The 69,563-nt window shown below is 31.9% G+C and overlaps 1 protein-coding gene across 1 annotated transcript; it reads right to left on the bottom strand.

Moving 5' to 3' along the window:
• Positions 1-11,774: 11,774 nt before the first annotated feature.
• On the bottom strand, positions 11,775-46,343 carry LOC111706989 (calcium-activated chloride channel regulator 1). The gene is made up of 15 exons (XM_023479954.1): positions 46,168-46,343; positions 34,896-35,027; positions 34,565-34,653; positions 31,751-31,900; positions 29,001-29,133; positions 26,580-27,154; positions 25,990-26,289; positions 24,138-24,416; positions 22,839-23,012; positions 19,966-20,113; positions 15,920-15,999; positions 14,563-15,426; positions 13,374-13,576; positions 12,174-12,424; positions 11,775-11,944 (listed from the first exon to the last, which is right to left on the bottom strand). The coding sequence occupies exons 2-15, from the start codon at positions 34,957-34,959 to the stop codon at positions 11,856-11,858; spliced, it is 3,399 nt and encodes a 1,132-aa protein (XP_023335722.1). The 5' UTR covers positions 34,960-35,027; positions 46,168-46,343; the 3' UTR covers positions 11,775-11,855.
• Positions 46,344-69,563: the final 23,220 nt, after the last annotated feature.

Here is a 69,563-nt window from a genome sequence, read left to right as displayed (position 1 = left end):
TGACCCCTCTCTTTTTATCATGTTGTCGGAATTGCCATTACTTCTTTTTTTCTTGTTGTGCATTTTTCTCTCATTTCTTTTTTTCTTTTGCTTGTCACAAAATGCCAGTCCTTCAGAATCAATCTTAATTACAGAAAACGCACAGTATTTCTGTCTTCTCTATCTAGGGTTCAAGCCAGGTCTATATGTAATAAATTCCGGGGATTACTTTTAGCTTACTATCTTTATTATCTATGTTTTGCTTTATCTATTACCTATGTTTCGATTTGACCATGACCGACCATTCCGGTCGATCCATATTTACCTGTATCAACGAATTAGTATAGTACGAATCGTTGTTTTAGACAGACGTATAGAGCCCGGGTGGGCTAGAGATAAAGTCGGGAAGACTTGTTATTACAGTTAGAGTTAAGTATTGAGAGATTGATCGGGACCTAGATCGTTATATATATAACGCTAGGTTTTATTTTATACTTAATATTTATTGAATTATAAGGTTACATGTCAAAAAGTGTGACCGGCGTAGCGGGCACCCAACTAGTAATATATTTACAAGGTTTATGAACGATAATGTTAATCGGTTATGAAATATACATAAAATGATATAATCACACTCTTCTGGTACAGACACACACACATGACGTTTCCGCCCCCTGGTTGTGACACTTCAAAGGGTATAGGTTTAATTATTCTTTTAGTTTAATTGATGGCTGATAAAAGAAGACATGAGTTAAATTACAACATTACTAGGGTGTTTGAATCAATATTTATAATTTGCATTTATATGATTCATCTATGTTGTATATAGTGTGAGAAAGAAGCCATATATAAATATAATATTTATATTAGAAATAAATGTTTGCATAAAACAATATTTTAAGCTAAGGGTAGTTATTTTAAGAATATGTTCATACGAAACAAACTTTTTTTGTAAAAACATTAAAGAAAACATCTAAAAATGTATACCTTGGAGGTAATTTGATATTCATTTCGAATTGAAAAGCGCATTATAGAAACCATTATAGAGAATAATTAAAAATGATGCACAAATAAAGTATCTAAATGTTTTAGAAAAGTTTAATTATAAATTGTCCTATTTGTTATAAATAATATGAATTACTAGATATATTCTACTAGTAATAGTGTTTTAAAATATTGATAATTTCTTATTCTTCAGACTTCATAGATCCACAACGGTGTTATGGAAACTCAAAGTACTTTAACTTTTACAAGATTTGATTTTTTTGTCAAAGACCCCCTTCTAAACTTCTAAACTTCTAAACTTCTAAACTTCTAAACTTCTAAACTATTCTAAACTTCTAAACTTCTAAACTTCCATTTTCACCTGTAAATGAATCAATACTTTTTATAAAGTAACCATAATAAAACATGCAAAAGTTGTCAATGTTTTTATTAATTTTCAAATTTGATAAAAATGTTGACAACTTAAAAAATGGACTTTTTGTTTATGACATTGCACATTTATTAAACGTTGCAAAATTTGCAATTATTGGCTCTATCTATCCTACTTAGCGGCTCATTAAGGCCGCATACAAAGCATCATTAAGTTAAATGTCACACTAGGACAGATTGAGATTGAGTCCAAAAAATGAGTTATGTAGATGTGTCTTGATATGTCATTAACCTGTTAAGGGACTTGACCCAATATTCGAAAGACTTCTTTTCATTTTTTTTCAAAATGATTAAATTTAACGTTGATGTTTTAAATGTTTGTTTGGTAAAATGGACACCTATTTTTTTCCTGAACAATCCCTTTGATTTGCAAAATGTTGAATCTCCTGCCGTGAATAAATTAGGTAACAACATGGATAAATAAAGATTTAATTTAAAACCAGGTCGTGCAAACAGTTCATGTTCTCATACAGTGGTTACCAAGATAAAGTGCAAAAATTCTATATTTTATATCCCTGTTTTCATACAGTGGTTACCAAGATAAAGTGCAAAAATTCTATATTTTATATCCTTGTTTTCATACAGTGGTTACCAAGATAAAGTGCAAAAAATTTAAATTTCATATCCTTGTTTTCATACAGTGGTTACCAAGATAAAGTGCAAAAAATTTAAATTTCATATCCTTGTTTTCATACAGTGGTTACTAAGATTAAGTACAAACAGTTCTATCTTTATAATAAAACATGACATTCGTACATATGTTCCCTATACCCGGAAAAACGGCTGGACTGAATGGTCTGAAATTTGTTGAGAGAACCTATGGGTACCTTGGGGATAAATAGGCTAAAAAAATTCTAAAATCTGTATTTTTCAAAGATAGAAATTTTTTTCAATTCTTTTTTAATTTCACTTGTTACTCCGGGCTCTTCAGCTAGTGATTTACATTCTTGTTCTCTTACAGTGGTTACCAAGATAAAGTACAAACAGTTCTATAGTTCATATTCTTGTTCTCTTACAGTGGTTACCAAGATAATGTACAAACAGTTCTATAGTTCATATCCTTGTTCTCTTACAGTGGTTACCAAGATAATGCACAAACAGTTCTATAGTTCATATCCTTGTCCTCTTACAGCTTGGTTACCAAGATAAAGTACAAACAGTTCTATAGTTCATATCCTTGTTCTCTTACAGTGGTTACCAAGATAAAGTACAAACAGTTCTATAGTTCAATCATATCCTTGTTCTCATACAGTGGTTACCAAGATAATGTACAAACAGTTCTATAGTTCATATCCTTGTTCTCTTATTACAGTGGTTACCAAGATAAAGTACAAACAGTTCTATAGTTCATATCCTTGTTCTTTTACAGTGGTTAACAAGATAAAGTACAAACAGTTCTATAGTTCAATCATATCCTTGTTCTCTTACAGTGGTTACCAAGATAACGTACAAACAGTTCTATAGTTCAATCATATCCTTGTTCTCTTACAGTGGTTACCAAGATAAAGTACAAACAGTTCTATAGTTCAATCATATCCTTGTTCTCTTACAGTGGTTACCAAGATAAAATGCACTTCTACCCTGAATCAGTATTGCTTTATCTCGATATTCGCAGTGGTCACTATTGAATCTTACGGAATTTGAACTTTCTGTGTTTCTCATTGGTTCAATGCAAAATTTCTTAGCTTTTAATTTACTGTACTTTCCCCGCACTTTACGGGATCTCGGATGAATATTAAAATAATCTGTAGACCAATAAAATATTAACATCGAAACACTGATCTTGACATTCCACGATATAAGAGATCCCATCTCTGGTTCATATTGTGTACACCTGCTGTGGCCAGAAACCAGTGAATTGAGATATGAAATTATACATTGTTTTTTTTTAAAGAATGTTGGTTAGATTAGAATAAACGCCACAAGCTGGTAGAGGGGGTTGCATGTTCAATGTTGTGGGAAAATTATCCCCTGAAAACATAGCTAGGGATGCTGGAAACTATTATTATGTGAAATCTAGATGAAAACAAAAACATACAAACCGGGTAAATCAAAAATATGTAAAGTTTAGGTAAAGAACCCACCTGATATATATATATATATAAAAGAAAGGATAAGAATTCAGAGGACGACTGTACGGAATGTACACTGCCTGTTTCCTAATATCCGTAATTCCCTGCAACTTCAAACGTGTTTCTGTCTTTTCAAAATAATTTGACAAGCTATTAAATTAAAGGCAGAAAACTTAGAATCGTCATATTTTAAGAGTTTCAGGTCGTCTTTACAGTCTCAAACTTCTTATAGGTTACTTATTAACGGTTATTAACTCTTAAAGAGAGATGTAACCAAGCGGGAAAATGTTAGGATAGGTATCCATCAGATTTGGAGTTATTAAAAACATAATGCTGAAGGTCAACAACCGGAAAAAATAAAAGTTGTTGTGCACGGGCAGCTTCAAATATTTCTGCTTTTATTATATTGTAAAAATAAGACCAAATCTTTCTCAATTCTATAAAAAAAATAAATCATCTGTAAAAATATGTTTTGTTGTTCACACCCGAGTTAAAAGCCGGCAGGTTCCTTTCCTGACAAATTCTAGTGTGGCGGGAAGTGCGCGTGGCATGCGCGTAGGGTCAAGTTGGGGTTAATTTCTCAACTCTCCGCGCTTCACGCACAAAACACTAGTTTGGGATTTCACAAACTAAACAACAAAATTTAGTTTTTTAACATTTATTTGCTTAGGAATTAGTTATATCCTGTTTGGAATTAGTTATGTCCTGTTTAGGAATTAGTTATGTCCTGTTTAGGAATTATTTATGTCCTGTTTAGGAATTAGATATATCCTGTTTAGGAACTAGTTATATCCTGTTTAGGAATAAGTTATGTCCTGTTTAGGAATTAGTTATGTCCTGTTTAGGAATTAGTTATGTCCTGTTTAGGAATTAGTTATATCCTGTTTTGAGATGAAATGGAGAGTGCCCTTTTACTCTCAAAGAAACAGAGTTCTTGCCACAAACACAAATTGTCTAATCCTCATATTTTTGCAATCTGATGGTGTAGACCTTTTATATTTCAAACCTTTGAAATATATAAAGTCTACTTCATCGGGTTGCAAAGATATAGGGATTAAATAATTTGAGTTTGTGCCAAAAACTGAATTTCTTTTTTTGTCAGCGTTTAAGAAAAAAATTGTATTTGCAATTTCGCGAACACTCCCTTTAAGGAGTTTTATAAATATTTCTCTATTCTGAAAGGGACTGTACACTTAATTCCAAATTTTCCTATTCACATGTTTGATAGATATCGATCCATTGTCCGAATTTAATGAATTTAAGCCGCGTCTAAAATCCCCAAAAACCGGTTTCAATTAAGCGCCGGCTTAAATCTGGAAACATTGAATACAGTTTTAAGTGAAACCAACACTATTTGAGCCGCGGCTCAAATTCTTTAAATTCGGCCTCATGTTTCTTTTTTTAAAACTTATTTCCTTAATTTATTGTTTTACTGTAAAAGTAAAATGCACTGAAGTCTTTAGGAAATTTTATTTTATACTTGAAGGTATAAAAATAAGCAAAAATCTATTTATGGAGTGGATTGTTTGAAGAATTTGTAATCTTTGCATACTAAATATTTTACAGCTTTATCACCACGTTTGGTTGATATTTTTTAATAAAAACTATTTTAAATTGAAGTTAAAAATTTCGTTTATTGGACTGTATATGTTCTGTATATATGATTTGTGGGCTAATTAGGCAAATATTTCTACCACGAGTATTCATAAATACATAGTTTCAACTTTCAACAACAAAAAGAAAAGCGTAAAAAATATTATTAATTAAACTTGTATTTTAATATTCCATCTTATTATTTTTTGAAACAAAAAGATTTAAACGAATAGAAAAATTTCTTTAAAGTTTTTAAACCAGAAATATGAGATTAGCAATTTTGTATAGATATTGTTAATCTTAAACGTTTGATCTCGATACCTAATGTGAGAACTGTTAATTTGCTGATCAATGTTTGATCCCTCAATTATAGTTGTCCCTGCAGGGTATAACCATCATGGAATATTAAAGAATAATTAGTTTAATCCGGTCATAGATCTGGAGATTAGTTGATCCACAACACTCAAGTTCTGACTTCTGAAAGGTATTTCTTATAAATATAAAAATACTACAAGGATTTTTTTTTAAATCGAAATGTAACTGAAGAATAAAATGTTCAAAGCTCATTTTTAGAAAGAAAATAGATGTCAGTTAAAACTCATAGAGACATGTCATTATAGAGACTTGTCATCATAGAGACTTGTCCTTATAGAGACATGTCATTATAGAGACTTGTCATCATAGAGACTTGTCATTATAGAGACATGTCATTATAGAGACATGTCATTATAGAGACTTGTCATCATAGAGACTTGTCATTATAGAGACTTGTCATTATAGAGACATGTCATTATAGAGACTTGTCATCATAGAGACTTGTCATTATAGAGACATGTCATTATAGAGACATGTCATTATAGAGACTTGTCATTATAGAGACTTGTCATTTATAGAGACATGTCATTATAGAGACATGTCATCATAGAGACATGTCATAATAGAGACATACCATTGTAACCAAAAGAAAAAGCAAAAATTTGAACGTATTGGATAAAGGAAATTTTAAAGAAGGGGTAAGAGGTAGAGGCGAAATTGACTTGATGGGGGGATAGGGATAAAAACCCCTAACTTACCATGAAGAAATAAATATCTATAAAAAGCATAAAAAGCTTATGCGAATGCATCTTAAACAATAAACATGTCTGAATAGTGCAATTCAAAACAAGAAAACAAGAACAATTGTACATTCAATACTCAGGGTACTCAGGGTACTCAGGGTACTCAGGGTACTCAGGGTACTCAGGGCCCTTTTTTATCGATTTACAAGGAGTTTCTTTAAACATAAGAAAAAAAAATTTTCATTGAAACTTCTGTTTTTGTATTTTACAGACAATACACGGGCAGCCGTAGTACATTTGAATTTCCAAGCTGGGTCAACCTTTCTGGTCCCAGTTTGTACTGTTCCTATACTCTACGGACAAGACTAGCTGGTGCAACAAGCTTGACGCGGTCAGACTTTATGCTTCATAAAGGTTGAATTTACTTTTACTAAAGGGGCAGATTTTCGTAAATAGGTCAATTTATTGTTTATATAAAAATGTGTATTTATTATATTTTTTCTGTATGAAAGAAAAGAATAGAAAATTTTAAGAAATCAACCTTTTTACGAATTTCAATATTTGCTCCTAAAAATTAACTTTGCTGAAAGAACATTAAATAATGCCACCTCCCTTTTTATTATTTTTTTTTACTTTTAATATTTATTTATTAACTTTTCTTTCCAAAAATTATAAACTTTTAATTAATAAGGATCAAAGGAACTGAGTTTTTGCCACAAATTCTTATTTTCTAATCCCTATATCTTAGCAACCTGATCTTTGATATTTCAAACTATCGTCATTTACTCATCATTAATTCATAGTTTGAAATATCAAAGGTATCCGACATTGAATTGCAAAGATAAAAGGATTAGAAAATAAGGAGTAAGAAGAAAATAAGAAGATACCGACAACTATCAATACGTATTTAATACAAGAAGTTAATGTCATAAAACCTTCAATGTTTCAATCTGCTGAACAATCCTGTACTTTCTAGTAAAGGATGCATGTGGTTAACACCCAGAAGTAACCCTGCCCCTTTATACAATTTCCGAAGTGTGTCATCTATAATAAAAAAAAATAAAAGTTATATAGTCAATATATTTGACGTGAAACATTAAGTAACTTTTTATGTTTTCAATCCTAACTCTTCTTATTGAAGAGAAATTGTGAATAACAAAAATGTTTTAAATGCGTATTAACATAATCTAAGATTTAGTAAAACCAAGAGTTTAAGCATTAATTTTGATATCCACCATTCTAAAGTTTTCAGCTCTGATTTTCTAACCCCTCTATCCTTGAAACCAATGTCGCTGACATTAAATATTTCAAACTATGAATCCTGTTATAACAAACAGTTTAAGGTTAAAATATCCAAGGTTTACACTATCAGGAATTAGATATCAGGATATAGGAATAAGAAAATTTAAGTTTGTGACAAATACTCAATTCCTTTATATCATTTAAACTTGTCCGCTTAATTTATCTGATCTTCAACTCCTAAGATGTATATCGATGAATATTTTGTATATATATACATATATATATACATATATATATAAATATATATATATCTTTACATACAATAATATAATGCAGTAATAATTGTAAATTTTAGTCCTCTCAGTCTCTTGCTGGAATGATGGATAGATGGATAGATATGATTAGTTCTCAAATCATTACCAAATTCCTTTAATAATAATAATAATGATAATAATAATGAAGATTATGTTAAAAGTAAAAGAAATAATGCCCTAAATCATTCAAAGTTAATATTTAGAAACCTTAGAAATTCTTGCAAAGATTAATTATGATTGTAATAAACTAATACTATTTCTTACCAACCAAATAATAACGTATTAGAAACCTGACACCTGAAAACTCAAAGAAAAAGACGTTTTCCTGTAAATTATGCATTTATGATAATCATATATAAATATATAATATATAGATATATACGTTTATATTTATAAACATAAATATGGCTTCTTTCATCTAATTTATTGTTCACACATTTTCACATGAAAATGTCAAAATGTTTAATTTCAGTCATATCGTAATTTTTTCAAATTTTTTAAATAGGCAAGTCAAACATCTGACATAAAGGTTTTGACAAATTGTGACTTTTTTCTTTCAAGATTCGATAAATAAATGTTAAAAAAGTAACCTGGCATAATTTACTTATTTCTCTGAAAAAATCAAGCCTAATGTTGTAAAAAGAAATACAAAAATTGTAATCCAAATTTTGAGTCAGAGCATTAAGATAAATGCACACACAACAGATATTCTGTTCACGTTGAAAACTTTAATGGTTTAAAAACATCTTTGGTCATTGGCAAGCTTTTGATAGCAAATCATATGTGTTTAGAATCGTTTATTTTATAAAACAAGCTTTTTTACCCATTGATGTATAACATGAGGTTAAAGCTTGCCAAGTATTAAATCTGCATAAAATGCTTTACCAACATTTGTACTTTTACTGGTTGGGCTTTTCAACCTCGGACACTCATTTGGTTTTCGTTGTGATAAAAAAGCTAATTTTTTCTCATTGATATTGATATGGAAAAAGAAGTTTGTTTCAAAGATGCCAAATTTTTAAATAGCTTTTGGGTGGCATGTTTTAAAAATGACTCTGATCCAAGATAGATATTTCTGTAGAATTTGTATTTGGTATGCAAGTAATGCAAGTAATGTCATAGATATGAATATAGGTATGCAAGCAATGCTATTGAGAATTTTACACTGAAATCAAGCATAATGTTGCCGTTTACATCTTTTTTATTTTTAAAACCATTTTGCAAAATATTTAAAATTTGTTCATAATAAATATTTTATTTTGCTCGACTTTACCAAAGAAATTAAGCTTTTGTCAGAAGCTCAAATTTTCCAATTTATAAATCTTTGTAACTTGATGATGAGAACCTTTTTCACTGAACCCTGAACCAGGACCCTAGCTGTATACCAATTGTTTAAAAAAACGACTAAGGCGTTCCTCCCCTCTTTAAGTTATCTAGACCGTTTCGTTAAGCATTTTCTCGTTTGTTAATGTTCAAAGATTTGACCAATTTAAACCTAGATCGATCTTATGTCAGGATTAATAGTTGAGACAAATTCAAAAATGTCATTTAAGACGAACTGAGTTCGAATTTAATGATTTTGAGCCGCGTCTCAAATCCACCAAAACCGGTTTCAATTGAGCGCCAGCTTAAATTTTGAAACATTGAATACAATTTTAAGTGAAACCGACCATATTTGAGCTGGGTCTTAAATTCTTTGAAGGGAGTGTTCGCGAAAAAGGAAAGGGGGTATAGGCTTAATGCGATAAAAAAGCGCTTTTGATCGCTACTAATCTTACTTCTATCTGTTGCGTCTATAAGGAGAAAATTGATAAACCCGTCTCATACCGAAGAGCGTAGCGCCCATACAAATTGAGGACGTTGGAACATACGACTTAGACCGTAAAAAAATCAAATTAATATCAAACAAATCATTCAGATATTACAACCTTTAGTCATCGATTATCTTTCGCCGCATTTGTATATATCTAATATTTTATACTAGTTTTGATTTAGTTTTTTAAAATAATATTTAGCTTACAACTTGTTTTCAAACATTCCTGGAAAATATGAAAATGTCGTCTTCATTACCAAAAATCCTGGAAACAGGAATAAACGTTTTTATAAGTAACTCTCAGATCATAACAATTAAAACATATTATTTTTCATCAACTATATATAAACGTGGCGAAAGATAATCGATGACTATAGGTTGTAATATCTGAATGATTTGTTTGAAATTACATTGATTTTTTTACGGTCTAAGTCGTATGTTGCAATTTTCTCAATTTGTATGAACGTCATGTTATTCGGTATGAGACGTCTTTAACAATTTTCTCCTTATAGACGCAACAGATAGAAGTAAGATTAGAAGCGATCAAAAGCGCTTTTTTATCGCATTAAGCCTATACCCCCTTTCATTTTTCGCGAACACTCCCTTTAAATTTGTATTTAATTCTACGCAAGTTTTTGTTTACAGAGGCTGAATTTTTTGCCGATTTTTTCGTGAGTCCAAAATCTGGTTAACATTTTGATCAAAAAAAAATTCATCATAATTAGCACTTTTACAGTTGAGGAAAAGTAGTCACTCCCAGAAGCTAAAGTTTTTATTCGATTTTAAGATTTTAAAACTGCAGTTTTATCAGATTTTTGTATCTTTTACATTTTAACTATCTCCAATTATACATAATTTGTTTCGTGTTAATATCAAAGGATGTATGAATTAAGAAATGTAACAAAATTGATTTTTATTTCATTTAAATCTCCTATAGGTCTTATAAAATAAAAACTCAACAGAAACTTTTATTAATTTCTAAATTTATCATTTTAACATTTGAATTACTAACAAACTAATAATAACAATTATTTTAAAATTTTACTAAAAGATACAAAATTATTATTACTTATTTTATAGCGTATCACAGCATATACATAAAAGTAATAATGAGACATTAAATTCCTCTTTCATACATAAAAAAGGTTAAATACAAGGGTAACTAAAAACTTCATTTTTTTTTTAAATGATTAAAAATTATTTACGCTTTCATATTTATACAGATTAAAATAATTTGACTAGTTTTGAACTTATAAAAGATTAATTTCTTTTTAGTTCAGAAATCTTTGGTGTAAATTTTGATAGTTGAAAACTTTTAAATGGATTGAATAAGATAAACTCATTATCATGAGTAGATTAATTAATGTTTAACCCATTCAGCCTATTTAAAAGTTTGTGTCTCAGCAGTCAGGAAGTATAATATGTCGAATAAAAGTAAACAATAATCAAAAAAATAGATACAAAAAAATATGTTTGGCTGGCTTTGTTTAAATTTCCTCAACCTTCATATAATGTTTAAATAATAGGTATATACGAGATTATCATTTTTGACTTTCAAGATTATCTTGTAAATTTATGCAGAAGCTCGACTTAAAGACATTTAAAATGTACAACTAGTACTTTTTGTGACGATATTTCAAAATTGTCTATTTTTGGATTTTAAATGCTGAGTTGAGAATAGAAAATACATGGATTTAATATTCAAAATTTATTTCTGGAATTTGGAATCTGGAATCTAGAATCTGGAATCTGGAATCTGGAATCTAGAATCTGGAATCTGGAATCTAGAATCTGGAATCTGGAATCTGGAATCTAGAATCTGGAATCTAGAATCTGGAATATAGAATCTGGAATCTAGAATCTGGAATCTAGAATCTGGAATCTGGAATCTAGAATCTGGAATCTAGAATCTGGAATCTAGAATCTGGAATCTAGAATCTGGAGTCTAGAATCTGGAATCTAAAATCTGGAATCTAGAATCTGGAATTTAAAATCTAGAATCTGGAATCTAGAATCTGGAATCTAGAATCTGGAATCTAAAATCTGGAATCTAGAATCTGGAATCTAAAATCTGGAATCTAGAATCTGGAATCTATAATCTGGAATTTAGAATCTATAATCTAGAATCTGGAATCTGGAATCTAGAATCTAGAATCTAGAATCTGGAATCTAGAATCAAGAATCTAGAATCTAGAATCTTGAATCTTGAATCTAGAATCTAGAATCTAGAATCTAGAATCTAGAATCTAGAATCTAGAATCTAGAATCTAGAATCTAGAATCTAGAATCTAGAAAATGGAATCTGGAATCTGGAATCTGGAATCTGGAATCTAGAATCTGGATTCTATGATTACACTTGGGTGATATTTCTGTTCTTTGCTTGAAGTCTGGAAGAACTCAGAGAGAGCTGGGAGCCATGGAGACTTGGATTCGTAATACCTAGATAGATAGATAATTAGTTATATAGATAGATAGATATATAGATAGATAGATAGATAGATAGATAGACATGTAGACAGATAGACAGATAGACAGATAGACAGATAGACAGATAGACAGATAGACAGATAGACAGATAGACAGATAGACAGATAGACAGATAGATAAATTGATAGATAGACGTAGATATAGAGATAAATAGATAATAACTAAATATATAGATATTTACCAAGAGTGGAAGAAGACAGATCACTATTGACAAGCCTCTGATTGGATTTATTTAGACCTGGATCCACGATATAATCCCTTGTATCCTGGTGTCCGTATCCGTGATCCAGGTTCCCATAGCCTTGATCCAGGTTCCCATATCCCAGGTTCTCTTGATCCAGGTTCCAGTATCCCGTGGTTCCGTATTCTGGTCTGTAACCAACACCACCGTAAACCTGGTAGCCTTGATCCCTGCTAGCAGTAGAGTATCTCCTAAAATATTTGTATCAATTATTGATTAGGAAGTTTTTCAGATTCATTTAAAACTTCGTGAACAGTCGTTTAAACGCCTGCTATTACTTATGTTGGATAATTAAGAAGATAGGGATCTAAGTGTTAATACACACAGCTAGTGTGCGTGCGCCAGTAAACATCTCTAGAGCGCGTAACTTTGATTTATGTCAACTATTAACCATAAAAGTTATTATTAGTTTATCTCTTATATCCCCCATCAGTAATGTCTCTTGCTTATATAATACACAGAAATCCAAAGGTTGCATGCTCTTACGTAAAACTCTATCTAACTTAACTAAACACTTTTAAAATCACATTTTTATTTTGTTCGTAAAAAATTGTCTTTTAATCTTAGATGTCTTAAAAATCACTTCTTAACTTTACTCCTGTAATGATGTTTTAATCTTAAAAATCATTTCTTATCTTTACTTCTGTAATGATGTTTTAATCTTAAAAATCATTTCTTATCTTTACTTCTGTAATGATGTTTTAATCTTAAAAATCATTTCTTATCTTTACTTCTGTAATGATGTTTTAATCTTAAAAATCATTTCTTATCTTTACTTCTGTAATGATGTTTTAATCTTAAAAATCATTTCTTAACTTTACTCTTGAAAATATGTTTTTAATCTTTAAAATCATCTCTTAATTTTACTATTAAAAATCTTGTCTATAATCTTTAAAATTGCTTTTTAATTTTACTACTGTAAACATGTTTTTAATCTTTAAAATCATTTCTTAATTTTACTATTAAAAACTTGTCTTTGGTTTTTCAAAGCCCTATCTCATTTTTTTAATTTTTTAAATTACTGTTTAATCTAGCTTAAAAATTAGAATATGTCGCTTCAAATATTTGAACAATAATTTCCAAGAAAAATTTTTCATAAAAAATTTTTAAAAAAAATTGAATAAGAAAAAAAAATTTTACCTTGTATTATACTGATCATAGAACTGTTCCTGATAGTATCCCCCATAGTTGTTGGACGGGTTGTAGTTGATGACGTCAGGGTACCCCCTCTCCCCATCCACCTCCTCATCCTCATCGCGGCGTCGTGCATCATGCTCCGAGAGAAGCTGGGACGCGCTCCAATAGGTCGGGGTCAGATTGTTCGCGAAGCTTGTGCTGGAGATCTAGATAAAAAATTGCATTTTACTGATTTTTCGTGAATGTGAAATTTTATTTTTATAACTATTTTTTAGACAAAAACTCAAATTTTCTAATCCCTTTATCTTTGCAATCAAATTGTGTTAACCTTATTTATTTCAAACTTATTACTAAGATTAGCAAAATAGCATTTGTGAAAAAATTCAATTCCTTTAACAACAACCGGTCAAAATGGACCCCATGTATGCAAATATCCATCAGTAACCTAATAAATATTTTCTCTTTAAAGTAGTAGAAAATGACTGTCACTATGTCGTGAATAGTGAGTCCCCCCCCCCAATCCCCGCAGAAAATACTTTTCTACATCCTAAACCCCTTTCCACCCATTTGCATATAAATCTATCTTGGACTAAAACAAACTAGGACTTCTTGCTGGATTTGTTTATTTGAAAGATTGTAAACTATATAAACACCTGAAGCCTTTTCACTAAAAGCTCAATTTAATGGCAGGAATCCTTTTTATGATTTTCTTCAGTCTGGAGAAAAAAAACAATGAAAAAACTTTTCCCAAAATTGTCCACAACCCCTTTTTTACTAAAAGTCTAAATGTATCATCTTAAATTCGAATTTATCATTCAATTGTGGTTATATTGAGAAATCCCACATTTTCAATGTTTTCACCTTTTTTTGAATTTGAACAGGAATGAGTCGTTTTTACGAAATATTTTGGGGACAACTTTAAGTTGAACCACATGGCTAAAATCAGTATTAAGTGTCCAAGAATTAGCATATTACAACCTCAACCCTATTCATCCTGAACTCTTTTCATCTGTGCATATCAAACCAATTGCCACGCCCTTTACTCACACTTCTAAAGAGTATTGACAATATACAATTCTCCCCAGGATCGACCAATGGCCGATTGAATGAAGGTTAATAGATAGTTATAAAAGGTCCAATTAGATCAAGCTTGAATTAGGATTTTAAAACGTTGCCTTAAAGGCAATATTACCTTCGGATGTTGTATACCAGCAACTAGATGGTTACTGGTCGCTCCTTTCATATCCGACTCATAGCTGCTACTATCTGTGTTCTCAGACCCAGGAGGAGAAGGTATCTGAACCTTTACTCCGCTATTTTTTAGTCCACTGGCAAACATAGCCTTAGAAAACTTTGATCTTGTTCTACAGAAATGGAAGTAGAGTCCAAGAAGAAGAAGAAGAAGAAGGACAGCAACACCACCAATAATACCTCCAACCATTGCCCAGTCCGTAGTGTCTTCAAGAATGTTGGAACTTGGCAAAATTAGACCGGAGTCGTCGGTTGGTGCTGGGGGTGGCGGGACGTTCACTAGTACAATGTTTGACATGACAGCTTTGTTCCCAGCCTCATCAGAAGCGTATAATCCTACATAGTAATCCTGACCATAGTACTCAAAATTTATCACATGATTAACCCTCTCTCCACTTGTGTCATTACGCTTCAGACCGTCCAGAGCGGGAGCATTTGTCGAAGGTGTGATCAGTTCTTCGATCTTCTGGGAGAATACAAATCGATAGGTCATCACTTCTCCGTCATTGAAGTCGTCCCCGGGTGCTGTCCAACGAGCCATAAGTTGCTGATGCTCTATGACACGTATCTCAAGATCTCCAATTTTCCCTGGTCGAATATGATCTCCTGAAGGGGAGAGGTTTGAGATGGTGATTGAAGGTCCGTCAATGGTTCGACGGAAAAGCCCTATTTTTTCCTTTCGATCAGCAGGTATAGGTATTCGGGACCCACAACATGTATTGATGCCAACTTTGGGGGGTTTGTAAACTGTAGCAGGTCCAGGGGTAACAGTCATTGCCAGGTCGTTGTTATCATCTACCCGAACCTAGAAAATCGTAATTTTTAAGGGATTGTTCAGGGATTTATGTGAATGCAGGAGGTACCTTTCACATTACCCAAATAAAAGAACCATCCCTTAAACGTTTAATCTGAGGAATGTCATATCTTTATGGGATAACGCGTGGCCATCCAGCCATTAATCTTTGCGAGGCATACAGCTTAATTTGCAGAGTATTATCCAAACCCGACAATTTGGCAATCTCTGCAATCTTTTGCAAACTGTTTATCTTGCAAAAGATTTATGCATATTTGTTTTTAAGAAAATAATTAATGTAATAAAATTTTAATTATTTGCATTTTGGGCTTGACAAAAAGGTGTCTTATTTCAGGGGCTATTCATTGTTTATAGTTGTTAATTTATGTACACAGTCCTGTAATGTACTGTACTGTACTTTACTGCACTGTACTGTACTGTACTGTACTGTACTGTGCTGTACTGGACTGCACTGTACTGTACTGTACTGTAAATGTATACATACCTTATATTTGTATTTTCCTGTTGTAGGGTAATTTGTTATGTACCGACTGTACACTCCGTCTCCAGCTACAATATCAGGCTCTAAAACAGTACATATTGTAAACAAATAAACTAATAAACATACAAACGTTGGAAAACAGATCGACCACATTTTGGAAATTTCATGAATCATTTTAATGCGTACATTCCAAACAAAGTGATTTCAAAGTGGTAAGTGAAGGCATTCCTTTTTTCTTGGGACCCCCTGTGGTGTATACTGTATGGACTATATACAGTCTGCCAAAGGTTGTAAACAAATCAGAAAAACACACACCATACAAAATCCGCACATACACACACCAGCGCAAAATCTGCACACAATTATTTTTGCACGTTAAGATGATATCTACATTGCACGTGCCTAAGGTCGTGTGTACGTTGCCTATGATCGTGTGTACGCTAAAGAAATCTGTTGAACTGCTTTACATGCAAACACTAACCGGGCCACACACACAGCAATTAAAGTAACAGGGTTAGCGTAATTTTAAGTGACCCTCCATGCAAAGATGACAATTCCCAATTCACAACGGTACTCAAGGTTTGTCTGCTCTAGTATGAATTAGATATTACTGTTTGTAACTTTAAAATTATTTATGTTTACTTGTGTTTTCTCTACAATTGACTTGCGCATTTCTACAGCAGAAAAATCTGCAGGAATTTTCATAAAAAAAAAACTTGTATACATTTATCTTCCACATTATTGAGCATATAAAGGTTTCAAGGGTACCTTTGTTAATCTGACATTTACACCTTTATCTTTATCTTCGTTTATTATTTCAAACCAATTTCAGAATTTCCGTCGTTGTTTTCACGAGTCCCTTTCTACAGAAACCAGAATTAAAAATTTATTAAAATTAAAATTGAAAATTTAATGGATCGAGAATTGTGAAACGAGAATGTAACTCTTGAACTAGATCCCTTTAATACAAATTAAATGATCTCCTATTATTTGTCGACTGATTGCTTGCTGGGGAATAGTATAAAATGGACTTCACAAGTTAACATGCCATTAAAAGCTTTAATTGATGTAAGTATATACACTATTTTTAACAAAATAGACAATAATTTTAAGAAGAAGATTTCATATATCTTTGCAACATTATGTGGTAGACCGGCTTTGATATTTAAAACTATTTATTCTGTAAGATCACATAATTTCAGTTGGAAATATTAAAGGTTTACAAAATCAGTGTGCAAAGATATAGGTAGTATACAATTTGAATGTGTGGCAAAGACTCAAATAATTTATGTATTTAAATATTCAGTAATTAGTTCAAAATTAGCTATACGTCCCTTTAAAGGTGGAGCCCGGATAAAACAAGGCACGTAGCTTTGACTGCATGTATCCACGCCTCCGAGGCGCGCATTCATCTTGTAAATATTACGCGGCATTGTTGTACAAGTATTTGATCAATCTAGTGGACAGGTGGCAAAGGCAAGTTTTTGTTTGTTTATGATAAATTTTACTGATTTATTATAGCTGGATGTACACTGTACATGTAATTTTCGTTGTACTGTTTAAGGTATTACATGTACAATTTTATTTTTTGATTCAATTCTTTATGTACTTTTCTTATTCTTTGTCTTAATATAAAAACACGTTTTAGGGACATACATTTTTTTTTTTGAAAATGATAGCTTTTTCTTATAACTTTTCAACTTTAGGCATTTGATTTTTTAAATGTTTTTATAAAGTTTGACGCTACATTTCAATTCCTTGTGGTTATTTGCAATTAAAAAAAATTCTGAAAAATTGAACTCGTTATTTCATAATTTTTTTGTTTTTCCTTCTTAATCCCTGAGGTGTGCGGGCTGTCTGGTCTAAAAGCCTAATTCTTTGCCCCGGGATAATCCTTCACTTTTCAGAAGGATTAGATCAAAGTTCATTCCCTCCCTAGTTTGGATTTTTCATTTGTTTTTAATTCAAAGTTTTTTTACGTTTGCTAGCATTATGCAAACATTTTAAGACAAAGCAAAAAGAAGAAAAAGTTTTAAACAATTAATTAAAAATATTGAAAAATTTCACAAAAGCAAACTTAAAATTTAACATTTGATTAACATCGTATATTCTTGTGGATTAAAAGTTAAAATGTTTGAAAGTTTGAAACCAAACGATGCCCATCTGTAAATACATAGCCTCTCAATCAAAATACAATTTGACTTTAGACTGGCTGGGTGGGGGAGGGGGGGAGGATATTTTGTTAGCTTCATCAAGATACATCAAAACATTAAATGTTTTATTATTGTATTTACTTTCTTTCGTTGTCTGTATCCCCCCCCCTTGACACAATGTGACACAGCTTCTCATTAAAATACCCCTTAACAAGAATCCCCCCCTACCCCTGTTATTCCCCATCATCGTTCTTCTATTCGATGAAGCATATATGATGAATAGGTAAATGTATATAGGTGAATATTGTTATCTAGTTTCTACTTCCTAGAATGTGTATGTCATTGTTATCATTCAAACATTCAGCATATAGATTTGGAAGAAAAAAACAAAGTATAAAAAATGTTTTTATTTTTTTATTTTGGAATTAAACTGCTTGTGTGTATTGCTATTGATTCAAACGTAAATTTGACTCAAAAAGGGAGAAAAAGATTGGGTAAACTACATGGAAAATTGTATTGTCGTAACACTGTATATAAATATAACGTTAATATTATGTGTACTCAATACTTGAAACCTTACAAGATACATGTATTTAAGTGCATTTGGATTTATCTCAATCTATATAATAAAACAAGACATTCGTATATATATACGTTGTCTATAGCCGGCCAAACGGCTCGACCGATTGGGCGGAAATTTTTTGTGGACACTCATTGGTGGCCGGGGGGTGTTATAGGCTAAAAAAATTAAATATTTTGTTTTTTAAATTTTTTTTTCACGGGCAACGCTGGGCTCTTCAGCTAGAATTATGTATTTTATAGCACCGCCCCCTTCTCTTTTGGATCATCTGTGCAACCAAATGTTTAAAGACATCTTTTATTTGATGAAACTTGAATAGGGTCGGTCAGTACCCTGTAATCGTACTAAACATCTACTTATATATAAGAAGCGAGCATTGTTACCCAGTAAAAGGAATTGAAATCATATCATTCCTTTTAAGGGCAAGAAGAGCATTGAAATATTTTAAAGGGACTGCACACGTATTTCAAATGACCCTCATTAACTAACAATGTCTGATTCACAACTGTGCCCTGTAAACCTTAGATACAGTATGAGATATTTTTTAACCTGAAAATCTATTCTTATCAGTTGTGGTTTCTCTACAAAAGTGACAATTGCAGATTTATGCTGCATAGACAATGAAGATTTTTCATGATTTAATACTTTTAAAATAGAAAATAAAATGGTAACTTCGTTCCCAATTAAAGGTTTGAAGGTTAACGTGGCTATTCATCCCGTTAAATGGAGAATCATTTAAAATTTAGTTTACAGTCCCTTTCAGGTCTTCCACCCTTTCTCTTTCTACTCACGTTGAATAGGATTCCTATTGAAAATGTTAGGATGGATTTCAATGCAAATAAATAAAACGCTGTTGCAAAAGCCTGAACAATGCGAGCTTGCAGTTTTTAAATATGCGAATAATTTTTGTTTCAGACAAACCCTTCATACAATGTGCTTTATATCATCAAGTACGCTTTTGTATTGCTATAATGTCGTCTTCCTATTTCACAGTTTTCTGGTTATCACTGTAAAACCCCGCCTGTATGTATACAACTAGTGTCAATATGACACAAAAAGTGAAAAAGGGAACAGGCGATAAATTGTTGTCAAACCTTATCAATTTTATGTGAACTTGTCTAGATATTTAAACCCATATGTTTTATATTCAAGAAGATTTTAAACAATTCTTTTTTATTAAATAAAACTTAATGAATTTCATTTAGCATCGAATCACTCACATTTTCTAATCCTTATCTCTTTGCAACCTAATGTTGTTCTTTGATATTTAAATTAATTAATTGTACCAAATTCCATAGTTTAAAAATTCTACTTGCCTCCGAATCCATTATCAGTGAGTAGAAGGTCTTTGAATGCTGTCCTCTGCTCCTCCGATATATCCTGGAGGATGTCCTCCGAGTCTACCTCTATCTCAAGGTCAATAAGTACACGAGCATTCAGTACAGGGCTATCACCACGCCAAACCTAATCAGGGAAAATATGTCTCACGAAAATTTGAAATATTTGTTGCAAAAGAAAAGAAAAAATAAATGTAAAAGCTGAGTGTTCTTAGGGATTAAATAATAATAAATTAAGCGATTATGATTAGGACAACTAGATAATTAGACAACTAGATAATAAGACAAATTAGACAATTAGACAACTCTCCACCAATAAAATTCGACAAATTAACAGAACTAGACAATTCTTTTGGTTTCATATGGGATTTTTAACATCTTATATTTTGAATTAATTTTAAATTATTTTTAACATCAAAATTAGATTTCCAAATGGGGTCAGATTTTAAATCTTAAAAAATGCCGAGTGGATTAAAGACGACATCTTTTATATGAGATATTTAATTATATGAAATTAAAAAATGTTGCACTTGAATATATAACATAAAACACAATAAGAAACAAAGTTTCACAACAAAACATGAATTATATGAAAAGTTTTGATCAATAAAAATATATCTTAACACGACATGTTTGGTTTTTAGCAAAATCTTTTTTTTGACATATAACATCCAAGTCTTTGACTCAAACCTCCGGTTCAGTTAAAGTATCAAAACAATGAAGACGACCTCCTAATTCAATTTTGATTTCTACTTTCTAACATCTTGGATACACATAAAAATGGAATGAAAGAGCAGCTGTCGATTAACATAATTATTTAAATGTGTAATTAATTGTAAACCTGTAATTTGAAAAAACTTGAAGTGAAATGTCGTCTTCGGTGTATTGATATAAATGCCGACCCGTGTAGTTTAAAAAGTAAATGGAGAAAGATTGATTACCGAAGATGAACCTGAGATATGCTTTTAAGAAATTGAGCCTAGGTTAGATAAAGCAAACCCAATAAATAGAATCCTACAACTCCAAGATTAAATTTACAATTGAGACAAGACCGCGCCTTTTCCATTCGCCCCCGCAGCTTCTAAAACTTTTTAACAAATAATGTAAATAATATAGGACAAAATAGACAAATAAACAGATAGATAGATTAGCGGCTAACCATATATGTAGATCGACAGATAGATAAACACAACTAGACAGATAGACAGCTAGATAATAAGACAACTAGACAATAAGAAAACTAGACAATAAAACAACTAAACAATAAGACAACTAGACAATAAGACAACTAGACAATAAGACAACTAGACAATAAGACAACTAGACAATAAGACAACTAGACAATAAGACAACTAGACAATAAGACAATAAGACAACTAAACATTAAGACAACTAGACAATAAGACAACTAGACAACTAAACGATAAGACAACTAGACAATAAGACAACTAGGCAAAAAAACAACTTTAATAATTAAAAAACTAGACAATTGGAACACTAGACAGTAAGACAATTAGATAATTAAACAACAAAGACAAAAAGACAATTAGACAATTGGACATCTAACCAACAATAAAACTAGAAAAACAAACAGATCAGACAATTCTATGTTATATCTATGGAGTGAAATATTTAAAGTCTAAAATATAACCAGGGGCTATATACACTATAAACACTAGGTGTTATCTCTCAAATTACACAAATTTTATGCTTCAAGAATTGTCTAGAAAGCGTGCCCTTTTCAAACATAGATAGATAGATAGATAGATAGATAGATAGATAGATAGATAGATAGATAGATAGATAGATAGATAGATAGAAAGATATATAGATAGATAGATAGATATATAAATAGATAGACAGATAGAAAGATTGACAGGCAAACATGCAGTCTGGTTCACGGTAAATAGACAGGTTAGACAGATTGCTTTGAATATGAAATTTGTATACAAACTCGTCCTGTAGGGAAAGGAGGAGGGGAGGGGGGAGATTTTTACTTTTTACTGATTCATTGAATAAAACGTAAATTCTTAGTCACAAACTTAAATTGTATAAACACTATATCTCTGCAACCTTATGATTTAAACCTTAGATATTTTAAATAATTCATAGTTTGAATTGTCTAAGGTCTACGACATTGGATTGCAAAGATATAGGAATTAAAAAATCAGACTTTGTGGTAAAGACTCAATTTCTTTGGATTTAAAGCAAACATTAAGCGTTTTAAGGGTTTCATTTCGATAAACTGAAAAAAGTATTAAAAGTGTTTAATCTCTAAGTTTTAAGATTAATAAGAACGATAAATGATAGTTTTTTGTAGCCTTGGACATGAATAGTTTAAAGCTGAATATTTTTTTCTCAGTTTTTGATACAGTGAAAACCAGAAAACTCTGGAAATGGAAGACGACTTTTAGACTCAAGTTATGACTTTAAGTAATTTAATAAACATGATAATTGTGTGCATTGTAAACGGACCCATTTCCCTTAATACGTGATTTTAAAAGTTAATAGTAAAACCATTTGCTTTTTCACAACATCAAGTACGCTTTTGAATTGCTATAATGTCGTCTTCCTATTTCACAGTTTTCTGGTTATCACTGTAAAACCCCGCCTGTATGTATACAACTAGCAGGTTATCTGGCACCTATCCCACAATAGTTTCATAGTAAATATTTCCATTTACTAATAGCGCCCATAGAAGGATTCATAACACTAATTGGATAATGAGATAGATAGAAAGATAGATGTAACCGCTATGTATTTTTCTATTGGTTCAGAATATGCAACAAACACATGACTGAACCCTGACTGGATCAGGCGCTAATGGAGTCGGCATACAGGAGTGATCCTACCTTGACATAAACAGCTAGCAGGTTATCTGGCTCCTCAAGGTTGGTCCAGGTAGAAACATGAATGAGGCCGGTCTCGCTGGGCTGGCTGGGTCGAGACCTCACGGTCACTACGTTCTCGCGACGCTCGTTGATGTCATACCATTCAATTTTATACTCCCATCTAGTTCCACGCTTCTAAATAAATACATTTTTATAATATTATTGTTTTTAACAGGGTCAATAAAGTGGTTTCATATCTTAGATCACTTTTGTGTCCCGGCTGAATTTTTCCTAATTAAGCATTAATGGTCCTGCTTATGTATGATTAATCGTCATTAGGAATATAAATTTGTTTATTTTTGATATTTTAACCATTTCTGCCAATTGTAAACCCCTCATTTCTTAACAAGTCAGTTGAGCCGTGTTAGGAAAAGGGCAGGAATTACATTTTTTTAAATAGGCTATCCTACTTTTTATCATTTTTCATATCTGAATTGCATTTTTATTATACTCAAATACTTGCTAAAGTAAATAATAACCAGAATTATATCAATATCGTAAAAAAGCAGGGGACATTAGTTCCAAAACTAACACATGGCCCATTTCTAACACTGAATCACGCGCCTCTGCCCCTTAAGTAAAAGTAAACTCAATCTATATGAAGCATAAAGTCTGACCGCGTAAACCATGTTGCACCGGCTAGTCCTGTTGATTGTCTTCTTTGCTTATCCAATTTCCGTGCGGTACCGTACAAACTGGGACCGGAAAGGTTGACCCGGATCGGGAATTCAATTGTACAACGACTGCCCGTGAAGCGTTAGAAATGGGCCAAGTTTCGGAACTAATAGTTTATGCTTTTGCAATTATGGACTTTTTGCAATAAATGCCAAGTCAAATATAAGTGTCAAAATATATAATGTAAATATATCAGTGTAAACTTCACCAAGGATTTTGTAAAAAGATAGAAAGTTTTATGCTTTGTTCACATTTCTTAATTTATCCCTGTGCTCTTCAATGTGTCTATCTTAACAAAATATCCTTGACTAAATGTATACGGTAGTGTACAATGTTAGAACAAAACTACCAAATTTTACAATGTACATAAAAATACTACCAAATTGTTGAATTGAAATAAAAAACTACCAAATTGTTCAATTTAAATAAAAATACTACCAAATTGTTCACTGTACAAAAAACTAACAAATTGTTCAATTTACATAGAATACTACCAAATTGTTTAATGTACGTAACAAACTACCAAATTATACAATGTACATAAAAAACTACCAAATTGTTGAATGTACATAAACAAAAACTTACCGCATCAAAGGGTGGTTCCTCTCCCACATTAAAGTTGATAGTTTTGAAGTTTACAACATCGAAAGAAGACGACATTTTGCTGAACGGTCCGTACACATTCCCGTCGACATCACTGAACTCGACCGATTTTATCTGATGATCCTCGTCGTCTTCGACATAAATCCCGAATTCAGTTTGTCGCCCGAGAGTTGCATCGATGTCAAAAGCGCCGACTGTTGGTTCTGAGTCTTGTCGATAAATAAACTGCCGGTAGACCGTGAGCGGGTGATTATTAGGATCCTAAACAAGAAATAAATATTTTACTATGCGTTAAACTACAAATATAGACAGGGCCTATCCAAGGAAAAAAGGGAAAGTCTTTCTCCCTGTACTCCCTCCTGCACTCCCCCCCCCCCTGTTCTCCCCACCCCGATTCCCCTTCCTACAACGGCATATACAGAGGTGAATAGATATGCTGTACAATGTCCACAGTTTGAACTTTTAATATTTTGGACAAAATGGATAGATTTTAGACAACCTGTATGTATGGATAAAGAGATTCATAAAATAGACAGATTTATATGGCACAATGTATAGATAAATAGATTCATAAAATAGACAGATTTGTATGGCACAATTTATAGATAGACAGATTTATAAGACACAATGTATAGATAGATAGATTTATAAGACAGTGTATGGATTGAAAGATATATTTATAAGACACTCTGTATGGAAAGATAGATTTATAAGACACCCTGTATAGAAAGATAGATATTGAATAGACAATATGGAGCAGAGCCATTTATCCGTCTAGTGAACTACAGGAGACAAATTGAATTCAACCTAGAGATATATTTTCAGGGATAAATCAATCTTACAAAAATGTAATTTTATTTTAAAATGTCACTCATATTTTTATAGCTTGATTAAGAAACAATTTACAATAAGAAACAACAAATTTGTTAAGCGTCTACTGTCCACATTATTTCTTCATGGTTTTTTGTTCTTTTGCGCTCAACATTGAAATAAAAATTGAAACTTTATTCTTATTGGGACAGAAAATATTTTTTCAATTAACCCTCCATTTGTCTAAAGGTATGTCAGATTCACTCAGGTACTTTTTAAACCTTTGGCTGGTCAAGGATAAATGAGATATCCTAATTTGACAAGCTAAAAATTTCTTATTTTCAACTGTGGTTTCGATGCTTAAGAGGCAAAAAAAGAAAATTAACTGAAATGAAATTCATTGAAAGTTAGAGGTTTGAAGAATATCCTTTTAAAAATAGTTAAAGCCTGACTCATATAATCTAGAGCTGAATAAGAATTGGAGTGAAACAATGGATTGAAATATGATGAGATATCTGAAGGGGATCATATTGTTCCGCCCCCTCCCTCTACTTGAGAAATCCACTTACAGGTGTAGCAGAGATAGAACACTTTTAACATTTTAGAGTTTAAAAGTTTCATGTTTCAGAAACTAGGTTGTATAACATGCAATAAGAAACCTTGAGATAAAATTCAAAATTGTAAAAATGGAGAAAAAAAAACTTTTTTTTGTAAAGTTGGGACCATAGATAAAGATAGATTGCGCATAAGACGACATTTTTCATCTTGATAGATATAAATGTAAATAGATGTTTTATAGATATTCCTATTAAATAGATTAACTAGGTCGGTTGTGAACATTGGCTGTTCTTATGTCATTGTTCTTAAGAAAGCTGATTGTTTGATTCTATGTTTAATTTATTTTAAAGCTAATGGCAAAACTAGTTGCTTTATAAGATCATTAAAAATACTCAAAACTGAATAAATGTCGTATTCATATTCCACAGTTTTCTGGGCCTCACTGTGAAATTCTCGACAAATTTACCTTTGTGTCTTTTGCGACTACATCCCGCATGGCTTCGATGAAGTCCGAGTACATCTCCATCAAGTTTGATGTTCCAGAGATCCGTTTGTAAACACCACCGGAGCTTGCAGCAATCGTCTCGTAAAACTGGTTTTGCCGTTGACCGGCCAACACGATGCTTGACACTCTGACCCCGAAGTTGCTGATGACCGTTTCGATGTTCTGCTCCTGGATGTTGGTCAAGGAGTTCTCCGTCTCCTTCGTGATGATTATAAGATGTCCACCAGCTTCGTTATCCTTCAAAACCTGCTCCATTGCAACCTTTAAAAAACATTTATTTAGTTTTTTCTTTCAAAATAAAACTAAGTATCGTAATTGAAAACTAATAACACAAGGTTCAGAAAAAATGTTGAAAACGCAGAAGCTTTTCACATTTTTTTGGACATTTTGTCAGTACATATCTTTCAAAGATCAAAGACGATCTTTGAGTGGAACACCAACTCTAGCTAAATAATTTGTTTAAACTGCACTAAGTAGTTTTTGTTTGTTTCGCTGTTTTCTGACAATTTTATTTGATTTGGTTTTATTTCTGTTTGTTGATATCTGTCTACCTGAATACCACATGTAACACATCCCTCTGTACTAGTATCAAGCTTGTTAGGACTATCAGGAATAGTATCCGCCATCCGGCTTCTTACACTCTCCATTGTCAACTGCACCATCCTATGCTCTACCCTGGAGTCCGAGTTGAAGGTGACCACGGCGAGGTTGCTGTTGTCCGGGACCTCGTATCTGATCAGGTTCTGGGTAGACTTCCTCACCCACTTCCACACATCCGCCAAGGCGGAGGAGGTCTCCATGATCAGGACGTACTTCGGCAACGGTTCACGGACAATATCAAACCTTGGGATCAGACTTCGCTGGAGTTGATTCTCTCCGCTCAGCTCGGCAAAGTCAGGATTGTTGAGAATAACCGTTTTTGCGCTTCGTGCCCCGCAGAGAATGTTGTGTTTTGAGGGGGACATCAGCATTCGGTCGTCGGTTGGGCACCAGGATTTTACTCCAGGAAGGAAGGGCATATTGCCCAGGGAGCACTGAACAGCATCATTTTCTCCTTCAGGGTTAAAGTAGCAGCTTCCAGAGGCAGGGGAGCAACCTTCACTACCATTAGGGTGTAACCATACTCCTAAACAAATATATCGTTAGAACCTTCAATCATCAAAAAACACATTGTTAGAAGAATACTTATCGATGTGATCTACCTATTAGTATCAAACACAATTCGATCTTTTCAGAAACTGATAAAATTTGGCGCAGTAAAGTATAGAGATTTATTTAGTCTTCCTATTGACGGTTTATCTGTTCCACCAGTCCATTGGTCGGTGATTGCAATCCTACTGATCAGGAATGAGTAATCCCCTATACTCCAATGTCTGAAAGGGTTTTTTAACTCTATGGAAGGGAAAGGTCTGAAAGGTTTGACTAACTCTAGAGTAGGGGTTAGGTCTGAAAGGTTTGTTTAACTCTAGGGTAGGGGTTAGGTCTGAAAGGTTTGTTTAACTCTAGGGTAGGGGTAAGGTCTAAGAGGTTTGACTAATTCTAGGGTAGGGGATAGGTCTAAGAGGTTTATTTAACTCTAGGGTAGGGGTTAGGTCTAAGGGTTTGACTAACTCTAGAGAGGTTAAGTCTGAAAGGTTTGACTAACTCTAGAGTAGGGGTAAGGTCTGAAAGGTTTGACTAATTCTAGGGTAGGGGTTAGGTCTGAAAGGTTTGTTTAACTCTAGGGTAGGGGTTAGGTCTGTTTGACTAACTCTAGGGTAGGGGTTAGGTCTGAAAGGTTTGACTAACTCTAGGGTAGGGGTTAGGTCTGAAAGGTTTGACTAACTCTAGGGTAGGGGTTAGGTCTGAAAGGTTTGTTTAACTCTAGGGTAAGGATTAGGTCTATAAAGTTTGACTAATTCTAGGGTAGGGGTTAGGTCTGAAAGGTTTGAATAATTCTAGGGTAGGGATTAGGTCTAAAAAGTTTGACTAACTCTAGGGTAGGGGTTAGGTCTAAAAGGTTTGAATAGCTCTAGGGTAAGGTTTTTTTAATTCAAGGGTAGGGTTAGGTGTAAAAAGTTTGACTAATTCTAGGGTAGGGATTAGGTCTGAAAGGTTTGAATAACTCTAGGGTAGAGTAAGGTATGAAAGGTTTTTGCTAACTCTAGAGTAGGGTTTATTTAGGACTGAAAGGTCTGGTTTCAACTGTCAAGTTGTATCTCTAGTTTGGAGCTGAAGATAAGTGTTTCAAGATACACCAATAAATCAACTAGAAACATTGGGGGCACCAACGTTTATCTTGCCTCTCTATCGATCTATCTATCTATCATTGTGTTCGCTTTTTTTTACATTTTTCAGTATTTTGTGAAAAATTGTTTTCATTTTTTAAAACTGATATCTATCAGTTCGTTTGTCTAGCCCGGTGTGGTATCGTTTCATCAAAGTTTGCTACTTTTTAAATTTTAGCTTGCGAACTTTCTAACTGCCATGTTCATCAGTCTGTCTATCTTTCTATCAGTGTTTAATCCATTAATCGATTAATTAATTCATGAATCTGTCCATTTAATCTTTACTACCTATTTAACCTACACCAGGGGTAGGTCTTAAAGTAAATATTTGGCTACAGACTTAAATATTGATAACAGTGCAGATAGATACGGCAGATATATAGATAGATAGATAGATATATAGATAGATAGATAGATAGATAGATAGATAGATAGATAGATAGATAGATAGATAGATAAGTAGAAATATTGATGGATAGATAGATAGATCAATTCAACAGATAATTTTACTAATTTATAAGCTTATACATCAATGTCAACTTATCTTCACATATCTTAATCTTTTAAGTCAATATTTTTTGTAAACTTTTAATATTTTTTTAAAAATTGAGTTTTAAAGCTTGTGACTTAAACCACATTTAAAAGATTATATTTTAAATAATTTCTTTAACAAATTGGTGACGCTTTGTGGCGAAAAACAATTACCTAGGACGGGGGTATCGTAAGACCCTGTAGGTAGAATTTTATCTTGAATTTTGAAAAAGTTTGGGTAAAGAGGGTCGTTTGGGTAACCATGCTCATCAAATACTCCATATCTGTACTTGGACCATTCCTGAAATAAAATAAAATAAATTTAAACTGTTTTCTGTTCCTACCTCACCATAGTTTCAGTAGAAGTAAATATTTCCATTTACTGTTATAGCACCGATTTAAGGATTCATAACTCTGATTGGATAATGACATAGATAGAAAGATAGATGTTACTACGATGCAATTTCTATTTGTTCAGAATAGACAACAAACACATGGCTGAACCCTGATTGGATCAGGCGCTAATGGACTCCGTTTTAAACGTTTCACAAAGGAATTGAGTTTTTGCAATAAACTCCGAATATCTAATCCCTGTATCTTTGCAACCGGATGCTGGTATCCTTGATACCAACTATGAATTATGTTTGATAAAATAGCCTAAGTTTGACAAATCAAAGGTTAATAAGATAAAGGGATTAGAAAACCTGAATTTGTGGCAAAACAAATTTCATTTTTCTTCGACCAGCAAAACAAGTTGACGTCAAGCTTAACCAAAGACACACTCGCCACAAACTCTTATTTCGAATCAGTTTTTCTTTTTCAATTCCTTATGCAGTGAAAACTTTTGATGTATTGTCTGCTTGATCTTAATAAAAATCATAAAGGTTGAATGGCTATTTGGTCTAGGACCGAATTTAATGAATTTGAGCTAACTACAACTGTGTCAAAATCAAGAAGATTTGAATCAGTGATTCAGGATTTGAACTGGCCGTATAGGTAGTACAGCAACCTCTCCAATTTATTAAATTCGGTACCAGATAATTGTGAGTTAATAAGTAGACAGTTCTTTTTTAGTAAAACTTTTTGTAAAATATGAAACTTAAAAGGTTTGTTCATTTTTACATTAATCAGTATTTAATCAAATGAATCTTAATTAAGTATGTTTTCTGTATAGTCTACTTGTATGGATACTTCAATTAGTGCATTCACTTAATAAAGTGCATTATTCAGTGATAAGACAAGTTTGCATGCAAATGCATCTGGGGGCTAATGATGTAAACAAAGATCGACAAATACAGATGAAAAATATTTAAAACATTCATAACTTTTTTGACTCAAAAAGTAAAAAACGTTTTGTCTTTAAATGTTTTGACTTTTTAAAGTTTGATTATATTTATTAATATTTACAAACAGAAATGTCGAATTTCGAATATTTGTTAAAATAAGCAACTTTTAATGACTTTTAAAATCAGCTATTGGTAAATTTGTAAATTGTGTGTATAACACAATTTACAATTTACGATTTCTTAAAAGTGAAAAAATTACATTAGAACCTTAGAACATTAGCAAAATGTATGAGAACAATTAAAATGGAACTCGCCTCTAACTCAAATTTTCTGTTTCTTAAATATTTACAACCTGAGGTCGCAAATCTTTATCTTTCGAACTATGGAAATCTGCCAGATATATAGTTTCAGTAGAAGTTAATATTTGCATTACTGATAGCCCCGATTGAAGGATTCATAACTCTAATTGCATGATGAGATAGATAGAAAGATAGACGTTACCGTCATACTATTTCTAATGGTTCAGAATAGACAACAAACACATGACTGAACCCGGATTGGATGAGGCGCTAATGGACTCGGCATACAGGAGTGCAGATATAATAGTTAAATAGTTTACTCCATCAGGTTACAAAGATTCAAAAGTTTAGCACGGAGAATCGGTATTTATTTTGCAATCAATCACTTAAAAAAATTGAAGATGTTATTCTAAGTGATCTTACAATGAATAAGTACCATATTGGATTCACTAAGATACCATTGTAAACGTTGTCTGGTCAAGAATCAAAAGTTATTCGTCGTCATCTCTATCTAAAAATTGATTCTGCCTCCAGAAAAAAATGTAGGATATTGTGAGAATTAAACACTTTTCAAACTAGAAATTCGATCAAGGTTTAAATATAGATAAAGATAGATTGCGCATTAGACGACATTTTTCATCTTGAAAGATATAAATGTACAGAGATGTTTTAAAGATATTCCTATTACATAAATTAACTAGGTCGGTTGTGAACATTGGCTGTTCTTATGTCATTGTTTTTTTTTTATAAATTTCTTAAATTATATGATTAGTTTCGTTTCAACATTTATTTAATTCATTGAATTATTCCTAATTTACTTATATATCTATGTATAAATTTCTTAATTGTATTTTTTAAATAACTTTTAATTCAATTGTCAATTTGTTTTTTCTTTGAAATAATTGTTAAATTCGGTGATTAATTTCTTCTTGCTTGTAAAATATTTTGATTTATTTATTAAGATTTCAATGAGGTTGTTATTTATTACATTTTGGTTGATTTTGTGAATTGGCAGGAATTGGATTCGAATTGTATCAAACAATCGATTATTCTAAGAATCCAATTTTTTTATTATTCAAGAAAATTAAATAAATGAACTATAAATTCTTGATTAATTTATTAAAACCAAGGTTTACTCTCCATGCACTCCAATGTACGGTAAATGTTGTCTCCTAAGATAGATAGATAAAAACCTAATATGACGTCACTGATTATAGAAGCGGGAGTGACGTCATATGAGGTGTTTATCTATCTATCTTAGGAGACGACATTTCTCCTACATTGGAGCGCATCGAGAGTAAGCATCCTTATTATACAACTTTGATGATTAAAAGGCTACCTGATAAGCTACCCCTGATGCAGGATAAGGAACTGACATGTGACATCTAGCATCTCTCCAGTATGATGGGAGAACCAGGGTGATCTGAGCAAAGTAAACTCGGCGTTCAAGTCCCTCGTTTAATACTCCAGATGCTTCCGTTAACATCTCCTATAATATACAGTGGTTTGATCTAGGAAGAAAACGAATAAGTGGAAGAGAAATGGTACTGGACCGAATTGAAAAAACCAGTTCCCATGGTGTGTAGACAGGTTTCTTACTGTAGCGCATGCGCACATGAAACTCGCATGTTAAAGAACTACAGATGATGATTACTTACTGCAGTTTGATACGACAGACCACACTATATTTTTATCTGACCGATAAATGTATATTGACTTATCGAACAGCCTTTTCTAGAATTATAAATCCCTTTTCTTGGCAACATAAATATGTTTGTGATAATATTTGAGCTTCTACTACTGCCCGCCATTTCTTAGTTGATAATTGAGCTAAATTAATTCAAACAGAAGCAAATTAAACAATTAATATTTTCATATTTTCAAAGAGGCTAATAAGATCAAATTGTATTTGAGGAAGACATCATGTTGCAAAGATATTGGTATCAGAAAAAATGAGTTTCAGACAAGTATTAAACCGAATATTGAATGACGGAGACTGTGTATGTCAACGGGGAAAAGGATCTACATATAAGAAACTGAAGAAAGTATTAAGTTTCAGAAATTTCTTGTTTTCTTCAGATTTTTATGGGAAAACCTGACATAGACGTGGGAGTGATTGAATACATAAATCATGAAGTGGGTTGGGGGGGAGGGAGCAAGGAGAGAGGGGGGAGGGGAGGGGGGATAGGTTTAGGGCGGATAAACTAATAATTATAACTTCTTGAAAATCTATCAAAAGTTAATAATTATACAACACACGAAGGGAAAAAAGGAAAACGTAAAAAAAGTTGAAAATTAAAGAATTAGAGTAAAAGAGAGATATGAAAATATGCAAGGATAGATGATAATCTTAAGAAAAGGGGAGTGGAGATTATATATGAGTCATGTTAAGAGATGAGAAAATCATGAAAAAAAAGATGGGAAAGAGTCAAGAAAAAAGGGAAGAGTCAGGGCAGATATGCATTATACAACAGTCAAGGGAAGATGGGAAACAGTCCAGGAAAGATGGGAAATAGTCAAGGGAAGATGAAAACAGTCAAGGAGTTTAAAAGATGAGTAAAAGTCTAGGGAAGATGGGAAAAATTAAGGGAAGATAAAAAAAGTCAAGGATGATTGGAAAACAATCAAGAAAAGACAAGAAAAGTCAAAGAAAGATGGAAAACAACAATGAAGGACAGGAAAAGTCAAAGAAAATCGGTAACTGGGGAAAAAAGGAAAGTAAAGAATCAAAGGAAGATGAAAAAAGGAAGATTGAGACAAGTATAGGGAAAGGTGAATGAGGGAGGTTTAAACTAAGGTATTGAGCTAGAGGCCTATATGGTTTAAAAACTGTGTGTAAAAACGAGCACGAACTCAACAAACTAAATCATTTCTAACCAATTTTCAAACCACGAATACGCACACCAAGGATTCTTCAAATGAGGATTGGCAACCAGAGATTTTTTATTATTTTTAATCCTTTTCATTTAAAAGTTTTTAAAGTTTTATTAACTGCTAGACTTCCTTCGAATTTAACTTTAAGTTGTTGCTCTTATATCGATTTTTTCGTGGATTTTTCTGGATCTAATTTTTTTCAATTCTAGCCATCCATAAACCTTCTCTGGGATCATGTGAGGTCCCACCAAAAACGTAGGCCCGATCGGGTCAGCCTTTTTGATGTTTATCGGTTACAAACAAACACACAGACAATCAAATATGTATATATGATACAGATAGGTTCAAATCAACTGACTATACTCCTTTCATGTTCTAATTGTCTAATCCTAATATCTTTTCAATCTGAGGTCGTTTGAAATAGGGTTCCACCATTATGATTTATAAATGTTCTACGCGATTTGGCATTTAAAGAGAGGGCAGCGACGACAATCATTGTTTTATTGGATTAACTGTATATACACCAAAATTTATTTACTGTTAATTACTCTGACTACCCCATACCCTATTAAAGTATTTAAAAATGCCCTGGTTCGAACATTACCATAAATACTTGCTACACCCCAAGGTATGTATAATGTATAAAGAATCTAGGCCAATGGTTTAAGTATATACATAGACTCAAGATAAAAAATTTGAATATCAGAACAGTAGAGTTGAGAGAGAAGGTTTCATTTATCTGTTCAACTTTTTGCTACCTCAACTCGGGATTAGGAGTATTCAAATAAATATCAAAGAGATACATAAAGAAAATGTGATTAAAACTTTTAAATTGCTAAAAGATATGTTAAATATTTTATGTACTATAGTACTAAAAATGTATTTTTCTGAACATGTACAGGATACTATATACTCTAAATGTTTAAATACATGCAGATATGCACGCGTTTAGTCCATTGATTTCAGGGGTTTAATGGGGGGGGGGGGTGGCATACAGGAGAAAAAGGAGGTAAGTTATTTTTGTAATATAAAATCGATAAAAAAAAATTTTGCAACGATCTGAATTATGCAAGGCGACTGTGTAAAGCAGACAAAATTTCAATCTTTATTAATTTGTTTTTTTCGGTGAACATTTGTGAATCAATGATTTCGAGAAATTAATTGAAAAATCCTTCAGGTTTTAAATAGCTTTTTCAGTAGATGGGAAAGGGGCAGGGGTTGAGATACAGAAAGTTCAAATATAAAAAAGAAAATGTATTTGAAAAAAAGCTTTTTTTACCTTCAAATTCTGTATGTATTTATGACAATCGTCTTCTGGCACATTGTCGCCAATTTTAACAACAATATTTCTATATCCTCCATCACGTCCTAAAAATAAACATTTATTCGTTTTTACATAAAGAATTTCTTGTTATTATCTTAGATTTTGTTGCTTATTTTATCAACTTGTAAGAGATTCTTTTTAATAAATAATGAAATAATAAAATAACACGAAACGTGTTGCGGATTTTTGTTTTATTTTTATTGATAGTTTTCAAAATGAAATTTTTTTAATTGTTCTCAATTAAGTATAAATTTGTATTTGAAAAAAAAAAATTGAAAAATCCTACCTATCGTTATACTGGAAGCGTAGGACAGAAATGTGAGTAAGGAAACAAAAATTTTCAATTTCATCCTAGCCTGCAGGATTTAAAATTAAACCGCTAATTCACTCATTTACCAACCTTGAACAATGTACATGCCTGAAAAATAAATTAATTATTATTATAAATACAATGTTTATAAAAATTGTTTGAAAAGTAAAGTTAAACAGATAAAACTAGAAATTCAGCAAAAAAGCTAAAAAACTCTAGAAAACTAAAAGTTAAGAGTTTGACATAGATTTGAAGAAGGTTAATGAAAGAAATGCATGACAGAGTCCGTGTCTCATGAACACGACATAAATCTAGGAATTCGGCTTGAAACCATTGGCTTGAAACACATCAGTGCAGTATTAGGCAACTTCAAGCTTCAAACATCATTCTACAGTCATCCTGTTCTTTTCATTAACCCTTTCCATTCATCCATTCATCTATTCATCCTTCCCTCCTTATAACTTTCTCATCCAATCTTAATTTAGCCTGAGAAAACAAAATGGCTGAGTTCTTGTGTCAGCTGTCCTTCAATCCATCAACAACTTCACAGATTTCTTCAACACAAATTCCCTCCCGAGAAATTTTGCATATTCAGTATCAAAACAGAGTGCGGGAATACGCACAAATTGAGGGCTTTAAAAATGCGCAAAAGAAATGGGCCGAAAGTTTTTTACTAAATGCGTCAGGAGGATTGATACGCCAGAGTTTTGAATAAAGCGCCAAGAATGAAATAATACGCTGCTCGAGTTTTTGTTGGCTCTGTATTTGTCTGTAGGTCTGTTTATGAATGTATGATGAATATATAGGTTATACTGCCACCTGTAACATACATACTTCAAGTGTTCTTATTCTACCTTCAATATATTTAGTATTAGTCACTCTATACAATACCCACAAGTAGTCCCTAACATACCCCTTTGAACCTCCCAAAAACCTTGTTTTTGTTCAACTTTAATTGAAAACAGTTCTGATTAGTTCTGCTTTAAGATACAGGCTAAAATAACGGGAAAACCCAAAATGAAAATAAATACAAACCGTTTAGCCATTATGAGCACATTTTCATTTATAACTATTGTTAATATCTCGTGTTAAACATTTGTATGAAGTATTCAAAATGTAATTTACAATATTAACCAATAACAAATACATAAAATCCGCGAAAAAAAGTTAAGATGGCGACTGGCATAACTTTCAGAATACAAATGGCGCCAAAAATAAACTTCAAGATAATTACAAATTCTGTTTTGCAATGAAGTAATTAAAATATTTTAGGGAACGGTTCATGAAAAGCCCGCGTAATTAAGATAAATTTAACAACTTAATGAATTAATAATGCTAATAAACGGGCGCGGTATAACCTGAGTTGAGTTCCTAAAGCAAGGTTGCCTCTTTAAATAGACTCCGACCCCCCCCCCCCTTCCCCTTCTCTTGTGCTTACATCAAATATTTTAAAATGTAAATTTGTTCTTTTCTGTTTTTTTAAGTTCACATAGCTCCAAATTGGGGGTCTCCAATGGAAATCTGGGAATTTCCAATGAATAGCAAGGGGTTTCCAATAAAAATCTGGGGGTCTCCAATGAAAATCAAGTGGTTTCCAACAAAAATCTGGGGGTCTCGAATAAAAATCTGGGGGTCTCCAATAAAAATCTGGGGGTTTCCAATGAAAATTTTAGGGTCTCCAATGAAAATCTAGGGGTTTCCAGTAAAAATCTGGGGGTTTCCAACGAAAATACGGGGGTTTCCAACTAAAATTGCAGTTTTTCTACATCCTGTTGTGCAGAATTGTTGCAGTTCATTATTCCTAATTGAACAAGTTTAAGAATACAACCAATCTTTAAACAGATCACGCAAAGATTAAGTATGTCTAAGTACATTCTCTGGCTGTATCAGAATGAACTCAATCACGTTCTGATATACAGAGTTACCCACAAAGAATGAGACTGTAAAGACGACCGGAAACTCTTGAAATATGGCTTATTCAATGATTTTGAAAAGAAACAAATAAGTTTACGGATGCAGGGAATCATGAATGTAATGAATCAGAAAGTATAAATTCCGTACAATCCTCTCTGAAGTCTCATTCTTTGTGGGTAACCCTGTATTTATATATATGTAAAGCTCAAATTGATTATATTCATGTAAAATATAGGTTTATGGGATAAAAGTTCTAAGTTTTTTTTACACACAAATAAAACATTGTGTTTTCGAAAAAAATTGTTCAGAAAGTTACAAACAGATACTAAATTTCTAATCCAAATATGATAAATCCGTTATAAAATTTAAAAGAATTTCTCTGACTAAAATCGGGTTCTTTAAAACGGTAACTTTTCTTTGAATACTTGCGTTTACATTTTTGTAGATTGTTTAGTTACAAAGGATTGGTATTGGACCACAATATATCAATTTCACGCCATTTCAAGAGTTGACATCTTTCACACAGATAATTTGATTAACAAAGGTCAAGGATAGACGGGGAGGAGGGGGGAGGTGAATAACATTTGAATGAAACCCTTCATCTTTGTGGAATGAAATAATTTCCTGAATTTAAGGAGAATGTTTATGTTTATGTTTAAGGAGAATGTTTATGTTTATGTTTATGTTTAAGGAGAATGTTTATGTTTATGTTTATGTTTATGGTTAAGGAGAATGTTTATGTTTATGTTTAAGGAGAATGTTTATGTTTATGTTTAAGGAGAATGTTTATGTAATCTATAACTTTCTAAGAAATGTTTAGACATTTATTTTTACCAAGATTAATATTTTTCAGACCTAATATATAGACAGGGTTACCAACAAAGGATGAGACTTTACCCAAAACCTTTACGATCCAAGGGTTAATAAATTCGTCTGCTTTGAATAGTCTTTTACTAGCTTATTAAATGATTTGACAAAGAACAAATTAGTTTACAGTTGCAGGGATTCATAAATAAAGGAGAAACTAACAGTATTAATTCCGTACAATCGTCTATGAAGTCGATCTCTCCAACAAAAAATGTATGGTTGGCGGGTACCGTTAAAGGGAGTGACCGGCAATGCATAGTAGTTGAACTGAGACTGAAGTATTAAGAAGAAATTTGTTAGGATTCATTCGGGATGTATAAAACGTTTTAATGGTAATCACTGAGTTTAACTGATTAAATAACGACGACGAAATATGTATCAAAAATCCGACAGTAAACTAATTAGATGTTTAGGAACATATTTCTTATTGTAAAAGTGTCAAAAAATCAATGTTAGAATCAATTATTTCTTTTTCATCATTATATTAAATTTCTTATTCATTACGAATTTTTTCGCAGATTTCTACAAATTCTTCAAATGTCATTTTTTCAATAAAAATTCCAGTTTTATAGGTCTCTCATGAGTCCTAAAAATTTCTCCACAACACAATAACATTCTCAGTTCGACTACCATACATTGCCGGTCACTCCCTTTGAGAATTGTTTATAACACTTATTAGACAGAAACGCAACTAAAAACTGAATAAAGTGTCGATTCTTAATTTTAATTCTAGATGTTTTGTTTTTATCCAATGAAGCTGTTCAATTAAATAATCAATTATTTCAATGATTATCCATTCTACTAGAGACGTGCTAAATCTTTAATTTTGGTGATTTCAAATTNAAGGGGAGTATTGGGGGGGGGATGGATGAACGAAGGGGAGGGGTAGAGAAAGATAGATCACACCTTTACAGGAAATATACAAAGGAACTGAGTTCTATCCTCAAACTCGAATTTTCTAATCCCTAAATATATCTGTGCAACCTGGTGGTGTAAGCATCTGGTATTTTAAACTTAAACTATCTTATCAACATAATTCATAATTTGAAATATCAGAGGTCAACGACATCGGGTTGCAAAGATTTATAAATTAGAAAATCAGAGTTTGTGGCATAAACTCAAATCCTTCAGGATAAAGCAGATAAGAAAAAACAGAAATTAATAAATTTTAGAAATTTTTTTATTAATAAGGAGATTAAGAAAATATAATGAAATATATACAAAAAAAACATGTCACATTTAGAGCTATGGGGGGCAGTCAGGGTTAAAAGGTGGTACAAAGGGGAGTGGGGAAAAGGCGGGGAGGAGGAAGAGGAGAGGGGGGAGGTAATAAAAGTGGGAGGAGTTTAGTTAAGATAGTGCTTAAATTAAGATATAATGGCTGAATTAATTAGTGTTTAGTATTAGAAGTATAGTCTGCAAATTGTAATGTGCAAAAACTAGTGTGAAATGTGCAATGTTTCGTGTGCAGAAATTAGAGATGTGCAAAAAGCAAATTAGAAATTGAAAAAAAGAAAAATCATTTTATGCCAGTAGCACTGAAAAAATATCTGACTGTGTATTGTATGTCCGTAGGTTTCTAGTGTGTGTCTGTGTGTATTGTATGTCCATCGGTTTCTAGTGTGTGTCTGTGTGTATTGTATGTCTGTGTATGGATGTCTAGTGTGTGTCTGTGTGTATTGTATGTCCGTAGGTTTCTAGTATGTGTCTGTGTGTATTGTATGTTTGTAGGTTTCTACTGAGTGTCTGTGTGTGTATTGTATGTCTGTAGGTTTCTAGTGTGTGTTTTGTTTGTGTGTGGGTGTCTAGAGTGTTTCTGTGTGTATTGTATGTCTGTAGGTTTCTAGTATGTGTCTGTGTGTATTGTATGTTTGTAGGTTTCTACTGAGTGTCTGTGTTGTATTGTTTGTCTGTAGGGTTCTAGTGTGTTGGGGGGGGGTAAATGTTTATACTACTAACATATATATAAAAATCTATAAAATTGGACCAGGTAGATTTTTTAGATGATGCAAAATTTTATATTGTAACTTTCTATTAAAATGATAGTAATATTATTTCGTAAACAAAACAAAAAATTAAAATAAAAATCTTTTTTCAAAGTTATTTGCTTATTGGGGCTTCCTGTAAGGTTAGAATTGCCTTTGTATAAATATTTCCAAGTTGGCAGGACATGGAATGATTTTAACAATAGAGTTTTAAATAGATCAACCCACATTGGAGATACAGTTCATAATGCGCGCACGCGCGCTTTCCCACAGGTTTTGGAACATATAGAGAACTTCAAACTATAGATAGAAGGAGAACGTAAAATTTACGCAACATCACTGGTTCGACTTTGTGACCTCGTAGCTCCTCTTTTTTACGCAATTGTGAATACAATGATAGTAATCTCTCACAAAAATCTTACTATTATGTTCGTCATTTCGGATAAATTGTTAGTCATTTCTAGCAAAATGTTATTTCGTTGAAATGTTAAGCATTTAGAATAATTTCGGCTAATTCAATAATTTAGAAATATTATTAACATTTCTTCAAAATTATCACTTTGCTTTAAATATAAAATTAGATTTCATAATTTTTATTGCAGTTGTAAAATATCTTATTCGACATTAAACATATCTTTACATGACATTGTGACAAATTTGATAATTTCAATATTTGCAAGTTTATCTTTCCAAATAGTCAATATCACAAGTATTCCATTAAAATAAAATAAATGAACTAGTTTCGTTTTTTTTTAATCGCAAAAAAAATCATTTTACAAGGCAGTATGTATTCTTTAATAAATGTTTATGCAGTGCGTAATTGTTGCATTTTTAAAATGCATTTGAAATTCCTGCATGCGCCGAATTGTAGGGATAAAGGAATTGAGTTTTTGCAACAAACTGAGATTTTCTAACCCCTATAGCTTCGCAACCTGATGGTGTAAACCTTTGATATTTCAAACTATTTGATCTAACAGAATTAATAGTTTGAAATATAAAAGGTCTAGGAGAATGGATTGCTAAGTTATAGGAATTAGAAAGTCAGAGTTTGTGGCAAATACTCATTTCCATTGCATTATTGCATTAGGATAAGTTTTATTATAAACCTATAAAAACAATACAAATTCCCATTAAAAACTCCCCCCCCCGTATACAAATTTATGAGGGTTTTCAGGCCGACCAAACGTAAAACCCCTCTTGAGCATAAATACCGTGAAAGTGACAATTTGAAAATATTTATTGCCTCCTAAATTCAAATTGGTTCACTCTGGTTCATATGCAAAAACCTAGGCGTGTGTAGGCGAGAGAAAAGGGCGGCTCAAAAAATAATTTTCTATATTTATTGATCTACAGTTGAAATAATGGATATGTTAAATGTATAGAAAATTATATTCACGAAATATAATTGAATACCCCCCTCCCTCTAAATATTCTAACCCTCCTATGCATGGTGGTTTAACAAATATAAAGCTTCAATTAATTTTAAGATAAGGCAACAAATTAGCAAAATGTGACGCTCCCCTCCCCCCTTTATGTCAGCCATACTGAAGTTGACCGAATTCAAAAGGAATTTGTAAATCTATTGAATTATTTTAGCCAAAACAGATCATTTTCACACAAATTGAAGAAAAGAATTGCAGTTTTAATGCATATGTTAAAAATCTTTACGTACTATATAATGAGAGAAAAAAAAATAACAAAAAAGCTATTTATAGATTTTTTTTTTTCAAATCCCCGAATTTGTTTGAATAACATGTTTGAAATTTCTACAATGTTCCGATATTACACAAAGTGTACGGGATTCTTCTAACAATACACAACCTCTAAAAAGATATATTCGTATAAAAATATCTGAAAATAGAGTGGGGGGGCGGACATGATTAAGAATAAAATATCTACATAATATAAGAGCGCGCCACGACAGGAAAATGGAATATTTGAGAAGACCGCGACAAGTAAATTACAACATCGACTTTCTTATGCACATCCAACAGATATTTTCATTACAACGTGCGCCCCACATATTTGAATATTTATGAGCATCTTGTAAACGCGCGTTTCTAAAAAAGTGGGCGTTTCTTAATAACTATAAGCGCGCGAATATATCCTCCCTTTGAAAGTGCAATTAAGAGCGTGTATATAATGCAATAATATTAATGAGGAACAGTGAACTATAGATTGAAAAAAAATATTAAATTTTTTTCTTTTCTTTTTAGATTTTCACTAACACTAAACTATTAAAAAAATTGAATAGCCCCTTCATATATTGAAATCACGCACCCCTGACCCTTTAGTAAAAGTAAATTCAACCTAAGTCTGACCACGTCCTACTGGGTGCCTGCTTTGTCCGGGCGATACAGTACAAACTGGGACCAGAAAGGTTGACCCGGCTCGGAAATTCAAATGTACTACGGCTTCCCGTGAACTAGAGAGGAGACAATACTAGTACGACTTTGTTATATCGTAGCTCCTGTAGTTTTCATTTTACGAAAAAAGAAAATTTATCATGTAAAATGTCAAAAAATCAAAAAAAATGTTATCAATAGCTAACAAGAGGAGTTATGATTAAAAACCTTTTAGATTTCTATCTTATGCGAAATTTACTTTGATTTGTTCCAATTTCTATCCCCCTTAAATTCACCTCATTTGACTAAACCCCTCCCCCTCCCCCAATCCACGTATGACCTAATAGGTGATTAAGAAAACTAATATGTACCCTTGTGTCCTATATTCCACCCCCCTCCACCCCCCAAAATTGTTGAAATTACACGATGTCAAGTATAATATATGCAAGTTTAAGTATGACATCAAACTCTAAATTATTGAATAATTCCTCGAGTTCATATGAATATTTATAGGGGGTCATTATGCATGGCATATATAGTTATTGTATAGTTATTATTGTGCCAAATTCAAAATTCAGATTATTACAAAAAATCGCAAAACTAACTTTAAACTTTAAATTGTAAATACAATACTGAACTGTTTTAAAATCACTATAGTTTCAGTAGAAGTAAATATTTCCATTTACTGTTATATAGCGCCGATTTAAGGATTTATCTCTAATTGGATAATGATATAGATAGAAAGATAGATGTTACCACCATTACTATTTCTATTGGTTCAGAATAGACACCAAACACATGATTAAACGCTGATTGGATCAGGCACTAATGAACACCCCTTTTTTTGTTCATCAATGAATGATATCCCTTTTATTGCTGAAAATTAATTATTTCTAATTGTGGTTAAAATTATGCCAACAGTCCCTTTAAGGCAGTGATAAGGGGGGGGGGGTATCGTTTGTTGGGCAAATGATCAATTATTCTAGAAATACGATAATTTATTATTAATTAAATGTTAATTGATTAATTTTAAGAAAGATAACTAATCAATGGACTCCTAATCAATCTTCTGGCAAATATAAGATTTCCTATAATGTAAACAAAACTGTGGTAAAATTTACCGCATTCAATTTTTGATTAGATTTTTTTTAAGTTGACAAAAAAATTAACATCGGCCACAGACTCAAATTGTCTAATCACCATATTTTTGCAACCTGATGGTGTACACTGTACACCTTTGATATTTTCAACTAAGATTAATTGATCTACCAGAATTCATAGTTTTAAATATCTAAGCTTTACGGTTATGAAATGCAAAAAATATAGAGATTAGAAAATCAGAGTTTGTGGCAAAGACTCCTTTACAAGTTAACGGATATAAGATTTTGATCGGGTTTTGGTGTGGTATCCAAAACTATTTATGATGGATAAATATCTAAAAATATTTTGATATAAATATTTGAAATGAATAAGATATTTCGACTAGTTATATTATCTGATAAGCATATTTGTACACAACTGTTTAGTATCTCAGTGTGAAATACTAAATATTAATCATGGACTTATTTAAACGAATATAAACGGACTTATCATAAATAAAATCAAGCTTAACAAAAGAACTTGAAAAATAGTATTCTTATTGCGGCGCCAGTTTCCATTAACAGAAGAATTAATGTAAACCAATTTTGCAAATAATAATGATAATAAAAGATAAAATTTGAATTTTCAAATCTATATATAAATTTGGCTTGTCTTCTTGTTTGGGTGTCTGTTTGTTTGTTTGTATTCAATAAACGTCAAAACAGCTGAACCGATCGGGCCCAAATTTTTGTGGGACATCACGTGACCACAGGGAAGGTTTATGAATGATAAAAATTTTTTTAAATGTGTTTTAAAGGTTTTTAATTTTGTAAACATAGCGAACAAAATCCATATCTTAAAAAAACTTTCATATCTTAAATGTAGTTCTTATAAACTAGTACATTAAAAATGATATTTAGCAGTCCTTGCATTTCTAAATCCATATTTACATATATTTATCGATTATAAGCTTATCTAGTGTAAATCTAACACTTCTACATCACACTTTTGAAAAATAATGTGAACGTTATTAAATTAAAGTAAATGCAATACATATTATATATTTTCAGAAATATAATTTTAAACGATTTTTTGCTTTCAAATGCAAAAAAAATCATTTATAAATGAACCATTTCAGATTTGAAATGTCAATATTCCCAAATGTTTTTCCAGTCACCTTTCTTTTTGAAAATTAAATAATAATGTTAAAAAGCATTTTTTTAATCTTGCTTGCTTCAGATAAAATGTATTCTAGAGTAGCCGCTAAGTGATCTTTTGTTGTAGAACAAATATATTTTATATAATAAATAATTATCTAAAGTTGATATCTACTATCTAACTATGCGACCAGAAACCTTAAAGGGACTGTCCTCGATATTTTATGTGTCTTTTCATTTAAAAAGGGGCACTACCCGATTCACAACGATACTCCCTTGTCGTTATCTGATTAATAATGTGAAATTCTAATCTGTTCAATTCTAACTCATTCCAAAACTATTTCTTCAGCTGTACTCCGAATGTCACGTTTATATAGAGAACCGCAATTGAAAATAGTCAATTTTCAAAGAGATGTTAATGGATATATCCAGTAAATATTTAAGTGAATCGGACATGCCATAGCACAATAAAAAAATGGAGGGTCACTTAAAACTACTGAGACAGGTTTCATCTACCAAATCCAAGAATTTCTACGTAAAACAAAGATTTTAAAAAAATTGTGTGGTTTAAAACAATGCAACTCGAAGAGAAATCCCTACTTACTAGAAAACCAACCACCAAAAATTCAAAGAATCAGAACAAACGAAGACTCCAAGACGCCCTGGCATCATTAAATTCTTTTAAATATTTGCTAAAACTGTGTGCTTATGCTAAACCTGTTTTCTGCCAGGAATGTCTGCTACGAAATCTGAGCATGATCCAAATTTGCAATAATTCCCTGAAGCTCTCGGGTCAGAGATCTTTATAAAACCCTCCCCCCCCCCCCCCCCGTCTCCAAAAAAAGCACAAAATTTAAGAAATTTCGAACAAGAAATGAAGTCCCAGTGCCAACAGATATTTCCTTTAATGGTTTTTATTTATGGAAAATATAAAGATAAAGATCGTCAATTGTGTTCAAACCTGTTCAAATAATAAATCATTTTTAAGAAACAAGTTTGGTTTGGTGAATTTACTCATAGTAATGGGCAAAAACTTTGTTATTTTTTTAATTTTTAAGGTTTTTGGACTTTTTAAATACTGTGAAGTGTAAACTTGTAACTGTTCCAACATTTCATAAATGCATAATTCATATTCTGGAAACATTTCTTTTTTAAAATTTAAATCTTATAGAACATTTTTTTTAAATGGTAGTTTTTAGTTGTTTTTTAGTTTATTTACTCATGTATCTTCTCCCAGGGTCTAAATTTTCCAGTGTCCACTGTAATAATAGCAAATGTTTAGAATAAACTATTTTAAAATTAGTATTACTTCTCAGATTTTACAACTATAGATGATCCTATCTCAGAACCATTTTTTTCAAATAGTTCGTTTAGGAACAATTATCTTTCTTAATAATTATTAATAAAATTCTAAAACTTACTAATTTTAAGAGCAAATATTATGAAAAGAATACTTATCAACAAACGAATGTGTTCAAATTTACAAATCACATTTTGAATTAAATTTTAAAGATTTTGTTAACACAAATCAGTATTGATTAGAGCAAAACTGAATTGTTAAAGTCAAATTTATAATAATGAAAATAAAAATAATAATAACAATAATTATAATAATAGGAATAATATTGATAAAAATATAAATAATGAAAATTATAATAAAAAAACAATGACAATAATACTAATAATATCAATAATAATAAGATTATTAATAATGATAATGATATAAAATTATTATTCAGCTTGATTTTGCGTTTTATTTAATCGTATAGTTAAATTAAACAGTAAATAAATATTTCCTTAAATGCTTACCGCAGTACTTTAGAAAAATAAATGGGAAAACTGTTTTAAAAAAATCTTTTTTTAAGTTTTAAGTTGTAACATATTTAGATATAAAGCTTACCTATATATCTGACATCAATTTCTGGCAACTTTTATTTCAAAATCAGTATCCGGAAAATCACAACAATTTAATTAGGATAAAAATCACAAGATGTTTTTAACTAAAATCACTAAATTTTCCGGCGTAGATTTTGCGATGTTTGCAGGTCCGTGGTCGGAACTCAACTGGACATCCGACATTCGTCTCTACCAGGTGTTACGGACCAGACGGATAGGTAGATAGATATACCGGGGATAGGTAGATAGATACCGGTAGGGGATAGATAGATACAGGGAAGAGAAGGATAGATAGATAGCGGAGAGCAGGAGAGAGCGGTAATGTTCTGGTCCTAAATCCTCATTTCAAGCCTTTTAAGATGCTTTGATAGAGTTTAATCATGCAAGGTTAGGACCCAGTAAACAACCAATCAAAAATGTCAAGCCATCAATTTTTGTAAACCTTTAAACCACATGACAGGGGCGCTCACAGGGGTGGGAGTGGGGGTATGGGGCTGAGCCCCCACCTCTCCTGGAAAAGTAAAGTAAAGTTTTGGGGGAGAATTAAACTGAGCCCGCTCCCCCTTGAAGAGTTAGAACAGCTGTTAAACCCCCCTCTCTCTTCTTGACAAATTCCTGAATACGCCCCTGTGTGCAAATACTAAAACATGGCCTAAATATTTAAAAGAATCATAATTGATAATTAGTTCAAAAATGTCCGGCCTCTTTCGAAATAAACTCAGTTTTCGTCTGGTATTTGAAAGCCACCAAACAGAGCATATAAGACAAGATTCAAATTAAAATATATAAACTTTGTTCTTATTATGCTCAACTATAAGTGAAAATCGTAAAAATCCTATTTTTATTTTTGAAAATGGGTTCCAAATGGAAGACTATTTAACCTGGATTTAGAATTAACAACTTTGCCTATAAGTATCGTTAAAATCTCCACCTGTTCTTGTTATTTTTGTTATTATTATAATTAGCTTTAGATCGTTTGCAGGTTCCGGTCATCTGGCTTATATAGTAACATCATCTAAACATCACTACCACTGTGAACTTGACATAAGGAGGAGGTCAAATTTATGAAACAATAATTGGTACGAATTTGTAACCTCGTTGCTTATCCAGATTTAATGCTTAAGTCACGCAAATCTGCCCCTTCAGTAAAAGTAAATTCAACCTATGAGGCTTAAAGTCTGACCGCGTCAACCTTGTTCCACCGGCTAGTCCTGTCCATAGTGCTATGTAGTATTTACAGTACAAACTGGGACGGGAAAGGTTGACCCGGCTCTGAAATTCAAATGTACTACGGCTGCCCGTGAAGTATTAGAAACTCAAACGTATCCGGTTACATTTTAGAAATTCAAAACATTTTTGTTATTCTCTATATGGATCTTATTCTCTATATGGATCTTATTCTCTATATGGATCTTATTCTCTATATGGATCTTATTCTCTATATTGATCTTATTTAAGAGTTTAAGAGTTTTGATTAAAAACATAAAAGATTTAAATCTGATGTGCAATTTACTTTAATATTTAAGCTAATGTTATAAACAAGGTAAAAGCATATTTTGAAGTAAGCCAAGTTTTCAAACCCTTGATTTGTTTATTTTCTCCATATTTAGAGAGAAAATCAATGAATGTAAACATTAAATATGTTTTTCATGACTTTGAAAATTTTAAAATCAAACAAATTTCAAGAATATTTTTTTTCTATTCATGTTCAGCCATTCGGAATAATTTAATTTCTATACTGAAAATTGAGATATATATATCTACGTATATGTATATATAAAATTGAGATATATATATCTACGTATAGTATATAGTATAGTATATATAAAATTGAGATATATATATCTACGTATATGTATATATAAAATTGAGATATATATATCTACGTATAGTATATAGTATAGTATATATAAAATTGGGGATTACATGTTTATAAACAAATGTAGGATTATTAGAGTGTATTATTAGATCAATAACGAGTATATATGCATGTTATAAAAAAATCGATACATTTTTAATTTTCCCATATAGTTATAGTTGGTTATATTTTAATTTACAGGGTGTTCCACAGTAAGATAGACGACTTGAATGTTGCGTCCGTGATCAATTTGAAATTATTTGCGAAATTTATTCATTAACCTAATCTTAGAAGTAAAATTCTAGAGTTAATAGTACACATAATCTTGACATTTCCAAAATGTGGTCTGCCTNAGGTTAAAGGGGCCGAGCGATGCGGCTAGCTCGGACAGGTTAAAGGGGCCGAGCGATGCAGATAGCTAGGGCAGGTTAAAGGGGCCGAGCGATGCGGCTAGCCCGGACAGGTTAAAAGGGCCGAGAGAAGCAGTAACAAAATTAGTAAGCTAATTGTTTTGGAGACAGAATAGGTAAAGGCAATTTACTGGCCTTATGTGCTAGAAAAGGCAAGGAGGTGTAGCACTGTGTTAGGAAAAGTTAGAGGGGCCAAGCGCTGCGACACCTGTAATTTGACCATAATGTACGTACAAGCGTAAATATTTGTATTTTCTATTGTCGGTTAGTATGAGTAATTGAGATGGTTATAACTGAAAACATATTATTTTTTGACAAGAGAGGATGGTTTTAGATGAGTCATATCTATGCATAGTTACAGAGAGAGAAAGCTAGAGAGGAAGGTGTACTTGAGATGAGGGCACGCTTAAAATACGATTCCGACAATATTAAGAGTAAAATATCCTAGATACTTAAATCAATAGATGTTTATACTCCATACTGATATTCTATGTGTGGTGTGTGTTTAAAAATACATTTACTTTAAATTACCATTTTTAATGATTCTAAGATCCCTTTTTAAATTTTATAATCTTAGTAATTGCTCAATTAATTAATGAACGTGTTAAAATAACTAAAATTTGTCAGGATTTGATAATCAAATCAAAAAACCATTATGTTTGAAATCATGTCATAAAAATGACACAAAGTGTGAAAAAAGCATTCATTAAAGAATAGATAAAATAATGCATCAACAACAGCATTATTTATAAGTGTTAGGACACAAAAAAGGAAGAGTCATTGTTTTGAATTTTTGACTTTTGGATTGTGTCCATGGTGTAATATTTTTGGAAAAATATTTTGTTTTTTTATCAAATGCGATTTACTCATCATTGATCTCAGATATTTTATATAATACGGATTAAAAAAGTAAAAAAGAAAAAATAGAGAATAAAAACATATAGGGTTCAATAACCTTTAATAATCAATATTTTCATCAGAGTAATTGTACAGTCACAAAATTAAGTATAGTTTACATACAAGATAAATACATGGAGATGTGTTTACTTTTTTATGTTTGAAACATTTTGTTTTATCTTCTTAAAATATATTAAAAACTATTCTGAGTAAACATGTTGCAGTTTTCAATATTACAATATTACAACAGTAAATTTGCGAGGAATTAAAGGGAGTGTTCGCGAAAAATGAAATGGGGTATAGACTTACGGCGAAAAATAAGCGCTTTTGATCGTTACTAATCTTACTTCCATCTGTTGCGTCTAACAGAAGAAAATTATTAAAATCGACCCATACCGAAGTGTCAACATTCAAATCGGATCGTAAAAAAATTGATTCAAATTCAAAAATATTATTTAGATATTTCAACAAATAATCATCGATATTTTTTCGATGCATTCGTATATAGTTGATATTTCATAATATTTTTCATTTTTATGATCTGATAGTTACTTTCAAAACATTTATTTCTGTTTCGAGAATTTTTGATAATGAAGACGACATTTTTATATTTTACAGGAATGTTTGAAAATGTGCGTAATATTATTTTAAACAAATAATCAGTAAATTTACGAGGATTTAAAGTTGTACCAGCAAATTAACCTGTATCTGTAGTTTCTACAGTAGTCTTGACTTTATGTAGAGTTCTGATTTCTATTTGTTTAAGCACACAAATTAACAAAGGTCAATGTTTTACCTTCTTTAGAGTCCTAAAATTGATCCATAATGCCAATAGCTAAATAAATAAATGTTTAACAAATTATGAAAGCACACATTTTTAATTCATTTAGAAACTTTTGTCATGGGAAACTCCAACACGGAGGGCATTATCCCATAAATAAAGGATGAGTCATAAATATAAATATATTTTTAATGATTGCAAACATACACAATATTCACTTTAATTAAAGTTATGTTTATTTTCATCAAAAGTAAGGCAGAGAGAATTCGGGAATATAAACTTAATCCAAAAAAGACGATTAGTGTACGAAACCATAATTGTTGTTCATAATATTTTGCTGTGTTGAGCGTGGGGGGGGGGGGGNCCCTCCTCTCTCTCTATTACAATACTTTAACTACCATACTTATAGATATATGCATTTTCACAATTTCACTCTGCCTTCCCATTATTTAGATTAATATAAGATTTGATTTGATATAAAAACGATAATTAATTGAAGCGTCAATGTAAAAAGTTAGCAGAGCACAAGAGCGCAGCATTACATTTTTCCAATATTTGCTTTGTAATCGCGTGCGGCATTTATCCGGCGTGTGCGCACAATGCGCGGAATAATTGTATGATTCATATTGTTGTAAAACTACCCAATGGAACTGTCAGATATTAATCACCACCTGCCATGGAAAAAAATAACAAAGATCGGAAAATTTCGCGAATTTACAGAATTGCAAAATTCTAGTTATTAATGTCAAAATATTTTATATCTTTAATCTAAAAATATTTTAATCTCATATAAGTCCTGTTTGTCTGTTTGTCTGTTTGGATGATCGTCACTTTTAAACAACTTGACCAATTTGCCTCAAATTAGATCCACGAGAATGTTCTTACTTTGGTTGAAAAGTTCTAAGTCAAGTTGCTTGACTTTTTTAGGAAGAACTTGATTCCTGACTATGCTTGGTTATCAAGCTAGTATGATTTAATTTTTTATATTAAACATCAGCCACGAATTCAAAATCCTAGTTATAGCTCCCAAAGTTAGACCCATATATGAAACCTTGACGCTTCAAAAATGAGAATTCAAAGGAGGTCTTAAAAGGTGTTTAAACAAATCATAGCTTTGAAAAGATAAACATTACAAACTCATTAAAGAGAGTGCTCGCGAAAATATAAACGGGGACATCATCAAGAAAAGAACCACAATAATATTTTCTTATATTTTACAGAGTGACATGCCCGACGATGTACGTGGACTTTAACGCTTTGTCTGTGTAAATTTTTTAAACCAAGGAAAAATCGATAAATTTGTTTCTCGTCAACAATATCTTTCCTCTTAATTCTTATTGTTTCAAAATTCTCCTTTTAGTGAACACTCCCTTTAAAGAGACTGTAAGCGTAATTTCAAGTGACCCTCCATGCAAAATATAACAATGCCAGAGTTACAACGAAACCCTTGAAACCTTTATCTTATCAATACTGTGGAAAATATTGTCTGTTTTTCTAGGTTTAAAATTGTTTATTTGGATAAACTCAATATATTGTCCTGCAGTAGAAATGTGTTAGTCATTTTTATAAAGAAACCACCATTGAAAATAATTGATATTCAAAATCATAAACGTTAATAACGTTTTCATACTTTATCAGACAAAAGTACGGTGAATCGGGTATTGCCATTTTCGTTTGAAAGTTCACTTGAAATTACGCTTACAGTCCCTTTAATTCGATTATATATATATATATTTTGTATACTTCAAATTGATGGCATTGTTTAGTTATATAATGCGTTTAAAATAGCTATATATCATTATTTTATTATTATTTAAAATTTAAATACATGTATAGTAAATTTCAAATAAACGCAAAGTTTAACCAATGGATATTATAATAATTTGTCCAAGGGCGACCTACATTTTGTTTTTCTAAATTCTAAAAGATTCATCAATTTTTTCTCAACTTTAAAGTGTCGCAACGCTTTGGCCTTTGATTGTATCCAAGGTACTAATGCAAGGAAAGTTATTTCAGAGGTGCACGCATTTTGTGTACTGCAGTGTACTGTCTTTGGGCGGAAAAGTAAACACAAGACGGATTCCATAGCATGACATGGGATCCATTTTCACAAAAATAATCTATGAAACTATTATTTGAATTATTTGAATTATCAAAATTTAATGCTTTTAACCTCCTCGGATACTAAACGAACACTGATGCATCTATTCTTGTTTACAAATTCCGTCCAGAGAGAACTGGTTTCAATATATACGCAGAGTATAAGCTACTGCAATTAGTTTTCTTTGCATTACAACCTTGATTGTACCTTACTAATTCACTTTTGAACTATAAAGCACTTGTTTGTAGCTTTAGTTTTGAGGAAGTAATTGGAAAAGTTCTCAATCTGTTTTTGCATGAGAGCTTGCTGCCGGTAGTTCTCTGTAATAAATCTAGGTCCTAAGATAACTTGACTCTCAGTCTAATTTCAGTCTAATTTTATTAAAAATCAATGTATACTGAGCTGAAAACTTTAGAATGGTGGATATCAACAATCTCATAATTTCATAAATTTCTAGATTAAATATTGCAGTAACTCTGCATGATTTTAAACTTCAGATTAATTATTCGACGGGATATCTGGATATTTCATTCTAAAGTTTTCAGCTCAGGGTGATTAGAAAAACTCTAGTCTGCATATATACATCGGAAAATATATTTCCAAAATTGTTCGGCTAAAACTGATATTCATACGATTAAAAACAAATGAAAAAAAGTTTTAAAAATTGATTTATGATAAAATAGATAGACCTAATAAACATATAACTTGTTAAGACGTATTGTGGTTACATCTGGTGTTTAATATTCAACCTTTATTGCACATCATTAAACTTAATTTTCACTTTTATAACACTGCATGTATATAAAAAATACCAGCTGAAGGTCCCGGCAATGCCCTCGAAAAAAAAAATTTTAAAAGAAACAAATGTTGAAAATAATATTTAGATTTGTTTAGCCTATAATTCAGCCCAATCCATCCAGCCGTTTGGCCGACTATAGGCAACATTTATATGAATGTCTTGTTTTATTATATAGATTAATAATGTTACGGATTGGTAAGATTTTAAAATTGCTATTTCACTGTGAACTAGATAGAAGGAAAAGATCCAATTTATCCAATATTTCTGGGAAGACTTTGCGAACTTATATAGCTCACTGGGGTTTAAAGGTCTCAAGCTCTCAAGCAAAAATCTCTGAGATTTTGTCAATTAATTTTGAAAAACCAAAGCTAACAACAAGTGCTCTATAGTGCTGAAATGTAGATACATGTAAAGGGCTACAGAAAAGTATAATTCAGGTAGAGCGGTAAAATCAAATTCCAAGACGTTGCGACACTTCAAAGTCGACCCTGTCTTAAAAATTGATGCAACTTATTTTAAGAGGCTAAATCTATGTGCTAGCTCCGCTACAAGAAAAACAATCAGAGCTGGAAACTTTAGAATAGTGGATATCGAGATTATTGCTTGATCCACTCTTTTTCTTAATCTCGAGATTAAATAATGCTTGTTATCCTATTGTTATTAATCTCCGGATTAATTAACCGATCGGGATTAAGGATATCCCATTCTAAAGTTTTCAGCTCTGGTTACATATCAGAAAAGAATTGAGTGTTTGTAACAAATTCTAATTTTCTAATACCCATTTTTTCCACCTGCAGATGGTATAAACCTTGGATATTCATAGCTTGAAATATCTAAGGTCTAAGTCATTGGGTTGCGAAAATATAGATATTAGAAAATCATAATTTGTGACAAAGGCTCAATTCCTTTAAAACATTTTTTCTTCTTCTAAATAGCTCTGTAATAAGAGGAGTCATTATTGAATTCATTTAATTTTTACGCGGATTTTACGTTATTTTAACGTGATTGGAACTTTGTAAATGAAGGGTTTCTTGAAATAACGTGGACAGAGTCTTTAAATCTGAAATGTGTTATTCTTCTCTTTATATAAAGATGGATTTGTGCTCAATACTGTGTAACGTACCTCTGCCCCTTTTGTAAAAGTAAATTCAACATATATGAAGCATAAAATCTGACCGCGTCAACCTTGTTGCATCGGCTAGTCCTGTCCATAGAGCTAGGTACAGTACGAACTGGGAACGGAAAGGTTGACCCGGCTCGGAAATTCAAATGTTCTACGGCTGCCCGTGGTGCTTCATCTTGTCTTATCTAGTGGCACATATTGCCAGTAAAATGTGGTTTATTTTTGGTCATTTTTTGAGGAATTTAAAAGGTTCGACACCAAGTTTAGAAGTTTTACAAATTTCAAAATTGTTTTTTATAAACATTTGTTTTTTTATCCCTGAGAGAAAAAAAAGACCCAAAAGAAAGGTGTAAAAACGGTAAATTCTGGTTCGTTTTTTTTTCTTTTTTCTCTCTGAGGATAAAAATGTTTCTAGGATTGATAAAGTAAACTTTAACAGATTTAACAGACTTTAACGGAGGTTTGATTAAAAGTTTTAAAAAACGAACCGAAACGATTGACAACCCCTATATTACTTTACACTACAGTACATACACTACACTACACTACACTACTCTACACTACACTACACTACACTACACTACACTACANATTAAAAATAAATTCAGAACAATTCAATAGTTGAAATATTTAAATGTTGCTATGTTCTTCAACCCCCCCCCCCCTTCTCTACATTCTGCATTTTCAGCTCTCTATGTAGAGGATGAACAAAAATAAATATCAACAATTTCCTGATAAAATTCGAAATTATTTTTATATTATTAATACATATGTAAGGTTTGGATCAAGTTTGTGACTGAAAATGCAAAACTGTTAAAAAATGACCTGATGAAAAAAAATGTTGGGAACGAACTCTCGAATTGATTCCATATGAAATAATCGTTCCGAGGTCGAATTTAAAGAATTTGAGCGGCGTTTTAAATTTAAGCCACGGCTCAAATATGGTTGGTTCCACTTAAATTTGTAATTAATTTTTCATTTAAAACCGGCTTTTGGGGGATTTGAGACGTGGCTTAAATTCATTAAATTCGAACTCTTAAATTATTTTCTTGAACGGAACATTTTTGATAATTCCGGAAAAAAACCTAAATTTAAACCAAACCAAATACATTACTGTAAATTCATCAAAAGCGACTAATTAAAAATCTGTCATGGCTTCAAGAAACGGGAACAGTGGGTAAAATGAGATTGTAATTAAAATTTTATCTTTTGAATAATTAGTTGGACCTGAGAGGAGGAGAGGCAGGTTTCCATTTATATTTAAATTTTCAATAATTGGAGTTTTAATAAATTTAGAATGTTCTAAAACAATATTTTCGCTTCTTCGCATACATTATGATTTTTTCGTTTACCCATCTAAAGGAAATATAAACAGAGATCGGAACCATTATCTGGATATTGTTAATCTTGAATGCTTCCTTTTAAATTTTCCATAAACTTCCATAATCTGATCCGCATAATATGGAGATCAATGCTTGATTCAAGAAGTAGAATTAAGATCCAATCATGTTATACATCTTTAGAATCAATGTTTTAAATCTTTAGAATCCATGTTTTAAATCTTTAGAATCAATGTTTTAAATGAAGAAAAAAATAATAATTTATGTGCCTCAGTTAATTGCATAATGTAGCCCTTTTGAACCCATACAAAATAAAATTTAAAATGAAAGTCAAAAAAAAAGTTTCAAACTATCGGTTTAATTATTTTTTTACAAGCATAAATATCAATACTATCCAAGATTTCTGATGGTGATATAATTGTTTAATATTTAAACTTTCTTCTCGAAATTTCGGCTTCGAAGAAGTAATCGAAAAAGAACTAATTAATTAGTTGAAATGCATGATAAGAAATATTTCTTTAACAAATTAAGGATGGGCGTTTAGCTGACCCGGTTTAGATTGAATTAACAGATTTGGACTCCAGCAAGGAGATCTAATTATAAACCTACTGGAGAGAACTTATATGTATTTATCTTAAATCATCCTGAGTTATTCAGAAAGGTTGAGTCTTCAGAGACGACTTTACGGTTTTTTTTCTCTTTCAAGTACACTCTTGTATGCCGAGTCCATTAGCGCCTGATCCAATTATGATTCAGTCATGTGTTTGTTGTCTATCCTGAACCAATGGAAATAGTATGGCGGTAACATCTATCTTTCTATCTATCTCATCATCCAATTAGAGATAAATCCTTATATCGGGACTAAACAGTAAATGGAAATATGTATTTATACTGAAACTATAGTGAGTAGGGTTTCCAATTGGAATTCCTTTGCGCGGAATTGGGCTCAACCGTGGAGAATTGCGCCGAAATTGCAGGGCCAGCAATTGTGCGGAAGTAAAATCCACTTCTGTCGTAAACCCTACTTTCAAGAGACTACTGAAAACTATACAAAATGCATCCAACTACTGGTACGCCTTTGAAACCTCGTAGCTCCTCAGTTTTAATTGTACACACAAGCAAATATAAGAAATTTTAAACATTTTGGTTCTTTTGAATAGCTCTTCAATAAGCGGAAGGAACTTGCCCATTTATTCTGCAAAGACATTGAAGGAAATTGTCAAAATTGAACAATGTTTAAAGACAGAATGAGAGAGACAATATCTTCCTCAGATGGTACCGTAGTGAAACGGACATGCCATTGAGGATCACATAAAATATCTCTACAGTCCTTTTAAGTTAAAAATTAGGATTTAAATTGATAAAACCTATTTCCCCGTCTTTTCCTTATCTTCAGCTGTATATATAAATGCCAAAGTAGATTTAGTTTGAAATGTAAAAGTACTCTAGAGCCAAAATATTCAATACGGCTGAGTATTAAGAAACACAAAAAATTGTTTAAAATAGAACTCTTCTCCACATCTTTTTCCGCTCCTTCTCCCCTCCTTCTCCTCTCCTTCTCCTCTCCTTCTCCTCTCCTTCTCCTCTCCTTCTCCTCTCCTTCTCCTCTCCTTCTCCAATCCTTCCCCCTCCTTCCCCCTCCTTTCCACCTCCTTTTCTTTCGTTCTAATCTAAAATTGCAGTTTCCAAAGATATAAAAATCTTCAATCATTCATTTCAATCAATACAAAAATAAGATTATCGAGTTGAAAACTGTTCAAAATTATCATCTTTCAAATCCAGTTCGAGATCATTTTATTTTTATAACAACCAACGATTTATTTCCCCCCTCCGTTCCTCCTATCCTTTTAAAATATATATATTTGTGAATATCAATATTTAAAGCTGAAATTATTGTGAGTGTTTTCAATAAGAAACCCCTAAACATCCCTTTATTCCAATCCTGAGGCAATCCTTGTCTGTAGTGCCTATTAATTAACCCATTAAGTCCTAGCGGCCAAATTTGCAAAACCAAAAATTCTGCAAAATATTTCAATTTCGTAATAATGGAGCCTAAATCATGAATTTAAAATGGCGGGCAAATTGTAAGTTTGTTCGTTTGTTGTTTTCGATTCTTAATTCTGTTAGTCTTGTAATGGATGTATTTTAGGTTCGGTTAAATTCTGTTTAGTTTTGTTAGGTTTTAGTCCATTCTTTTTCGTTGTTCTGTTTAGTCAATAGTCATGTTTTGCTTTGTTAAACATGGTTTGTGAATTCTGCTTGAATTTGAATAAAATTACTGCATTGAAACTGGCCTAAATGACCGGAAGGTCTGATTTCAAAGAACCATTGCATGCCTAGAATCAATGCAGATGTGATAAAGTAATCTACATAAAATTTGAGCGCGCGCGCAGCTTTAAAGGAGTCTCCAAAATATTTACAACACTTTTTTGTTGCGTGGCTGTGTTTTGTTATAGATATTACGGTTCTTAGAAGAATAGAAACCCCGCAACAAAAAATGTCTTTTCATGTCACCTCGCGCATTTTTTAGAAGTATAACGAAATTGCGGCATTTTCTGAATATTAGTTGAAATGGCGGATTTTGTTCCACCTGTTTGCGTTTTGGTCTGTACCCCTGGACCAATTTGCCTCAAATTATGATTGGAGAACTCGAGTGAACCACGGGAATGTTCTTAGCTGGTTTTGAGATTCTAAGTTGAGTGGGTCAACTTTTTTCGGGGAAAAGGCTCAAATCTTAACCGTTAAATCCATGTGCAGGTTCGGATCATAAATCCATGTGCAGGTTCGCATCATAAATCCATGTGCAGGTTCGGATCATAAATCCATGTGCAGGCTCGGATCATAAATCCATGTGCAGGTTCGGATCATAAATCCATGTGCAGGTTCGGATCATAAATCCATGTGCAGGTTCGGATCGTAAATCCATGTGCAGGTTCGGATCATAAATTGCGACTGAACCCATGTAAATGTGATTGTCTGATAAATATGGAATATATAACTGATATATAATACAGTTTACATTTCAATACACAGGAAGTTTTCTTGAGGCTCGGAGGCCATGTTGCATACCATTTTGCGGGGTTCAGTTTGGACGAGCACACCTCCGTCGTAGATAAATTTGCTAATCGCAAAAAAGTATAATGTCGTCTTCAGCCAATTTGAAAGTTTTGGTTTATAGTTTGGGGTTTGATAAGCATTTATGTGTCATGTTTTCCAGATTTGCATATATGGTATCTACAATATAATATTTTTCAATAGGGCCCCACAATAGGGCCCCGCAATAGGGCCCCACAATAGGGCTGGGAAACGTTCTGTTAACGACACTGGGGTTTTCAAAAATTAACGTTAATTTTTAAATTATTAACGAAAACGGATTAGAAGTTTAAAAAAAATTAACGGTTAAAAACAAAAACGAAATGGATTTTTTTAAACAGTGAATTTCGTTTTTTTCTGCTTAAAATTGCATGAAACTTATTTTAAAGTTTTTAAATATCGTCTTCTGTGTTTACAACAATGATTTCATAAACCGTTAACAAAATACTGTAACAAACCTTTAACGGCTGCGCGGTGAACGATCTCATCAACCTTTCGGGAAATTTGTTAATTCTTTAAAAACGGTACCATTAATGCTGGAGTCATTAATGGTTGTTGAAATTTTCCTTTGACGCCGTTAATAAAATTGAGACCGTTTATTAACAGTAACTTAAAAAAAACCTTCAACAACGAAGTTTTGTTCTTTCCCATCTAAAACTAACGGCTACTTGAGATTTTATTTTAAAAACGGTTGGAGCTAGTTGGAACGTGCCCAGCCCTAGCCCCACACTGCATTTTCAAAACATAAAAACATTACAAATTTAACCTTCAAGTCAGCTATAGTTCAAATATAAAGTTTGAAAATATTGTTTTAAATCTGTATTTTAAATAATCAAAGAATGCTGTATTGCCATATCAAGCCAGACATTTTCTTTTCTTTTCTTTCGCAAATGTTCGTAATATACATATTGCGCCATTTTTAAAAAGTTATTTTGGACACCCTTGCAGGGTTGTGCAATGCATAAATTGCAGTCCTATAATTGGGGATCAACCTGCAGATTTAATATTCAATATTCAATATTCTAAACAGGGGTAGTTTTTTTCCAAAATGACATTATTTTTTGCGGCATTTCGATGATGAACAAGTTCGCCATATATCAATTTTTATGCAAAATAATGGTTTTTAAAATCCCTGAAAAAATGGAATTCATGGATTTAATTCTATCCAACAATTTTAATTCTTTTTGGGACTGAATAAGAACTGTAGGAAGCTTTTATACTGAACAATCATTGGGTTTTTATCAAACTTGATTTGTTTAAATTTAAATACTAGAAATTCATGCTGCTTTGCGTCCATTTGCTTCAATCAAACTTAATTCCTCTCAAATTAAGTCCTTTTGAATTTATAATTTTAGCTGACTGTGAAAGAAAATTCTTTAAAAAATCATATGTGAAATCTGTGTCGATTGTTTATAAAAAATTTTGAAAAAGATTAAAACCGTAAAACCACAGTCATGGAATTTTATTTTATTATTAAATTAATGACAAAACCATCGATATCTAGAAGCTAGATGGTTTTCATTATATCAAATTCATGACAAAACCATCGATATCATGAGTTATATGGTTTCCATTATATCAAATTCATGACAAAACCATCGATATCATGAGTTATATGGTTTCCATTATATCAAATTTATGGCAAAACCATTGATATCTAGAAGCTAGATGGTTTCTATTAAATAAAATTCATGACAAAACCATTGATATCTTGAGTTAGATGGTTTCCATTAAATCAAATTCATGACAAAACCATCGATATCTAGAAGCTAGATGGTTTCCATTAAATCAAATTCATGACAAAAACATCGATATCTTGAGTTAGATGGTTTCCATTAAATAAAATTCATGACAAAACCATCGATATCTAGAAGCTAGATGGTTTCCATTAAATAAAATTCATGACAAAAACATCGATATCTTGAGTTAGATGGTTTCCATTAAATCAAATTCATGACAAAATCATCTATATCTAGAAGCTAGATGGTTTCCATTAAATTAAATTCATGACAAAACCATCAATATCTTAAGTTAGATGGTTTCCATTATATCAAATTCATGACAAACCCATCGATATCATGAGTTAGATGGTTTCCATTATATCAAATTTATGGCAAAACCATCGATATTTTGAGTTATATGGTTTCCATTAAATCAAATATATGGCAAAACCATCGATATTTTGAGTTATATGGTTTCCATTATATCAAATTTATGGCAAAACCATCGATATTTTGATTTATATGGTTTCCATTATATCAAATTCATGGCAAAACCATCGATATCTTGAGATAGATGGTTTCCATTATATCAAATTCATGGCAAAATCATCGATATCTTGAGTTAGATGGTTTCCATTATATCGAATTCATGACAAAACCATCGATATCTTGAGTTAGGTGGTTTCCATTATATCAAATTCATGAAAAACCCATCGATATCTTGAGTTAGATGGTTTCCTTTTTATCAAATTCATGACAAAACCATCAGTATTTTGAGTTAGATGGTTTCCATTATATTAAATTTATGGCAAAACCATCGATATCATGAGTTAGATGGTTTCCATAATATCAAATTTATGGCAAAACCATCGATATCTAGAAGCTAGATGGTTTCCATTATATCAAATTTATGACAAAACCAGCGATATCTTGGGTTAGATGGTTTCCATTAAATCAATTTCATGACAAAACCATCGATATCTAGAAGCTAGATGGTTTCCATTAAATCAAATTCATGACAAAACCATCGGTATTTTGAGTTAGATGGCTCCATTATATCAAGTTCATGACAAAACCATCGGTATTTTTAATTCTAAAGTTTAAAAATTTTGTAAACTATAATGCTTTAAAACAAAGTCAAATACACTTAGGATTGCTTTGATGTCGTCTTTATAATCCACTGTTTTATGGGTCTCATTTTTAATAAAACCTCAACATGAGCTACGCAACATGCATTGTGGTTAGATTAACTACTTTTATATCTATCCATGATAATCCTTAAATACATATATTCAACTTAAACTACGCTGTAAACATGTGAGGACACAGCTTAACTACGTTATGTCTATCCTCGCTAATCTTATAAATACTTACATTAATATTGATTTACGCTGTATATATATATATATATATACATAAAACTTGTAATTACATCAATTCACGCTAACTTGTAGCATAAGATATCTAAAATAAATTAGTTGATAAAAAGACTCCTCTTTGATTACAGTGTTGAGAATAATATAGTTCTCATTGTAACATACGAGCTGAGATTGTGCCATTAGATTTGGCATTGATCGATTAAGAGCTTGTTTAATAGCTGGCTTGTGTCCCGGTGTGACATTTAGAGCCGATGAGATTGTGCCTTGAGATTTGGCATTGAAAAATTAAGAGTTTGTTTGCTAGCTACGCTTGTGTCTGTATTGAAATCCAGAGCCGATAAGATCATGTCCATTAGTTTGACATTGATCACTGAAGAGTTTGTGTCCTGGTTGACATTTATAGCTGACGGGTTGTACCTGGACTGATACAGTTCTGGACGAAGTTTTAAGAGTACGACATTTACTACAGGGGGGCTGGAAGGGGAATGAGAAGTGTTGAAGAATTAGTTTTGGCTGCTGAGGGAATTGGGCTTGGCAGAACATTGAGATTCTTTTCTTTCATTTTCAACTTTCTGTCTATCTAAGAAATATGGATACATTCCTTGGATATCTATCTTTCTGTATATCTGAGAAATTTGGATACATTTCTTGGATATTGATCTTTCTTTCTATCCGAGAAATATGGATACATTCCTTGGATATCGATATTTCTGTTTATCTGAGAAATATGGATACATTTATTGGATATCGATTTTTCTATCTATCTGAGAAATATGGATACATTCCTTGGATATTGATCTTTCTTGCTATCTGAGAAATATGGAAATATTCCTTGGATATTGATCTTTCTGTCTCTCTGAGAAATATGGATACATTCCTTGGATATCTATCTTTCTGTCTATCCGAGAAATATGAATACATTCCTTGGATATCTATCTGATAAATATGGATACATTCCTTGGATATCTATCTGAGAAATATGGATACATTCCTTGGATATCTGATAAATATGGATACATTCCTTGGATATCTATCTGAGAAATATGGATACATTCCTTGGATATCTATCTGAGAAATATGGATACATTCCTTGGATATCTATCTGAGAAAAATGGATACATTCCTTGGATATCTATCTGATAAATATGGATACATTCCTTGGATATCTATCTGAGAAGGATACATTCCTTGGATATCTATCTGAGAAATATGAATACATTCCTTGGATATCTATCTGAGAAAAATGGATACATTCCTTGGATATCTATCTGATAAATATGGATACATTCCTTGGATATCTATCTGAGAAACATAGATACATTCCTTGGATATCTGATAAATATGGGTATATTCAATGGAAATATTTATCTTTCTACCTTTACCAGAAATAAATAAATACATTTTTATCAATCTAACTTTGATATATATCTATCTTTTTATCTATTTATCTGTTGCGAGCAAATGAATTTAATACTCTAAGATAATCTTGAAAAATGTGTGTTTACGTCTGAGAATCAGATTATTTTGATTAAAGACGACATCTTTATTTTACTGCTATTGTACCTGCTGAGGCGCAAAAAATGACAGATACTCATAAAAAATTGTCATTCCTCGAGACATATCAAACACAGGCATTGTAGAAGCGAGAACCGTACAAAGGATTTCAGTCCTTGCCATAAACTCTAGACTTCTACTGCCAACACCTTTGCAACCTTATGTTTGGGTATTTCAAACTATGGTTTCTGGTCAAATAATCTAAGCTTGAAATATCATTTTGCAAAGATACCGAAATTCGAATATTTGAGCTTTTGGCGAAAACTCAATTCTCTTTTATTAGAAACTGTTATTTTTCCAACCAGGTCTGAATAGAATTAGCAACTCAAACCTTTAACTAGCAATGTCCCTTCCAGAGTGTCCATGTCTAATTTACAACGGAACCCTTTATGATAATTATATAAATTAAAAGAAATAATTCATTTTCGTTAAAAAAAATTGATACAAAGTTTTCTGCTGATAAACTTTTCACCATCAGCAAAAAAAGAATTTGCGCCATATTTGATCAAACAAAGGTTTGAAATGTACCATTGTGAATCGTAAAAGCCACTCTATGAGGGGAAGCATAAAAAAATTGCACCTACGTCATACAGTCCCTTTAGTATCGGAACTCTCCATGATATTCGTGAAATGTTGTGTCGGTATTTAAATATAAATGAAACCAGAGCTGGTAAATTTAGAATTGGAAACCTTTAATCCCAATCGTTTAATCTCAATATCCAATGTGGACACTTTTAATTTCCTTCTTAATCCGCTCTTTTTCTTTCTTTTACTTTCGCTGCCAGTTTTCGACCAATGAAAAATCACTCATTAAATGGCGCGCAAAATTTCTAATTTTCGACTTCTCTGATTGGCTGTTTTGGTTCCTCCAATACACACTCGATTCGTTAAATTATACAAACTTAAGATTAAATTAATCTTGAAATTAAGAAAAAGAGAGGATCAAGCATTGATTATAAAGTTTTCAGCTTAGGGCAGATATCGCTGCAACCCTATGTCGTGTTTAACCATATTTCTGTCAACCCTAGGAGGGCAGATATCGGTGCAACCGTATGTCGTGTTTAACCATATTCCTGTCAACCCTAGGTAGGGCAGATATCGGTGCAACCCTGTGTCGTGTTTAACCATATTCCTGTCAACCCTAGGTAGGGCAAATATCGGTGCAACCCTGTGTCGGGTTCAACCATATTCCTGTCAACCCTAGGTTGGGCAGATATCGGTGCAACCCTGTGTCGGGTTTAACCATATTCTTGTCAACCCTAGGAGGGCAGATATCGGTGCAACCCTGTGTCGGGTTTAACCATATTCCTGTCAACCCTAGGTTTATCAGATCTGTGTCTACGGATAATCTTCTAAAGTTGACATCAAGATAAATGTTTAGACCATCCTCTCTACCAACAACATTGCTCTGCTCACCACCAACTAGCATAGTTATGACAGATAAATCTTTAACACCGGGATGACTTAAAAATATATTCTATGAATTGTTTGAAAAATTCTAAGTTTAGATTTACAATGTTTAGATAATGTTTACAGTGTATCAGTTTGTGTGTATTATAGAAATAATAAACCAATCGTTTTTTTCAAAATAAATGAGAAACACAAAAACTAATGATTTGCTAGCGTTAATAATCGTTCTTATTTTAATAATCAGTCAGACCGACTCTTCACGAACAATTTTTTGCGTTAACAGTTGAAACGATCTTAGAAAGAATTAAATTAAAAATAAAAAAGTTTAAAAATAAAAAAGAGAAAATTAAAGTAAGTAGGAGAAACTTAATTGAACAATAAGCAATTAAATCCCTTTTCTTTATTTTCTGCTCGTCACTATCACGTATAGATCCGTGTTCAAGGATCATAAAGCAAAAGCGTAACAGGATTAGGGTTAGAAACCAAGGATAAAAGAGAGGATCTGAGAAATGGAAAAATTATCTATAAACTGATTTTTTGTTAATATATGAGTCTAATATAATCTATTTATACCGGAGTAGAAAATGAAACCCAGATCTTTTATCGAAAACGACAAATTTGTTCATCTTACACCCTCAATCCTTTTTGTTTAAAGGGACTCTGAGCATAATTTCAAATGACTCTTTGTGCTAAAATGGCGATACCCGATTTACAATGGTACCCTTTAAGCGTTTATCTAATTAATAATGTGACAGAAAGTTTCGTGTTTCATTCTGATAATTCCTTTATGTTTTCCTGCATTAGAAATGCGCAAGTCATTTTGTAAAGAAAATACAATTTTTTTACATTTAAACATGAATATCTAATTCATCATTGATCAGAAACGCTATTATGGTTACCGTTGTGAATCCGGCATTGCCATCTTTGCATGCAGGAAAGCACTTCAAATTACGGTAAAAATCTCTTTAATGAGCAAATTACAAACTTGTTTTTGGTTTCACTGCAGTACGTTCACCCAAAATGTTCATGCACTGTGAACTAGGCAGAAGGAGACGGTCAAATTTATGGAACATTACTGGTGCCACATTGTGACCTCGTAGCTCCTCTAATTTTGATTTTAAGTATAAGAAGAGCAAAGTTATTTGGTTATCTAAACTGTATTTCCCCCCGGCAAAAGTAAACTTTTTTGTAAGGATTTCTGATTTAAAAAGGCGGTTTAACTTCCTCGCAGTATGCAAGGTAGTAAGGCAAGGAAAGTTAATTGCTATTGCGTATTCTCTGCGTACATATTGAAACCAGTTCTCCGTGGGCAGTATTTGTAAACAAGAATAGATGCATCAGTATTATCATGAGGATAAATCATTTATTTTAATAATTTGATAATTCACAGAATACTTTTCTATGACCAGAATATTTTATAGATTTTTTGTGAACATGGATCCCATGTCAGGCTGTGACATTCTTCTTGTGTTTACTTTACAGCCCAGAGACAGTCCTAAACCTCTGAAATAACTATCTTTACATTATAATTCTTTGGCAGGATGATTTATTTTTCAATAAGGAAATTCCCATGCAGTACACGATATACTACATGATGTCATGATGTACGTTGCATAACATTCCTAATAATCAAAGAAAAAGTTCAGCTCTGTAAGGCAGTAGGGTCATTTGACAGTACATCGTGAGCGTACTGTCAAATGACCCTACTGCTCAACTTTTCCTTCCTTCAACACGAAGAATTATAATGTAAACATAGTTTTTTCAGAGGTGTACGCATTTTTAGTACTGCAGTGTACTGTCTCTGGGCGGTAATGTAAACACAAGACGGATGTCACAACTCACAGCCTGACATAGGATCCATCTTCCACATAAAAAATCAATGAAATATTCTGGTCATAAGAAACTATTAAGTGAATATCAAAATTATCCAAATTGCTTTTATCCTCCTCGGATAGTAGAGCAACACTGACTTGTTTACAAACACAATCCAGAGGGAACTGGTTTCAATTATGTACGCAGAGAATACGCAACAGCAATTAACGGTCCTTGCCTTTTTACCTTGCTTCAATGGAATGTTTTACAACGTACTTCGTACTGCATAGTTTGCAGTAGTTACACAGAGGAAATGTAACATTTAAGCTGCATTACTGTTACGATTTGCCAGCTAGCAAGGGAACATATATATTACAAAGTACAAATACACTCATATACATACTTAAATGCATATACAATGGAACCCATAAAACTATGAAATAGAAAAACGAAATTTAATCAAATTTTCAAGTATTTGGTGCTGTAATAAACAAATATTTTTTTTCATTCGCTTAAAATCAACTTGTCAAGTGAAATGGTCATATCGTGTTTATTAGACATACTTGAGTCTAACAGTCGTCTTCCTATTCCTCAGTTTTAGGAGTCCCGATGTTTAGAATATTTTATGAGTCCCACTGTTTAGAATATTTTATGAGTCCCACTGTTTAAAATAATTTATGAGTCCCGATGTTTAGAATATTTTATGAGTCCCACTGTTTAGAATATTTAATAAGTCCCACTGTTTAGAATATTTTATGAGTCCCACTGTTTAGAATATTTTATGAGTCCCACTGTTTAAAATATTTTATGAGTCCCACTGTTTAAAATATTTTTTGAATGGTGAATATATGTAAAAGTTGTGGTCAGTGCTAAACGGGTAAAAATGTTTAGAAAATATTTCATAAACAGTAAACCTAGAAATTATTTGACACCTTCAGTCTGCAGCAGAATGTTTAGATTATGATCTTTACACAGGGGTAGTAACGTTTTTTTAACAACAGGGTGACAGGAAAGGAAAATTTACCACTTTTGCATCTCCTCTTTTTAATATTATAACTTTTTTTTACTTGTGGGCAACAAGGTGTAAGTTTTAAAAGGTGTAAAATTTTATCAAATCAACTCTGTTCACTGAAAAAACTATTTGCCACCCTGTCCTGTCTTTACACTGGGAGTATATAACCATTGCAGAATACCATACTAGGCAATTTAGTGTTGTCTTTTTATGGATGATGTACATTGTAAATAGTGGAAGGGTGTTAGAATTTGAGGGTTGCAAGACAGTACTTTTTGTAACTTTAAGAACCCCTAAAAAATGGGGCTATTGTCTTTTGTGTGGGACCTCACGTGGCTCCGGGGAAGGTTTATGAATGATAAAAATTTAAAAAATGAGTTTTAAAGGTTTTTAATTTTGTAAAAAAAATTAAATTCTTGAAAATCCGCGAATTTGTTTCTAAAAATCCTCAAAAAAATTTTCTTCTTTGTTTTAAAATGTAAGCAAAAAGAACATGTTCACAAATTAAATAGAAGATGGGCGCGAAGCGCTCTAAAAGCCTAGTCTTTTAGCTTGTCTGTTTGTTTGTTTGTGTCCAATAAACGTCAAAACGGCTGAACCGATCAGGCCCAAATTTGTGTGGGACCTCACGTGGTTCCCAGGGAAGGTTTATGAATAGTCAAAATTTCAAATATTTGGCTCAAAATTCGATTTTCATTTAATTTTTGAAAATTTGAAAATACACGAAATTTTTTGTTAAAATCTGCGAACTTTTTTTGATTTGTTTTACGATGTACACAAAGAGAAATAACTGAAATAGAAGATGGGCGCCCTAAAATGCTAGCATTATACATTTTTTAATATCCCTGCATACCTTTGAAGACCTTTTAAAATATTGGATTCGATGCATAAATTAAAAGCTGTTCAGCCAAAACTTTTGTATTGTAAATCTCAGGATCAATTATTTTGATCTACATCTACAGCAGATGAACGGAATAATAAAATAATAAATAAATATTCTTAAGTCTAAAAGTGTTTCCATTGGATATCTAGTTTAACGATACTTTACAGATAAGTTCCGACGCGACCTCAGACACCTTTTTAAATAAATAGTTCCGATGAAAAATTCAAAATATTTTTTCATCAGTAAACAAAGTATTAAGACTAGAATAATTCCGAAGTTTTCTGCATCCCACTGTGCAATGATTGTAATATAAATATCAAACACAAATTTTCAAATAAACACAAATTAACAAATTTAACTTATCTTTAAAATATACAAAATGAAGTAATTTTGTAAAATTGACATCTCACGTACCTTGACTTTAATCACCTAAATACTTCAATTGAACAATTATCCAGCTTTAATGATGTATATCTATCTATTGTATTAACATGTTCGCTCGTTAAATGGTTGGTTTAAAGGGAATGTTCGCTCAACTATACAACTATACACCTATATGTACAGCAAAAAACGTATCTATTTCTATGATAAATATAACCCAGCGGGATATTGAATAAAAAACTGATAAATATCAGAATATATTCTGATATTTATCCTTGAATATTGAGTTACTATGATATCTATATTAGGATATGAATATATACAGTAGACCGTATACATTTTAAAAACATGATATATGCTTCTTTAAAATGTGTATTTGTACTGACATTTGTAAATGTGTATTACTATTAAGAATCTAAGATTATCAAAAAATAATAAATTGTCGTGCGTTAAATTTCACCTTCAATATTTTTAAGACACTCTTAGTGCACTTATATTCTATATAAGAGATACTTTAAACCTTTATGTGACTAAGCACTAAGCAGTAAGCAGTAAGCATATCAGACAAACAAGAATAACAATAATCAATTATTAACAGATACATAAACATACAAAGTAAAAAGAAAGAAACAAAAAGCAGTTATGTGTTTGTTGTCTATTCTGAACCAGTAGAAATAGTAGGGTAACATCTATCTTTCTATCTGTCTCATTATCCAATTATAGTTATGAATCCTTGCATCGGCGCTATCAGTAAATGTAAATATTTATTTCTACTAAAACTATAGTGATTAAATGGTAGTAATGCGGAGTATTTGAAAATAAAGGAAATAAAACTAGAAAAAGAAA

The sequence above is a fragment of the Eurytemora carolleeae genome, unplaced genomic scaffold (assembly GCF_000591075.1).
Source record: "Eurytemora carolleeae unplaced genomic scaffold, Eaff_2.0 scaffold143, whole genome shotgun sequence".
Taxonomy (NCBI): domain Eukaryota; kingdom Metazoa; phylum Arthropoda; class Copepoda; order Calanoida; family Temoridae; genus Eurytemora; species Eurytemora carolleeae.
Note: the sequence above shows the minus strand (reverse complement) of the source record. Positions and strands in the feature narration are given on the sequence as shown.

Coding starts and splice junctions, on each gene's coding strand:
- LOC111706989 (XM_023479954.1), bottom strand. CDS start 34,959: ATGAAATTGAAAATTTTTGTTTCCTTACTCACATTTCTGTCCTACGCT. Junction 13,577..14,562: donor CTGGTATACAACATCCGAAG/GTAATATTGCCT, acceptor TTTTTTATCTAG/ATCTCCAGCACAAGCTTCGC. Junction 12,425..13,373: donor TATGATCAGTATAATACAAG/GTAAAATTTTTT, acceptor CAAATATTTTAG/GAGATACTCTACTGCTAGCA.